Genomic DNA, 72089 nt, shown 5'->3' on the forward strand with positions numbered 1-72089 from the left:
ATCTCCGAAATACCCAAAATAACAAGACTATAAATACTAACATCACTCTCAACAAGAACTTTAGCATGACTCTTAAATTGAAAAAGATAAGAGTTTCAAAATCTTCACTCATCCAGTTGGAATCTTCAATTTATAGTGGAGATCTTAGATATGGACAATGAACATACCATATAACCATATATGCCTCATTAATAATCTTGGGAAAAACCAAAAGTTTTTGTCAATTTACAAGCCAAGCTTAAGAAACAAGAGCTTCGGTGATTTATGAATCAAGTTTGGGAAACGAAAAGCTTTGGCCATTCATGGACCAGAATAGGGAAATGAGACGTCAAAATGGCAATCCCATAATGAAAACCATCATTTGAAAATAAAATGCCCAAACATACATTAAAACTTCATGCACTCATTTCCACCCAACTCTTTGTAATAGGCAATTTCATTCATTTATGTTCATTTTCCAACAATCCTCCATATGAATGAAAATTTACAACAAACAAAACAAAGACTCCACAAGGTGATAGATCTAGGTCTACGATCAATGTCTACTTAGGATAGGTAGGCATAATGAACCATTACCATCGTGAAAAGATGACAATCCCATAATGAACCTTCCTTGGGAAAGAAAAAGCACCCAACTCTATTTCATTCACTTATGTTCATTTTCCAACAATTCTCCACATGAATAAAAATTGACAACGAACAAAACAAAGACCCCACATGGTGATAGAGTTCTACAATTAATGTCTGCTTAAGATAGGTAGGTTTTGCTTTTGAACTTTCTCTTGTGAAAATATATTTATTTTACTGGCTAATTCAGTAGACGAGATATCTTTGAATTATTCTGTTGTTTGCGTAAATGATGATATACTCCACACAGGCATTCCCTTGACACAATTTCAGTTCTCATTATTATATCCATTTGGTCATTTATGTCATCCTGGTTCTATAAGAGTTTCTAAAGAATTGAACCCTCACAATTCTCCTTTGAAGTGGTCCATTTTCTCTCTTACATAGGTGATTTCTTACTTAAGATTACCCCGCATTACTCCACTAGGATCCAACATTTGTCCAATGAGTAAGAATCATTAAAAGCAAAAAGCTTAACATATTCCTTACGAGAATCACTATTTTCATCTTAGGATTGGGTAGAAAATAAACCCCCCCTTGACAGTGATCTTACTTAGTATTTACAGTTTAGTTGTCCTACTGAACCGAGATCTCAGGATCTCCAATCAAGTAGGTTAGGTTTTTATTGTAATCAACATATTCATTCATAGGCATAAGTCTCATTCCTCTGGATGTTTATTTAACTTGATCTCTGATGCGTCCAAAATCTGCTCAGCCCTTAGATCTCCTGAGAATGACCTGCAAAATAAAGCGTCAGATGTGGCCCGACCGCTGGGATCGGGAGTCCACCTCTGAAGGCTAAGTCAGTTGATGAACTTAATCACAAACGGCTCTGCTAGAGCACAGAGCTAAGGAATGAATAATAAGAATACGATTTAGATAGTAAGCATCTGAGTGTTTTCGTCCGCCCCTACCTTGTGGGTAGGTTGATGTCTTATATAGAGTGTACCTTCGAATCTTCTTTGTTGGATGTATTTGAGCCTTCTTCGGATAGTCGTTGGATCTTAACAGATAGATCCGTTGAGTGATAGACTTCTACTAGTTTGGACTAGTAGAGGACTCCTGGGATAACTCGACTGTTATCTGAAGGTTATCCATATGATAGTGATGAGTGACAGCTGCCGAATTCTGCTAGCCGTCATTAGGTTAATTAACCTACTCCAAAAGTATTGGATTAGGGCGTGCTTGTGGCTGATTTAGTTTTCTTCCTCAGCAAGCTACCTCCTGAACCCGACTTGCTCGGAAGCTAGTCGATTCCCTTCGTCTTGACCAAAGTCGAGGATCGAACCAAGAATGAACCAAGGTCGATCATATTTTCTCCATATCACGAGCCCCCCAGACCAAGCGTTCGGTCGATCCCGAGGGCTTGGTTTTTAACTGGGTTCTTCGTCAAGTAATAATCTTTGCATAACCTATTAAATGTCATTTCACATTTAATGCGGTTGTGTTGCTTTTTCCTCGAGCATTGTGAGGGTGCCACCACGCATCCTCTTGCAGTCGAAACTATCGTGGCTCGCGCAATCAAAACGACGGTTTCTGAACGCCTGTTTTGAATTCGTGAGTTCAAACTTTCGAACCATCTTCAAATCTCGATCGTTCACGTCCTCGAACACTCGTGCGGGTGCTTAAAAGCGGTTCGTTGTCTTCGTAGGTTTCATTCTTCTTGTCTGGAATTTTGAAACCTCATCGTCTTCTTCGCGCCTTTACAGTTCTCTCGTTCTCAAGCTCTCTGCCTCAATGATTCAGTAAGTTTACTGATCCCTTTGCAAAGTTTACTTTCTATCTCCAGGTTTCTTTTTCTCTGGAAATCACAATCAGACCTTTTAGTAATGGAAGATAGTAGGGTTTCTTCTGAGACTTCCCCTGTGCCTAGCGCCGGTAAAGGCGATAGTGGTGACGAGGCCTTTGTTTCTATCCCCTCCGAGCAATCGGATAGTGATAATAAAACCCTAACTACTCTCTGGCATGACTTCGCAGAAGTTAGCCAAAAAAGAGTAGAAGAAAAAACTGAGACTTCTTCTGCCCTTCCTGAGTCTAGACCATCCATGACTCCTAAGGTGACTGCCGAGTCTTCTGGGCAGTCACAACCACCTACCAAATCCACTGGTGGACCTGATTCTGTTGCTTCCTCCTATAATGAGGAAAATCTTCCTTTAGCTGTCCAGGGTTTTGACTTTCCTTCTTTGTACCATCTTAGGGCTCCCAAATCTGATGAGAGAGTTGATTCGACCCTTCCGGCCGAATTTTCCCTGTATATAGATGCACTGGAAAGCAGGGTTAGCTTTCCTTTCTTCAGTCCATTGTTTGCAGCCATTCTAAATCATTAGGACATTTGTCCTGGAATGTTTCTTCCCAATAGCTGGCATCTCATCGTCGGCTTCTTGGGTTTATGCTTTGAACTTGGCATCATGCCTTCTCTTCCTCTTTTTGTACATTTTCATGTTCTTTCTGTTTCCCATCCTCCCAGTTGGGTTGTGCTTTCTAAGCGCAATAAAGTGGAGCTTGACTGGACGGGTAGCATTCTTGCCAAAGGAACCTGCCCTTCCAATCATAAAGGATGGTGCAAGCGGTATTTTTTCTGCCAAGTGCCTCAATTAGATCTTAACTTCCCGATCGTCTGGAAGCAATACACTTCATACTCTGAGAGTAACCGGATCCTTCCCTTATCTAAAGAAGACAGAGCGGTGTCCGAGAAGATCAAGTCAATTCTATGATATTAAGAGATACATGGATATGAGATAGAATACAACTCCATCCTTCAGTACTGGGGGTTGGCTCAACGTGAGCTTTCTATCTACCACGTTTCACTTTCTTGAAAATACTGCGAATTCTTTCAACCCCGACTCTCGTCTTTCTTTGCAGTGCCTCCAAGAATGAATCCCGAGAGTCTTCAGGTGAAAGCTGCTAGGGCTGTTGTGACTGCTGAACAACGGTATCCTCGAGCCTTAATTGCAAAACAGGTATCTTCTGCACCTCCTCCAGATCCTTCTTACAAGGGTATCAAGAACCTAAAGCCAGTGGTTGAGGCTTCGGGGAGAGGGAAAAAACCAATGGAAGAGGTAGATATCCCCTCTCCCGCTCGAACTAAAAGGAAGCACGACTCTGCTGATGCTTCCGCTCCAAAGAAATCCAAGAAGAACAAAGATTCTGAGGAGATCTTCACGCCTCAATGGACGCTAACGCGGACCGATAGGGCAACACAAGACCCTAAGAAGGGGAGATGAGGCAAAATTTTATTTCAAAATGACATTACCCATCCATGGCCAAACCAAACATTAACATTGATTAAAGCCCCAAGTTAAACTAATGTTAAAGAAAACATATCACTTGGATTCTTTATTACTTCTACAACCTCAAACCAAATATTAATAATCAAACAATTAACACCAAAGAGAAAAAGAGAGAGGGGGAAGGAGAGATGACAAAATTTTATTTTAAAATGATATTCAATAATCAAGGCATATATCTCACTATGTCCCCATTTTCTTGTAAGAAGTGAAAATTTAAGGAACAAACGATAGCCACAAAATGAAACAACAAGAAAAACACTTTTTACTTATTTTTCAACTTCAGAAGTTGACGCTAAAAAACTGCAAATTAAACAAGGAACCCAAACCATTGTTAGATTAAACAATAAATGTAAAATAAGAAACAAAAGAAAAACCTACATTTTAGTAAAAAAAAAAGATAAACCTACACTTCTTATAAGTGTGTGATATGAGATTGTTTCCATCAAAAAAACAATCTAGTGACTAAATCACAATCAATAAATAAAAATAGGAAATCGAAGATGAAAAAAATGGAACAATTGCTAAGAGACCAGTTAATCAAATCAATTTTTTAAACCAAATATTTATCATCTTAGGACTTACGTTTGGCAAAAATGATATCCCAATGTCCAAAACAAAAAATGGAGAAACAAATCTCTTGCATATTAAAATTGGACTGCAAAAAAATGGAATCCAATATGAAGAAAACAAAGTGGAAGATGAAGAAGAATCGATGGACAGAAAAAAAATCAAGTTGAAGATGAAGCAAAATAAGAATCCAAATATTAAATCGTCTCAGGACCTACGTTAAATCCCCACATTTAAAACAAAAATGGAGAAACAAAATCTCTCACACATTAAAACTGGAGAGGCAAAAAAAAAAAAAAAAGGAATAAGAAAATAGTGGAAGATGAAGAAAAATAAAAATCGATGGAGAAGAGAAAATGAGGTTAAAGATGAAGAAAAATAAGAAACCATTTCATTATCTCATAACCTACGTTGGCAAAAAATGAAATCCCTATGTCCAAAACAAAAAATGGGGAAAAAATATCTAGCACATTAAAACTAGAGGCAAAACAATGGAATCTAATATGAAGAAAACGAAGTTGAAGATGAAAAAAAAAATTAAGAATTGATGGGAAAGAAAAAATGGAGTTGAACATGAAGAAAAATAAGAAACCAAATTATCTCAAGACCTAGGTTTGGCAAAAAAATGAAATCCCTAAAACTGGAGAGGCAAAAATTAGAATCCAATTTGAGGAAAACATAGTTGAAGATGAAAAAATAAGAATCGAAATCTAGAAAAGAGAAAATGGAGTTGAAGATGAAGAAAAAAAGTCGATTTTCAGAAAAAGGAATAGAAGAGAAGAAAACGGTAAAAAAAACACATGCTGAAGCAAGAAAGCCATGTCTTTTATTACATTTCTAAAGCCCAACCTAGAATAACAATAACCAAAATTATTTCTAGTTCTCTCCGTCAAGCATAAAGGCACCCATTTCTGAGATTGGATCCTGCTTGCCAACTTCAGAATATCAACTCAACAGAAGATGAAAAATACAGTAGAAATAGGAGAGAAGATGAAGACGACAGTAGAAAAAAGGAGTGGAAGAAAAAGAAGACTCACCCGTTCAGAACTCCCACCAAGTGAAAGTTGTTGTGCCTTCGCCAACTTTCCCTCGTTTCCCCTCGAAACCCCCCATCAAAATCATGGGAGTTTGAGAAGGCAATGGGGTGGGAAAAACAAGCCCCGACAAGAATTCCACGGTGGCAAGAATTGTCTGTCATTTTCCCACCTTAGGTATCCAAACTGACCATAGCTTAGAATTTTGTGGAAAAAAAAAATACAAGTTTCCCACCCCTTTTTGTCCACCCCACTATATTCCTGCAAACGAATGCAACTTTAGGATTTTGCCTAAGTAGAGATTGATGAGTTCAAGAGGAAGATCAAGAGTAAAAGAGGAGCAAATCGATGTGGGTTGTGAAATGGGTCCCGTAAATGTACAGTTAGGAAAATAGAAAAATTTGGTGGTGGTATCAATGATTATGGATGTCGTGATGATGGCGGATGATATACAGCATTGGAAGCCCATATAGGTTTCATTGTGTGGTATCTCTAGAGGGCACGCAACGTCAATCAATATACAACAGGTCGATGGACTCCAAAGGAGGTTATTCAGCTGGCTTCACATGCTGCCCAGGAATATATAGAAGTTCAGAATTCTACTGCAAGAAGCAACACAGGTTTGAGTTCAGTATCTCAGTCCCATCCATGTCCAAACTATCATAACACCATATGTTGGCAGCCACCTCTAAGAGGAGTGATCAAGATCAATTCTGATGCTGCACTACGGGCAAATAGGACAACAAGTGGTATAGGCATTGTAGCACGAGATTGGAATGGAAATCCACTAGTGGCAAAATCAATTCCAGCAATGTTTGGTGAAGCTGCGGTTGGTGAGGCAATGGGGATTAGACAAGGGCTCTGGTTAGCTATTGAAGAAGGATGGCTTCATGTAATCTTGGAGTCTGATTGTCTTTCAGTGGTGAGGCTACTCTTACACCCAAATATCCCTATCCCAATTCAGCTTCAAAATGTGATATATGATATTAGATACCTGGCAGCAGCCCCCCCTTTCATGTGTTTTTTGTTTTACTCCAAGAGAAACCAATTCTGTGGCTCATTCCTTGGCCCAGGAAGCCCTAATGCTTGAGACTGCACTGGTTTGGCAAAATTCCACTGCCTGGCTGAAGGAGTCTGTTCCTCAGTCAGAGCCTGTGTCTCCATCAATATAGTTGTGTTTTCTACAAAAAAAAAAAAAAATGAAGATGATGGCGGATGATATAGTTGTGGTGGCAAATGTGTGGTGGATACAACCTTGGGGGTGACTGTGGTTGTAGAACTAGATGTGTTTAGCAACAGTGGCGGTTTTTGTTTTTTGGTAGGTGGTTTATGATAGGGGCCGGTGGGGAGTGATTTTCCACAGGATAAAGGAAGAAGAATACATTCACAATATCACCTTCCTACATGAAAGGTACATGGGGAAATTTATAAAATTATTTTATTAATTGTTAAGGGGACATTTTGATCTTTAACTTTTAGATTTTTTTTTTTTTCGGGCAGCTAACTTTTAGAATTTAATTCAACTATAAATTAATCATAGTGTTAGAGACCCCTAAACCTAGATGTGTAATTTTTTCTAAAGAGGACCCAACACAATTTAGGCTTGACTAATAAGAGAATTCACACATAAAGTTTTATATTTCTTTATAATTTCCTCTCTTTTTTTGGGTAAAATTTCTATTTAATTTCCTCCATCATTGGAAAATGTGTCCCTAAAAGAAAAAGAAAATTCATTGGAAAACACTGAGACTCTAACTAGAAATTTCCAATGAGACTCTAACCAGAAACAAAACACCTCGACTTAGGTTGTCTTACGCCAACACGGTGGAAAACTTAAACTTGTTAATAGATGTACTTTCTTTTTCTTCACACGATTTACACTTGTACCATCGTTCGGAAATCTCAAGCAGAGCAGTTTTCTCTCCCTGTCTCTGGTTTTCGATCGCTCCCTCTTCTGGTATTGGCTACTCCAGTCAACTGTTGCTGCCGAAGTATTTTATCACGACTTTGAATTATTGTAGGGTTTTTATTTTTGAATTCTGGGTTTTAGTGGTTCCCAAAGTTGTAGCCACAGGGTAAGGCTTTCGAGTGAAACGATGTCTGCTTCGACCGTCCCGATCAATGCAAATCCGGCGGTCAACGGTAACCCTTCGTTGGCTTTGGATTCTAAGCCAAATGCGAGGAGGAGGGCTGTCGTCGTTACAGAGAAGAGATCCAGTTTCAAAATGGGTGGGGAAGATGGAGTTTCTGAAGTAGGTGGGGGTGAGAAGGTGTCTGCAAGGAAAGATTTAAGTCATTTGATGAGGGGTGAGACTGGTCTTGAGAGACCCAAAGATTTGTTGCAGAAGAAGAAGAAAATTATTGATTCTACCATTTCGCCTCAGCGTACCGGGAAAGTGGGCTCGAAGCCGGAGAAGCAGTGGTGGCAGAGAGGTTTTAGTAGTTTGATTTGGAACCTTTTGTCTCTTCTTGTTGTTTTAGTTCTTGCCCAATTGGTCTGGAAAGGTTATAACTCTGAGGAAAGTGCTGTTGGTAGAGTTGGGTTGACAGATTTTGAAGGGCGGATTTCAGAGGTTGAGAGGTTTGTGAAGACGACGACTAAAATGATGCAGGTTCAGGTTGAGGTTGTGGATAGAAAGTTGACGAAAGTTGAAGATAAAGGAGTGTTTCTTGAGAACGAAATGAAGAAACTGGCGGATCGGACTGATGGAATTGACAGTTCCTTGGGCGAGTTGATAGCTGCTGGTGTCATTACCAAGGAAGACTTTAAGCGGTTTTCAGATGAGTTGAAGAAGAACACCATCCCTGAAAGGAGTGATAAAGATTGGAGTTTGGATGACATTAAGGCCTTGGCTAGAGACATTGTCTCAAACGAGATTGAAAAGCATGCAGCTGATGGGCTTGGAAGGGTAGACTATGCATTGGCCTCTGGTGGCGGCAGGGTGGTTAAGCATTCAAACCCCTACTACCCTGGAAAGCGCTTGGGTTGGTTTGCTGCAACTACTGGGCAAATTGGGGTTCATAGTGATGTGCATAAGATGTTACAGCCAAGTTTTGGAGAGCCTGGGCAGTGTTTTCCTCTGTCAGGAAGCAGTGGATGGGTTGTGATCAGGCTGAGATCTACGATTGTGCCTGAGGCCATTACACTTGAACATATTGCTAAGGTGATGTTTCTCTTATGAGTCTTCTACTTAAATTACAGTAAATGGTCATTTGAAATCTATATATGCTGCTTTTCCCGGATATACATGGAAAATAACAAAGTTTGAATTTCTTGAGTTGCATACAATAATGGATGTTTGAATTTCTAGTTTTGTTACTCATTAATTCAGTAACATGGTAGCAAAACAACCTTTTTGCAATAATCTTGTTGTGGAAATCCTGTGAGTCAAATGTTGATCCCATGAGTTAGGGCATGTGTGCCTATACTGTGCCTCTTTGATGAGTATTCAACTGGTAAGAGAACTTGATTTTGCAATGTACTAACTTGATTGACTCAAATATTTTGCTCATATGGTGTTATTATTATTTTGCAATGTACTCAACTGAACCCAATAGGAGCCTGATTTTAAGCTGATAAAAGATCAGAACAACTCAGCGGAACCCAATAGGAGTCCGATCACAAACTGATAAGAACCAGACCGAACTAAACTGCATGTTTCATGAATGTTGGTTTCTGGTTGGCCTAGTGATAGACCAAAACTGGCCCAGACCTACTTTTTGGCACTTCCTTAGTCCTGGGCTCCAGGAAGCATTCAAAGAATAAGAAACCCTTACTTAACTAAATTATAGGTCCATTGAGTAGTGATAACCCTCTGTAAAAGAGCATAAAATGGATCCAAATTGATCAAACTCAGGAAGGGGGGAAAATTTTGAGACCATCCCCAATAAGAGTCTTATTACAAAATGATAAGAAACCCGGTCAAACTGAAACAGAAACTTCTGAATGGTTGGTTTCTGGGTAGGTCTTGTAGCGGACTGAAGACTGTTTGACATCAGGGGTCCAGATGGGCACAAGGAATAAGCAAATCTTAATTAACTAAATGTTAGGTCCACTGTATAGCTTTGTCTTCACTTTTAGGAAGCAAGTTTCAAACTTGACACACCGTGTGTACAGGGGCATAAGATGGATCCCAATGGGTGCCATATCCTAACATTGAAATCTCAGCATGCATTATAAGGTCCTGATGCGGGCAGTGGTGACTGAATCTAATTAACCTGCTGGGGGACCCATCAAAGGAAGTCCACTCACTCTATGCATAAATATAAGCAGATAGGCCCCAAATTTAGTGCCTTGGGCCCTGATCAATAATGATGCTGCCCTTTAAGAAGAGTGTGAATATGTCATAATGATGACATCTATGATGTTATTATTGAAACTCCAACAATCTGTGTCACAATTGAAGAGTCAACTGTTGATATTTCAAATACTGAGGGTTGCATTGTAGAATTCGAAGTCAACAAAGTTGCAGCTGTGGGCAATGTATTTGATGAAGTAGTCGAAGAAGCCATTAGAAAGACCATGATTGACATGGAAGAGTTTGATGAACTTGACTTTGAAGGGGTTGTAGACCATTTGATACAACTAATGATGTGAAAGTTGAACACGTGGAAATTGTTATTCCACCTAAGTACTTGGAAGAGAACTTCACATCTTCTAGATTATATTCATATGTTTAATGCACTATCTGATTATTTCTACAAATTGAAGAGACTTGATCAACTTGAAGATCAGACCTACTCTGCAGAATCCGAGAGCAAATTTTTTATCAAGAAGAGGGGGGGGGGGGGGAAGGGAGCTGATATAGATGTTAAGCTTTTATGGCAAGAAATACATTAGAGAAGTTAAGACGAATAGAGTTGGTACATTTTTTAACTGACCCCTTGGCCATAGGACCCACTAGATGCTTAGCTGGACTTCTAGAAGGCCAAAACACTGTTCACGTTATTGTTCATGTGAACAGTGTCATAGGCAATCGCTGTCTTATTCTGAAAGCACTTTTTGAAGATTTGTGGGGTCTATAGCTTTGGAAGACTGAAGACTTTATTTAGTTTCTTTTCTAGCTATTTCCTAAGTATGTGAAAGTTAGATTCTTTCTTAGACTTTTAGTCTTCATACATATGGCTGAATGATAAAGCTTGGTAATTTCTAATTTCAATATCCTCATCATCTATTCTCTTGTTCGAAGCCTACTACTTCAATTTTTGAGTTGCTACTACTGTTGAGACCATCAATTAAGAACGTCTTCTATTCAAACTGTTCTGTTATATTTGATGCCTGGCATCTCACTTGAATGATGTGCCTGATCGAATTTCTGCAGTCTGTTTTGGCCGTACACCCTAGACTTATATTTCTGTCTTAATTCTTTTTTTGTTTTCCTGATTTGTGGGCTAAATGGGGCTAAGTCATCATTGATCTTAGCCTTTTCTGTGAGAGTTAAAACACCTAGGGCTGAAGGAGCCTAAGAGCTAAATCCACCTACCTCCCTCTATTCTCTTGTTCAAACCTACTGCTATCACTTGGAGTTGCTTTTGCTGTTGAGAACATCAAAGTAGATATATTTCAATCCTAAGTGACTGTTAGAAGCCTGTTGCTGCTCCTCCAATCTAACCAGATGTGTAACTGAAAATTTAGTTGATTGAATCCTCCTTCCCCCCCCCCCCCCCCCCCAAATGCACCCTTTCTTAAATCTAGTATACATTTTTTATGTTACCCAAGAAGAAAGAAAAAAAATCCATCCTTCTCCTTATTCAGCCAGCAGACCTTAAGTTTCTATTTTCAGTCCGCCTCTATACCTCTCAATCCAACCGTTGGAATTAAATGCAATTTAGGACAGTTGTTCACTGCCACAAGATCTTCAATTAAACTAGTGCTGATCGTACTTTTGAGTATTGGTGGCTCTGACTCTAAACTGATTGTTTTCTGTTTCTCTATTGTGGATTATGTGGGGCTAAGACACCCTTGATCTTAGCTTTACATTAGGCACCTTGGTCACCTTGATTGATGCAGATACATTACCAAATTTAGCTTTTTCCTTGGGAATAACACTTGGATTAGATCATTTATGTATTCGGCTTGTGATGTTGTGGAGGAAAACGGGATTTATTTCATTGGTTAAGTTAGAGTCCTATTTTGAGTTTATTTCCTTTATTATTTAACGTGGCAGTTCAATTTGGGATGCTGATAGCGTTTTTGAATAGGAGTCCTCTGGAGTAATTGGGAAACCCTTTTGTGAGTCAAAGTAGGAATATTAGAAGATCTCTATATATGCAATGTAACCCATAATCCCCCATCAATTAAAGATGATTTGATTAAATAGTATAATTTTTTAATTAGACTTTGGCGCTGGTGAGCATTGCAAACAGGAATGCTTTCCCAATTCTTATTTCTTCTGTTCTCTTCCTGCAAGAACATCTTCAATCATTGAGGCTGTTGTTCTAGAAGATTTTTGACAGTAGTAAGTTAATGTATCCCCTGCCAAATTCTTTCTTCTTTTAATCCTCTAAACCCGAATACCCAACTACCTTTGTTTTTCCTCTTTTGTTGTTTTTCCATAACCCTTGTTCCTTGTCATTAAAACCCATTCATAGCCTAATTCAACCATCAGAATTCGTTGTAAATGAACCACAGCCCATATACAACCTTCTCAACTCTCAATCCATGACATGCAAATGCACGTGTTATGTGTTTTCAAACATAAATGTTTTATTTTGAAAAATTTATATATTTTGATTTTTATGTCATGTTTTGCTGGAGTTGTATTCTATAGTGTCAATCCTATATGTTGTTCTCATAAACTTCTGGATCAAATGATGTCCAAAATTATGGATAAAAATTACTATCCGTAATTTTGATATTCAATTTTACAAAAGTTTCCATTAATAGGAAAAATTGTAGTTAATAAAAGAGATGTCTAAAATAGTTCATTGATTGTAAGTTCCATTTTCTGCATAAAACCAATTTAAGATAAGTTGGTAGTTAGTTATATGCCCAATAATTGGTTACCTTAACACAAATAAATTGTGTAAATCTGTGTACTTCATTCTGAAAAACATATCCAGAGGCCAAATAGCTGTTGTAATCTGTATCACTTAACCTATTTGGCCCTAGATTACCAAGCATACAATCAGAATTAAGTAATGGATAAATAGAACCGATAGGTGGTTTTTGAACTTCCATCATCTTGGTAGAAACTCCAGTGCTGGAATTGTACCAATTCAGCTCATTAGAAGCCATCACTGATATTCTATGCATGGTATCCAGTGTCAATAGTGAGAAATACCCTTCCAAAATTTGGTTTGGTGGTTCCAAGCATGCCCTTGTATTTTATTTTTTTCCATGTCTCTTTTATATAATCCTTCATCAGCCAAAGCTCTGTCGTTGATAATTGTCTGATGTATGGCAACCCAAGACATCCCTCACAATTTGTCAATTATATTCCAAATTCAGAATTCATGACTTTTCTGTCCTTCACTTCTAATGCCTATGCAAATAACTTTCAGTTTCTATTTGTTAACATCAAAAGCAAATATTGATTTTGATTCTCCTCCAAAGGTTAACCCATGCAAGAACCATGGACGAGTACATTATGCCCTAGAGACAATAGAGTATGAGAGGTAACTTCCATGGTCGTAATACTCGTAACACATCGTCCATGACACATGTACAAAGGAGAGGGGGGGGGGGCTGCCAAACAGGAGGCAGGAAGGAACTTTGAAGAACTAAGACCTTAGGTAACAACAATGAGCCTGTTTCTTGGGGTATCAGTAACCGGGGGATGGGGAATAGAAAGGAGTTTAGCAAAAGATCAAAATAGATGGCACTTCAAATCAAGTCTAGAGAGCGGGATTTGGAATTCCATCTTCGAAGATTGTATTCCCACCAAAGGTGATGGACAATAGCACTGAATACTAGCTTCCCAACCCGGTTGCAGATAGAATCGATTATACGAACTTAGTGAACTCTAAACCAAAAACACACATTAACCATAACAACCAACCAAAACCTTTACCTTATAAAAAACAATAGAATTTCAATTAAGTAAAATACTTTAGTAGAGTGAATTTCTCATTTGCATCCCTTAAATTGGGGCGAAACAAGAGTGTGGTCCTTATTTACCCCATATATTATCTTTGGGTCCCCTCCATTAAAGTCCACTTGAAACCAGTAATGAAATTCAAATTAAGTTCATAATATGACCAAATTATCCCTTTAAAATGTATGAAATGCCCTTAATTTAAACCCTATTTTCAAAGTTTAGCCCTAATCCTAAAATTACAATTATAACCCCCCATACCCTATTCTCAAAGAAGCGTATAGATGTCTGAGGTATTCTGCCTTTGCCTTGTCGGGAACCACCCACCACTGCCCCGGGGGGGGGGGGAACCACCCAATACTCAAGGCCCGACTTTTGTTCTATTAATAACTAGATAAATCTATGAAATTCACTTTGGTAAAGATTGGGTTTTTGACTCTCTTTCCGACTTCTACTAACCTCTCAATAAAAGGCAGTAAGCCTAGCACATCTACTTGCTCCATTATAGAGGGTTACAATTAGTTGCCAACAGAGGAGTGCAGCCTTCCTGTTCTCTATTTCTGGAGGTTGAGGTGGAGCGGATGGATGAACGAAGGATGAACTGAAAGCGGATCTTCCATCCCATGAAAATCTTTAAGTCACTTCTTCATATGGTTCCTTGGATTCATGGAGGGCAGCAAAGAAATTCCAATTGAGAAATTAAAACCCTGATTTTTTTTTTCTGGATAAACCAGTGGTAAGGAACGAAGAAAAAGAGAGAGGGAGGTTGTAGATGGTGGGGGCTGGTACGGTTGCATGAGGAGGAAGAAGAGCAAAGAAAGGTGGTGGGTGATTTCTGGGATCCCTTCACCCACTTGGATGGTTCTTTAAGAATATGGTATGGGGGTATACTTGTAATTTCAATAGTATGAGTAAGGGTATACTGGTAATTTCATTTATTTTTAATTAGTTGTGGGTAATATGGTTATTTTCCCCTCTGACGTTAACACCCTTGGAGTGTTCGTTTGAGAGGGGACCCGAACATAATATATGGGGTAATAGGGACCACACCTTAGTTTAGCCCCAATTTGAGGGATGTAAATGTAGAATTCTCTTTAGTAGAAAATCTAGGGATAAAGATGAGGAAGAATTCATTCAAAGAAGAAATATTTCCTCGGTAGGGTGAATAGATTTCACTCATGCAGCAAATCAACCCTTGTGCCACATTGTAGGAGGCTTCAACTTTGAAGTCTGTGGGGGATATAAATTTGAGAGAGATCAAAGGTGGAGAGTTTGCGACAGAGATGAAGTTGGTGTGAATTTATGTTTCTTGAGATTCTGAATAATGAAACCTTAAGACAGATTTTATTCTGGAGTCGTACTTGAGGGCATTCCAATCTCTAGAAACCCATCTGCATTGCCGGACAAGTTCATCAAGAGCCACATGAGTTAAGATGTTATAGAGCATATCATTTTGCAATGTGGTAAAGAAGATGAGATGCAGTTCTCTGCTTGTCCTTCTTTGTCTTTCTTGTTTGCTAAAGAGGAGTCCATCTCACAAGCTTCGTCTGTTGAGCTAAACCCATCATGAACCCAGAATTCCTTTTAGTGTTAAGATCAAATTTCACACATTTTTTAATATATAACCATATATAACCATAAATTTATAATTTAGGTTTTTTCTTTAATATATTTTGATTGTTACGTCATGTTTTGTGGGAGTTGGATTCTAGTGTCCATCCTATATGTTGTCTTTGTAATCATCTAATAAAAAAATGTTTAAAATTACTATCCGTACTTTTGATATTGAATTTTAGCGAAGTTTTAATTTAATAGGAACATTGTAGTTAATTGTAAGGTATCTCGAATTTCTGCACCTGTGAAAAATTCCATTGATTGTAAGCTCCGTATTCTGCAAGAAACCAGTGTATGATAAGTTTGTTACTAATAAGGCTAATAGTTGGTTACCAAATATAAGATGCCTATAGATAGATAGATTTGTTACCAATGCTAAATGCGTTTCTAGGGAGTCACATATGTTGCTCATGAGAATTCTGCCAAGCCAAATCTATCCATTGAAACCTGCTGAAATCTTAATTGAATCTTCCTCTAATCATAAGAGAAACTTGATTCAAATTTCAGATCCACCCACCTAGCCGATTTTCTGAAATTACTCTTTTACTCTTCAGTCCTAATTCTACTATGAGTCTTCCCTAACTCCAAAATTCAGGTTTGGTTCTGTATAAAATCTTGGGAAAGCGTCCCCTAGTTAAATATTTTCAATCTATAGCTACATCATCGATCATGTTGTTGGTGTCACCTTGCTTTTGAACCTTTGTCAATGCCTTGGGTCACTTAGATGCCGTGAAAGCACATATTGTTTTTTACCTGAATGGATCCTGATTAATTTTATCAGAAGATTCAATGGGTTTGAATTCATGTGAGGTTTATGGGATCTGGAAATTACCTTGCCAATTGGTTGGATACTTTTTTTTAATGTCAGACTGTGAAGTAACAGTCCTAAATATGTTGTTCAAGCTCCAAGTAACTCCACTAGGGAAACCCAGGTTCAGGTCAAAGCACCAAATTTTGAGGGTAAACTGGGATGTAGTATTGTGAAGCAACCAGCCAACAGTAAGGGGCTAAGGGCTGAAACTGGGATCGGATGAAGGTGCAAGCAACAGTAGAAAACCCTCCAAATCTCAATCAATTCTGACTAAGGGTTGCTGAGTTATGCTTAATGAGTTGCTGCAGCAAGACTAAATTGCAGGAATGGCAGTAGGTACCAATCACCGGGTAATAGAATAGCGGCCTCTGGAATTAACTGAGGACCATGAATTGGTGCAGACAAACAGTAACAGTGGTGACTTAATTTGGTTGGAAGAAAAATAGAACAGATGCTTTCACAGTTGCAGTCACAAACAAAGTACTCAAGGAGAATCAAATTCAAGTGAAGGAGAAGAGAAAATACAAGAAGAAAAATAAATAAAGATAAGAGGGGGGATTTGAGGGGCAGTAAGGGATGGCTATCTCTGCCTCTAGTTCAGCTGTTGAACATGGATTACTCCATAAGCAATGGAACCCTGCACTACAACTTTAGTTTTTATATATGTCTGTTTTTCTATTGCAATGAAAGGGTTTATTTTTAGCATGGCTAATTCTTTGCTAGAAATTGGAAGTCCCAAAAATAGAAAAAAGTAGAAACTATTAAGTAAAAACCAACCACTAAAATAGAAACTTTCTGTAAACATCAACATAGTGTCTGATTTCAGATGAAATAAAAGATACTTTGAAAAACAGAAAATAGGAATTAAACTATGCCAGGTGTGTAATGTGATGCTTCACTGAACCAACAAAGACACAACACTTCATAAAACCAGGCTGCCTGTCACAACAGTAGGATCCCACAACCTTCCTAGGCTGGCTGTGGGGCTTGTTTCTCCAGGTACATATGGACTTACAGATATGTGTCAATTTTTTGGGTGACTCACTGTTGGTGAAAAGGGGCTAAGATGCCAGTTGCGAGACAAGGGCACTTTGGAAAGAAGAGCCTCAGGATCTCGAGGAACCACCTTTTCTCTTGGAGAATGAGATTTTCTAAAAGTTATTGCTCATGTGTGTTCCATGGATGAGGTGCAAGTATAGTCACTCCTTTGGGCCTGCCGCTTGTGATCACTACTAGATACAGCTCTCTCACTTCTGCAAATTCTAGGTAATTTTTAGAGTTGCAATTCTTGGTCCAATTTTGAGAATTGGATAATTGCATTTGGATGCAATTTAGCATTTTTTTGCAATTTAGGCTGATGCAGGCCCAGGGTCAATCAAGTCACCCAAAAACCAGCAAACCAGAAGCTGTAGTGCACACTCAAGTTTGGTAGGACTAGAATTAGGGGCTAGGTTGATTTGAGGGTTATCTTTTGTCACAACCAGCATTTAATTACTGGATTTAGTGAAGTTGGTGATGTGGAAGCTGTAAGTGAAGGTTTGGGCTATTGTGAAAGCAGCTTGAATGCTGAATTTGAGGTTTTCAGCAAATAAAGGTTAGGGTTTTGGGTTTTAAAAGGAGAAGATGATGGAAATTTGAGATTTAAAGTTGGAATTAGGGCTGGGGATCTGGTCCAAGTATTCTGGAGGCTGTGATGCGTATTCTATGGTGGGAAGGTTGTTTCTTGAATATTTAGTTTTACATGTTGTATGGTAACGTCCTTGTTTCTTGTTTCTTGCGTTTTTCTGCATTTTGGAACAGAAATAGTCCAAAATATGTATTGGCAATTCGGTTTGTTTCCTTTCTTTTTCCCCTCCCATTTTTGAAACAAACCGGGACTTTGCCACAGTTTTGAGCCCACTATGAAAAAACACCAAATTGGTGTTTCTCACAAAAAAAAAAGCTTTTCTTGAAAAGGTAGATGGCATTCTTGTCCTTTTGACATTAGAATATAATCTCCTATTGTGATACCCAAAAACTCAAAAGTTTCTTTCGTGTTTCATTTGTTTGTTTTGTTACAGAAACGTTTTTTCCCCCCCCCCCGTGAAACCACACATGATTTCAACACCTAGAGATAGTGAAAATTCATAAAAACAGGAAAAACTGTTTCTCACCTAAGAACATGGAAATGGAGCAGCATTACCATACAACCCCTTAGTGAAGCTAGGGTTTTTATGGTTATCTAGGTAACAGCATGGATTGTGCAATGGGGAGAATATATTTTAGAGGGGTTTTGGGGTTGATCTCCAATGAAATTTGATGGTGGAACTAGGTTGTAGAGGGTTTTTAGTGGCTTGGGTTTGTAAAAAGTTGAAATTGGAAAAAGGGGATTTAGGCTATGAGAAGCCAAAGGATTACAAGAAGAAATGGGGTTGGGGATAATTCATCTTACTGTTGTCAAAGATCTTCTTGAATATCATGTGATGGTTGAAGATGTTATTGGCAAGAAGAAAAGCCAAAGAAGAGAATAAAAGTGAAGAAATACGGTTTCAGATATTAAACTTGTATGGATTCCTCAGCAGCATCAAACTTTTGGAACAATCCAAAGAAATGTGAACAATTACAAAAAAGAAAGAAAAAGGAGATCAAAGATTACACAAAAATTTAATGTGGTTCATGCACCAATGCCGTGTGCTTTAGAAGAAGATTACAATGGACCTCTCAAAATACACAAGAATAGCATTACAAGCTCTCCCCCCCAAACCCCAAGTCAATCACTGCTCATCTTATTGTGCTTTACAGGAGAATGTTAGGGCATATAAGTAATAACTCAATGGGTTGATCCATCAGGTTGGATTGTACCACACCAATCCCCTACTTTCACTACATCAATAAAGCCAGCCCAGCTGTAAAAAACCTGAGGTCTATAGAACCAACGCATGGCCTAAAATAAAGTTTAGGTGGCCCAATAGACTTATTGGACATTATTAATGGAAAAGAAGGCAGTGAAGAAGAGCTGAATAGACTATGGTTGTCAAAGCGTCCGCCTAGGCGGTTTTCCAACTACTTAATTGACGTGCTGTTTTTTTACCACTTTTTCCCTAGGAACTACCGCTTTGTCGCCTTGTGCGCCTTATTGCCGCCTAAATGCTAAAGCAGCCATTTTTTTGCCATTTTGTTTATAGTTTTTTTTTCTTCTTAATTTTGTTTTTTAAATCAAAATTTATTCTACAAAGCCGTTTATAAAATTTAATACTTAGTCATTTTGAATTCGAGGCCTAAACTGCAAAGGAATTCCGAGGCCCAAAATGATGTCCGTTGGCAACAGAATGTGAAGCATGAGCCATAATAAACGTCGAGAATCAATGAATCAGTAAATGGACAATGACTTGAAAATTGGAATAATGAGATCTATTTTTTTGGATAAATGTGATTATTCAATGTTTATTTAGCTTATTATAGAAAAAGTTGTTGTATTGAAAAGTAGTTTAATAATAGTTGCATTGAAAAAATTTGACCCAACTGCTTTGGCTGCCTTATTGCCACCTAGGCATTGCATTGTCGCCTATTGCCAGGCGGAGGCCCCAACTGCTTTGGTCACCTTACCGCTTTGACAACCATGGAATAGACGTGTGGAAAGACCGGAATTCCCCCACCAAAATTGAGTACAGAATTGGTAGAATGCTTTTTCTGCTGGTTTGTTGTTGTCCTGAACTCTTGGCCAGTCCTCATTGTGGTCTGACTTTAAGATTTGTCTTGTAGAATTGGAGTCAAAGATTGCCATTTCCAATCCCAACTCTTGGCTAGAACTGAGAATTAAAATTTTATCCAAAAATAACTATTATGGTGGTGCAAGTAAAAATTTGAATCATATTCAAACATGATCTTTTTGTCCCTTCTGGAGTGCGGGCCTTGTCATCTTGTTATAATCTAAAAGGGAAGTGATTTTGACAACAGCAGTAGTCAACAGCAAACTTAGAACAAAATCAACAGAAGAACTCTGGAAATGATGTTGTACACAGAAGCACTAATGGTTAGAACTCTGCCAAGCATATTGTACTGCCCAGCTATTTGTGGGAATCATTGTTATGAAATTAACCAAGGACCTCAATTACCTAAACAACAAAAACAACTGTGGTTATACTAGGACAGCAAACACCTGTGCAGACCAAGGTTGCAGGCCACTGAATAACTAAATCACTCAAGATCCAGGTCACCAAATAACTGATAATTATGGTCAAAGAAAACTTACATTACTAGAGGAAGGGTGGGAGATATGTATGGGTCCTTAATGCCTTGTTCAAAGTGATTGGCCTTTTGTCCTCTTAGGTCTGCCCCTCAAATTTATGTTGTGTGCACAATTGTGCAATTTTCATCAAAACTACTCTCTCATGTAATGGCTTATAAACTCGGTTAATTCTAACACCAGTCCCCCAAAATTTGATAGTATATAAAGTCACTCATGCTCATATCGAAGCGGATATGTGGCCACCCAAGATGATGCACTCCTGTGGTCAATGCATGTGTGCACCCGGGGGGGGGGGGGGCAAAGAAAAAAGAAAAAAAGCCCCCAAAAATGGAAATTTTTTTGTTTCATACCAAGATAAAAATAAAATTTAAGGTGAGTTTGAGGTTATGGCCTGTCTTGTTCTGTATGTTACCATTGATGGATGTTGTTTGCCATGTTGATTTCATATTTAAAGTAAAAGAGGCCCAAAAGTGCAAGAATTTTCCAATCCATGTTTATAATGCTGATGCCACTTTGTTTTTGCTTGTGGCCTGCAGAGTGTTGCCTATGACAGATCAAGTGCCCCAAAGGATTGCCGGGTTTCTGGGTGGCTACAAAAGCGCGATAGTGATCCATCCATAGAACCTGAGATGTTTCTACTGACAGAGTTCACTTATGACCTTGAGAAGAGCAACGCACAGACTATTGAGGTCGATTCGACAAGTTATTCAGGACAACCCATCAACATGATCAGGTTCGACTTCACATCCAACCATGGAAGCCCATCCCACACATGCATCTATCGCTTGAGGGTACATGGTTATGAACCTGAATCTGTCGCAGTCTTGGCATCAACTACTCATTCCTGAGAAAGACTTACACCCACAACCATAATTCTCGTCTGCACTCCATTTTGTAATATTAGATTTCCTTTTTTTAATTTTTATGGGTAGTTATTGGTTCTGTTTAATATTGCTTTTTCCTCTTCTGTGCAACATGAAATTCCCTTTTTCTTTTCTACCTGTAGAACATTCCTTTGTTGACAATGTAAATCTGTCTGTACGTTCATCAGTTATCCCTGTCTCAAGAGAGATTTTTAATTTATGCCTCCCTAGTCAATGACATCTTCTAATTGAAGCAGCTGCAATTTTTTTGTCTTTATCAAATCCAGAAGTGCATATCAAATATTTTTGTCTTTATCAAACGGTTAATTTTATGCCATTCTCAATGCCATCAATGATGAATCTGTTCAGCAATTTTTTTACACAATCTTGTAAAGTTTGGATCCTCTTCTTGGAGGGGCTCTCTCAATGAGTGTCTAACGAGATATAGGATTCTGTCACGCATAACATTGTAATCTAGGGGTTTGGATAAATTATATGCCAAAATCTTACAATTCATTGGTCCATGGACCAAATTAGTAGTTTGTGGTATACAAAAATGATGAAATAATACATAAATTTACAATCCCTAATAGGTCCTTCAACTAGCATTACTCTAAAGAATGTTCAAGAGAGTGGAAAGGAGATCACCATGATCAAATTGGATATCGCCTTCATAAGGTATAGGTATTCTGCAAGAAAGTCAGCTCCTTGTTTCAGCTCCTGACTTGATGCACGAAGATACATTGACAAATAGGCTCCTTCAAGCTCCATATCTCTTCCAAGAGATGACTAATATGCCACGGAGCTTGATAAACTTTCAATATCATCAAAGTTGCTTCCCTCAAAGTCATCAAATCTGCAGAAAATGCATATCGAGAGATTGTTACACTACCCATGTAATGCTTAAATTGTTTTTCTTTTTTGCAAAAAACTAGCAATTTTCAAGTCATTAATCTTATTATCTGTTTGGTTTTTTGGGGGGGGGGGGGGGGGGGGGGGGGGGGGGGGGGGGGGGGGGGGGGGGGGGGGGGGGGGGGGGGGTTTTTTTTTTTTATTTTTGTGTTTTTGGATTTATAATACAATTCCTCCAAATTTTGTCAGCTACCTTGATAATGAATTGGAAAAGAGATTATGTGCTTCTAACACACTGGTGACAACCTCTTATGTCAAAACAACGAGTCCAAGGAAGTCATGGTTTGAACCTCCATCTCTACCACACATTTCCACACAACTTCGATTCTCCCCTCCCACTAGCCTGTGGGCCCCCATTGCTATGATTGGTTTTATGATGAAAAAATTAAAAGTTGGTAAAGATATCAATAAATTGCACGTGTGCAAAATCAAAACAACTTACAACCAAGAACAGATCCCATATTAGTATTATCATCCAATAGGAAAAAGCTAGATTTTTTTCACGAAGAGCACAAAGGCCCTTAGGGCAAAAATTGTAGATTCATCTTTACTTGACTTTCACCTTATATCATGCTTAGCTTAACCTTCTACCCTCCACTTTGTTCATCTTCTTCATTTCTTGTGTCATCACATGTTACTCTAGGCTATCATCATAACTGTATGTCTCTAATTAGGGTTTCTGCATTTATGGTGGTTTATATTCCCCAAAGTTCCTTCGATTATGCTACAATCTTCTAGAGAGATGAATTAGGAACTAAATAGTTATGTTGAAAATACTAGAGGGAATAGTAAAACTAATGATTGAGAGAGTAATGAACTTATTATTCTATTTTTGCTTTCTTTTTTCGGTAAACGGGAATTAATGGGTGAATGGGTTGTGAAAGTGCAACGTTAGATTGGAATCTTTATTGATGGAGGGTAAGCACTAGATTACAATATGCCAACGCAGATCTATTCTAGTGGTGAAACCAACACCTCTTAGTGAAGAGATCGTGGGTTCTACTCTTGCTAAGGCATATTAATATTCCCATCCCCTAGCTTAATAAGCCCTTTGTACCAAAAAAAAAAAAAAAAAAAATCCTTTTTGGTTGAGGGAAAGCGATGGATTATAATATCTCTTCATGCATTTCATTTACAGGAGTGAATGGAAATTAATAAGTGAATAGGATGGGATGGAAACGTGTAATGTTCGATTGGAACCTTTATTACTGATATAAGGTAAGCGTTGATTACAATATCTTATCATACGTTTCATTTACATGATGGGCATCGTTTGTTTGCTAGATAAAAATATGTGGGAAAAATAAAACATGTAGAACTTATATGAAGTGGGGTGGGAGAATAGAAAATGAAAGGAAAGAATTTTACGAAAAAGTTGCAAGTTGCAAATGTGGGTCCCACATTTATCATATTCTTCACTTTCCTATAAAGTCTCACTAATTTAGTGAGACTTTAAAAGAGCGTGGGATAGGAAAAATAGGATGTCATGTTTGCAAACAGGGTTCCTTAAATCAATGAAGTTTGTCTGCTAACTTTCTCATCTCATTGAATCAAAGAAATCGTGATTTAGAAATTTGTGAAAAAAATTACTTTTTCTACCCCTTTTTTCCACCCCACTTCAAATTCTTTTAAACAAACGAGAACTGAGTGAATGGGACAGGAAAGTGTAACGTGGATTCAATGGGATGGAAAAATGTAATGTTAGATTGAAATCTTTATTCATTGAGGGTAACCGTTAGACTACAATATTTCATACATTAGATTGTAATCTTTATTGATTGAGGCTAATCGTAGGATTACAGTATCTCATCATGCATTTCATTTACATGACTGAGTGGGATGAGAAAATGTAATGTTAATGATGAATGCCCCTCCAATGGCTTTAGTTTCCTTGGGAGATTTCTTCATGATGTCATTATAGGAAAGAATCTGCATGCCACGTCAATGATTGTGAAACCCTTAGGATCCTAATCGAAAATCCATCTTATAGGTCTGATAACCTAAAATGCTAGTAGAAGATAGTTGTGGGCCATCTAAGTAGAGACCATTGGATCGGAACTAGAACCAATGGATATTGATGGGACATGATGAATAATTTGGTATTTTGCTGAATTTTGGAAAGAGATCTGACATGAACACAGATGGACTGAGAGAATGGATTAAGAGCTCACAAATTACACATTTGGAAAGTCCTCAAGTCTAGTAAGACTCTTTGGCGGGGTGTGCAAAGCGGTATGAAGGCGCCATGAAGTAACCACCTTGAGAGACCCCTCCTGGTGGAATTCTAAGTGTAGGGTTAATTGGTTGGAGTTGTTCTGAGCAACCACCCCTAGTGTCCACAAGTAAAAAAAGGCAAACGAGTTTTTTATTTTGTGCCCTATTTAATTCATCATCTCCTTAAAATGTACTAATTTATTGTCTAGCCGTTAGATAACTCCGGTACGTGTCAGAGAAGTCATTTCGGAGAAGAAGGAAGTCGAGTATCCGGTCCTAATAGTGATTCATGATCGGTTCCGCAAGTTTGAAGATAAGATGTATTCCCCAACTTCTATGTTCATCTCTTTTGATATTTTGGATGAAGGAGATCAATGATGGAAGATCAATTCAATCAATGAAACCCTAACCTTGATTAGATTTAGATAGAAGAGTAATTCTCCAATCACTCTAAGTGCTGAATTTTCCTTCATGGGATGATCTTTGAGAAGACTTAATTTGTGATCTTTTTAATTCGTCATTAGATTTGAGATCTAGGGTTGTTTGTGGTGTCAAACCATGTTTGGGGAAGGTTTTGAGGACCTTGGGTGATCTGGAATTCGTCGGAAGCAAGATAGCTATGCCAACAAAGACCTCACTGGATTGCTGCTCACGCACCCAATAGGGTAGCCCTGACGACCACCCGTTCACGTTGGCGCCACCTCCCCTATTCTAACTTTAGTCAGAATGGGTGTGCTTGATAGGTAGGACCACCCGAGCAATCAACCACCCCCAACTCCCCCCCCCCCCCTTATTGCCTAGGTTTTGAATCTAAGTTTTGATCAATGATTCTCTGATGTATTTCTAACTTAAACCATGAATTATCTAGGGTATTTTTGGACATGTTAGGCCATCCTTGAGAATTTTTGGAAAGGTTATGCTCTACTTATCAAGTGAGGGAATGCAACTATGTATAAGGCATGATTTATTACTAAATGTCTATGATGTGCAATATACTATTTCAACATGTTTCTTTTATATTTAGATATATCTGCAATTATCTAGAATTATGGCTTATCTTTAATTTGTTGAATCATGTTGTGCTATGGATTGAGTGTGGGATAACTAAATGTTGCATGGACTTGACCATCGCCCTCGGAACCTTAGAATGGTTGTGTAGTTATGATGCATATGTAGGATGTCTATTTGCATTGGTTAGGGAAACCCCCATCATGTCATTACTCTATTGATGTGAGTAATGAGGCCAAGTGACTCATGATAGCAATATTGGGTTAGTGGGCGCCCAACACCAATAACTAATCCCTAAGGGGACACAAATATACCATAGGGGCCATTCATTGGTATTAGTTGCATATGGTAGGGTTGGGCACGTGGATGCTCAAGATCGATAACCAACCCGTGAAAGAACACGAGGGTTCCCCCCCCCCCCCCCCAATCACATGTGGATGATCAACCTCCAAATATCCTCTACAATTCTCATGATATACTAGAGAAGGCCAGTTTCCCCATTCACAACTTGAACAACATTGAGAGAATCACACTGAAGCTCCATTGTGCTAAAGCCACACCTCACGGTCTTTAACAAGCCTGCTCTCATCCCCTGCAGCTCACATATAAGAATGTTGTCTTCTAATGAAGCAACTGCAAGTGCAAAGAGATGACATTCCCTATGTGATCCCTTCCAATCGCCCCATACCCTCCCTTCTTGTTAGACACCGACCCATCACTATTCACAGCCAACTAGCCCTCAGGAGGTCGCAGCCAATGATGGGCTGAAGCTGAATAATTCAATAAGGAACAAGTAATGTTCCAACAATCAAAGAAGGCTCTACTACCTGCCCATTACAATATCTCATCATATAACATTAGATTGAAAAGTTTATTGGTTGAGGGTAAGCATTAGATTACAGTATCTCATCATGCGTTTATACGAGTAGATGGGATAGGATGAGAATTAATGAATGAATGGGATGGGAAGGTGTTACATTCGATTGGTTATTGATTAAAGGTAAGCGTTGGACTACAGTATCTCATCATACGTTTCATTTACTAAGTGAATGAAAATTAAAGAGTGAATGGAACGGATGGGAGAATTAATGGGATGGAAAAGTGTAACATTAGATTGAATGGGATGGGAAAGTGTGGAAGCTGAGTTGTTAGTTTCGTCCTCCTCAACGGAGTGATATTGAAGCAAGTGTTTCCTTCTGGTAGCCATGAGATTCAACCTCTCACAATCCTCCTCCCCTCTCACCTTCAATATTCCCCTCCTCTCCTCATCGTTCCTCTCCCACCTCCCCACCAACCCACCGTGCTCCTCTGATTTTGGATCCAGAAGAAGAGGATCTCTTAGACCAACATGCTGACCTGGTTCTGATGAGTAAAATACTGAACGGTAGACCGTTTCGTCTCCAGGCCGTCACTGATGGTCTCATTAAGGCTTGGCATCTCCTTCATGGTGTTCACATGACACATGTATCGGAAAATTGTTTTTCATTTCAATTCAAACACAGACTAGATGTTGAAAATGTGTTGATGGGAGAACCGTGGGTTGTAGCTGGAAATCTGATGGTGTTGGAACAATGGTCGGGTAGTGGAATCTGCAAATTTCAATTTACTAACATATGGATTCAGATCTATGACGTCCCTTTTAAGTTGTTAACATTAGAAATGGGTTGAAAGTTGGCTAAGCGAGTTGGGTCACCTCGAAAAGTTATGATTATCAATGGGAATGGTGGAGCTAATTGGAGGAGTTTCTTGCGGTGCCGAGTACAGATTGACATTAATCAACCTTTGCAAGCTGAAATTGAAGTCCAGTGTAGGGATGGTAGCATGATGTTGTTTCCTATTCAGTATGAAAGACTCCCATTATTCTGTGCTTTTTGTGGCTGTATTGGGCATGAAGATTTGAGATGCCAAACTCTTTTTGATGCGAAGCGACACCATTCAAGAAACCATGGATGATGTAATGTTAGTTCTTGTCCACAAGCACCAAAATCTTACTTGGCTACAAAACTGAGAGCCACCATTCCTTCCCCACGGCAAATAGAACAAGCTCCTACCATTTCAGAAGAAGAAGTGCTTCAAATTGAGTCACCGCTCAGGCACCGGAGTTGAGAGAGACGAGGGAACATCACGTCAATCAAGCGCAACAACCCACTGCACTGCAGTACCAACTATTGCCAGCTGCCAACCAAGCATTGGTTGTTAATGACAACCCTCTGCATTCAAGCACAACCCCAGCCCCCAATTTAGGTCTGTCCATTTCCATATCCCCAACACATGCTGTCATTGACGCTTCTCAGGTCTCATCACCCCAAATTTCAGCTGAACCCATTGATAACGCTTCAAATCCTCAAGGTATGAGCCCGCTTTCCATTTCCACTCAGATCCTTGAATCACTACAACAACACATATCTCAAAACCCTTCTTCTTTACATCAAATTATGTCCCTTTTGCCCATGTTGGCCAATGTTTCAGTTAACCAGGCCCATCATAGCCCAACCCATGTTGCATTTACCCAACCCATATCAAGTCATGAACTCGTTGGAACTAATAATATGTTATTTTCTAATATTCACTCAACCTCATTGGAGCCCACGATCATAGCCCATACACATTCCCAAACTCCTTCCTCAGCTCTTAATAACCAAGTCCTTGCTTCGACCTTCATCTATCATTTATCTGCCCTCTCCAACCCTAATGGTCTTCCCTCTTCCATGACTAAGCAAGTAAACTGTCCTGCTAATTCCTCTACATATGCTAGACAAGCTGATACACCCACTCAATCTCGACCTACCTTTCCTTCAAGATCTGTGAGTAGAGTCAAAAGAAAAAGCAGGTCTTCCCTGATGACAATGTGGCAATGGAATACGATGCAACTGATTCTGAAAATGAGGAGCATTTTTTACTGTGCAACCCCTTGGTGGTTGGGGGAGATCAGCCCCAAGGGATCCCATGAAGCTTCTATCATGGAATTGCCAGGGTATTGGAAGCCCCCTGACAATTCCTTCATTAATGCGGCTTTCAAGGAGTATCAGGCCTGATATTGTCTATATTATGGAAACACGAAGCTCAATTAAGAAGGTCTTTCCTCTGTGTAAGAAATTGAAGATGAACCATCAGTTCTCAGTTCCTTCTATTGGTAAAGCAAGGGGTTTAACAGTAATTTGGAATGAAGAGGTGGATCTTAAGGTGTTATATGTTGATAAACACATAATTGACACTCATGTCTGTCCTAAATCTGAACCCAGCTTTTTCTTGACTTTTGTGTATGGTGATCCAGTCAAGAAGAAAAGGCCTGAAGTATGGAAAAGGATTGAAAATCTTGGTAAGAATCGGAAGGACAATTGGGTTTGTGTTGGGGATTTCAACTCTTTCCTCCAATGGAAAGAAAAGCAAGGAGGTCTACAAAAAGATTCTGGAGATATCTACAAATTCCCGGCGGTTTTAAATGCTTGTGCATTGTCTGAATTAAATCTCAAGGACCCATGTTTACATGGTCTAACAGAAGAAAAGGTGAAGCTAATATTAAAATTAGACTTGATCGGGTATTAGCAAATGATGTCTGGGAGCGGACATTTGATAATGCTGAAGTCAGAGTTCATGCCGCAGTTGGGTTCGATCATTCCCCAGTAAGCCTTGATACGATTGGTCTTTTTCCTAAAGGCACTAGACCGTTTAAATTTGAAGCGATGTGGCTAACACATGATCAATGCTCCTTAGTGGCCTCTCAAGCTTGCAAATCCTAGTTCTTGGTTCAGCCGAACATGTATTACAACAGAAAATTAAGAGTTGCCAACATAAATTTAAAGATTGGAATCGAAGGGTGTTTGGTAGGGTAACCAAGGAAATTGAGGAGCTGATTCGTGAACTAGAAATACTGCAAGATGCCCCATCTTTTGAGTTGAATCAAGCTAGGGAGAAGGAAATTCAGGAGAAGGTCAAAACAACATATCTTAGTGATGAAATTTTTTGGCTCCAAAGGTCAAAACAACATTGGGCAAGAGAAGGGGATAGGAATTCTAAGTTTTTCCACAATTGTACCGTACAAAGGAGGAAGAGGAATAAGATTTTAGCTCTGAAACGATCTGATGGCTCATGGACTCACTCTCCAAGTGAGATCAAACATCTTCTCCAAGAGCAGTACAATAATATCTTTTCCTCGGAAGTCATAGATGAAGAGGCATTGAACTTAGCTCTTTCGGCCATTACTCCTTCACTCACACAAGAAGCTAATGATCATCTTTGTGCTATTCCATCTGAAGAGGAGATTAAAGCAGCAGTAGACACAATGGCCCCCTTGAAGGCTCCAGGACCGGATGGGCTTCCTCCAATCTTCTTCCAAAAATTCTGGAATCTGGTAAGCCATGATGTGTGCAAATTTGTTATTGAATTTTTCAATACTGGTACCATGCATTCAGAGTCCAATGTTACTTACATTTGCTTGATACCCAAGGTGGACCATCCTAAAACAGTTGACCAATTTAGGCCGATTAGCCTATGTAATGTGACCACAAAAATGGTGTGTAAAATTCTGGCCACTGGGTTAAAAGGATATTTGGACACTTAGATCTCCCCTTCCCAATCTGCATTTATACCTGAGAGACTTATATCTGATAATGTTTTGATGGCCCATGAAGCTTTTCATTATGTTAGGAGGGAAAAGAAGGGTAAAAAAAGATTGATGGCCATTAAACTTGATATGAGGAAGGCTTACGATAGGATGGAATGGAGATTCATCAAGAAAGTGATGTTGGCAATGGGGTTTTCAGATAAGTGGGTGCACATGGTCATGTCTTGTATTACCACTGTTTCTTATAGCATTTTGGTCAATGGTCAGCCCCAATCTGCCTTCACACCCTCTAGGGGCATCAGGCAAGGGGACCCTCTTTCCCCCGCTATCTTCGTATTGTGTTCTCAGGCCCTTAGTGCTATGCTTCTTGAAGCTGAGAGGAGCAATTTTATTCATGGTATCAAGGTCAGAAATAGGAGCTCCCCCCTCACTCATCTACTATTTGTGGATGATAGCCTCCTGTTCGTTGAAGTAGGTATTGAAGAGATTCATAACTTGAAGGCTTGTTTGGATTTCTATTGTTTAGCTAGTGGCCAAAGTATTAATCTCCAGAAGTCCTCTCTCTCTCTTTTAGTCCCAACACTCCACCTAAAATTAAGAGATGGTTTTCCCGGATTCTTAAAATTTCTTATGGAGGGGCCCAAAAAGTATCTTGGTTTACCAGTTGAGTTTGGAATATCCAAGAAAGAGATCTTTAAAGAAATAGAAGAGAAGACTCACACAAGAATGCAGGGGTGGAAAAGTAAATTGCTGTCACATGCAGGTAAGGAAGTGATGATCAAATCTGTAGCCCTATCTAGTTTTAATTATGCGGCCTCCCATTTTAAACTTCTTGTGTCTCAATGTAAGAAACTCAAGAGTGCTATTACTCACTTCTACTGGAGTAATAGTGAGGAGAAGAACAAGTTGTGCTGGGTTTCTTGGGACAAGATGAGTAGATCGAAAGAAAAAGGGGGGCTGGGATTTAGGGATCCATTGATACAAAATAAGGCTTTTTTGGGGAAATTGGCATGGAGATTGTGGAGAAATCCTTTATCTTATTGGGCTAGATTCTATAAACAGCTCTACTTCCCACATTGTAATTTTCTTGAGGCTCCTATTGGATCTAAATCCTCTTGGGCTTGGAAAGGTATTATAGAAGGAAGGAAGGTGCTTAAAAGTGGATTAATTTGGAAGATTGGCGAAGGGGACAAGGTTCGGATATGGGAGGATCAGTGGATACCGAAGAATGAAGGTACAAGATAATTCATCAGTCTTATAGGTGTGATCAAGTGACTTGGGTTGCTGAACTCATTGACCAACAGTCTAGATCTTGGAATGAGAATCTTCTTAGAATGTTGTTTCATGAGGAAGATGTGAAGGCTATAATGAAAATTAGACTAGCATTATTCCCAAAAGATGATGTTCAGATTTGGGGACCTGCTAAAAATGGAGTATATTATGTTAAAACAGCTTATCACTTTTTGTGTAATCAAGTAGATGGGTGGGGAAATCAATTAGACGGGGCTGCACTTCAACAGTCCCATATAGCTACGGCTGTGTGGAAGGCTATCTGGAAAGTTAACCCCCCCCCCCCCAAATTACAACATTTTCTTTGGAGAGCCTTATTGGGTGGGTTGGCCACTTCTGCTGACCTTAGACATCGTCAAATTCAGGTGGATCCACAATGTCTTAGATGTGGAAAGGAAGGGGAGGATATTGAACATATATTGCTGAATTGCCCTTTCGCTAGAGTTGTATGGTTTTCTTCCAAGCTAGGTTTTGCTGCTCCTTCATCTAATCTTTCTTTCTCTGGTTTTATTGAAGCATGGAGGACAAGCAGAGGACAAGCAACTTTGGGAACAGGTCTCTGGTCTAGCTACTTTCATCTGTTGGGGATTATGGAAAGCTAGGAACAACTTGCTATTTAACGGTTCAATATCTTCTCATTTACATATTATGCAGCTGGCCTCAAGTAATCTTTCTGATTTTTTAAAGGCTAAGATGGTGTCTCAAAGAAAGCCAAATGACCTTGCTGTCCGAGCAAGTAGAGAAGCCAAGTGATGTTCTCCACCTAAAGGGATCTTCAAATTAAATTCAGATGCAGCAGTTAAAGGTGAGAAAGGAGGATTGGGCTTTTTAATTAGAGGAAAATGTGGTTCGTTGGTAGCAACCTCTTCTTTGCCCTATTCTTTTTACTCGCCTCTTGAAGGAGAAGCTTTAAGTATGAGGGAAGGCTTACTGCTAGCGATAAGTGAAGGTCTGGAGAGGTTGATTGTGGAAAGCGATTGTCAAGTGCTGATTAATATGTTGCTGTCCAAGTCTGCAATATCTTTCGAGGTTCAAAATGTAGTTGAAGATATTGTCCACCTCTCCTCTGGTTTTGTTTCTTGTTGTTTTACTTTTAGTCCTAGGGAATGTAACTTCATAGCTCATTCCTTAGCCAGGAGGGAAGTCACCTCAGCAGGGAGGATTGACTGGCCACATTCCACTCCTTGGCTCTCAGATATGTGTAATTCTGAGGCCTTGTGTTGTTGTTCCAACTCAATTTCTGAATGAAGTTTGGATTACCAAAAAAAAAAAAAGGATGGGAAAGTGTGATGTTAAATTGGAATATTTACTAATTGAGGGAAAACGCTAGCTTATAGGATTTCATCATGTAACATTAGATTGGAATCTTTATTGAATGAGGGTAAGCGCAACATTACATTTTCTTATTATGCATTTCATTACACGAGTCAATGGGATGGAAAAATGTAACATTCCATAGAATATAACGTTAGATTGAAATCTTTATTGATTGAGGATGAACACTAGATTACAATAAAATCCAATCACTTCTCCAAATGAAAAAGTCAACACCTTGTGCAAAACTAGTAATTATCGAATATAGCACAATTTGACCTAATTACTTGTTTATGAAATTTATTCCCCACCAACCTTCGCACGCCAAATGTGCCCACGCAAGATCTTATATTAAAACTGAGTATAAATTGAACAATAAAAAATATGGTCTTTAGCCACCAATTTCAACCTCATTCAAAATCTTAAAACAATTTAGAAGTAGAAATGAACCAAACAACTTTGAAATGCATAATAATTTGCCTACCCAAAAAAGTATTATTCTTTTTGGAAAGATAGAAAACAGATTTTGACCCTCTCCCACCTCCCACCACCTAAAATTTAAACCAAAAATATTTTTCAAACATCACCATAAATCCACTCTTTTCGCATCACAAGGAATAATAATTCAGATACTTTTCATTTCTTACTTTTGGATAGGGAGGCACCGTCCTTGAAGCTCACTTTCATGGATTTCTCTTTTTCTTTCATTCTCTTTTTCTCATTGAAGTAGAAAAGTAAATACATATTCTAAAGTCATGGAAGTGCATTATCTAGAAAAATAAATAATTTTTTTAATACAAAGTTAGCACGCAAAGTTGATCATATTTTTGGTTTTGGTTCACATCATTGTCCATAATAATTAGTTCTAGACGGATTCGATCCTTTTCGAAGACACGGCAATCAAATAGTTATTTATCGAGCAATTACGAATCATGGTCATTCCAATACGATACTCAACAAGTAAAGGAATCTTGGCCATTCTATCGGTGATCATTTGACTACCCATTTGCAAAAGAACTCAATGCATTATGAAAACAAAAATTTTTACGATTCTTTTATTTATTTATTTTTATTTGATAGTAATTTTATTTGAATATTTAACTATATTTTTTACCACAAATTATACCATCCTTATATGTTTCTCACCAAACTATCAAATAGTCGACTATGATCCCTCAAGTGTGATCAACAAGAATTCTGAATTGTCTATTGTGGCTGGTTTAAATCTTTTATATGATTTGCTGATTTCTGATTTTATTATAAAAATTTAGGGTTGAAAGGCGATTTTGTGGAGTTTGATTTTCTGAATGAGAAACCTCATAACCATATGGATATAAATACTACTTCATATCAATCTCACAAGGACCATATCGTACGTACCATGGTTGAATGAAAATTTTATATTCAATTCAACGTTTCAATTTTTTTTGAAGGAAGATGGTTAATATTCTCAACTCCATTTCTTTGACCCTTATGGTATCAAATAAAAATGTTTTCTCTTACCAATTTAAAGAAAACATCTACAAATGTAAGGTTATTTGTTTTCTAGGAAGGATGCACAATCACGAAGAAGACATGCAAGCAAACAACACATACTACGAATTTAATGTGGTTCGGCAAAATCGCTTGCCTATCAGAGAGGAAATTTTTTTTTACTCATTTCAAGAAATTTTGCACTTCACAAAGTATTATTCCTTTGCTTGTCCCTCATCCCCTCCAGGGATCGGTCCCTAGGATAAATTCTTCAATCCCCTATAGGGATTCATACAATCTAGGTTATCCCACAAGGACTATTTATAGAGAAAATTGAAACCATAATTTCCATATAGTTACAACTTCATTCATGTACAAGTAATTGACCTAAAACCTTCATTGGATTACAAGTTCAGTCAAATTATAATTATATAAACCCACAGGATACAAAACACACAAACCTAACAAGATGAATGTCTAAATATCCTTACATATTTTTCATACTCATTCTTTTAAACGAGTTGGAATAATTTTCAATAAATCCATTTGTGTAACAAAAAAATTATATAATTATAAAAAAAATAAAAAAATAAAAACGAAAGAAAGAAAGAAAGAAGAGATCAGGATAAGTAAAGACTTATTTGTTAATCCACCAAAAGTTTCTGTTGTGAGAAATATCTCAAGCAATTCTAAGTATTTATGAAAATAGAAGCACTTTTACACACATTTGATAAAACTTGTTTCTAGAAGCAGAAACAGTATCAACAGGTGTTTTACCGTAGTAATCAGAGATAAAGTACATGAAGAACATGAACCCCTTTCGCAAAGATAGGGATTATGATTCCACCAAAGATAGAGAAGTTAAAGAACTGAATAGTCCCTATGGTTAGAGTTGATGAAGTAACGTATGGAAGAGTTCCATTGTAGTAGGAGAGGGTTTTAGTAGGATTCTTATGTTTAGAATGCCAAATTCCATAAATACCCTTCTGTAAAAATGGTTATGGCCAACCCTGTGCGGTTCGTTAGCCCATTAATTCTACTAAAATATAGTTTTGGAGAGATTTTAGTAGACTGGTTCTACCAAGGCCTTATTTATTTTTTATTTTTTTAGAGGTCTTAATTTTCTACTGAAATATAGTTTTAGAGATAGAATTTTCTATTCAATAAAATCTATATTCAGGAAACATCCATAGGTTCAATTTTGAGTTTTAGTTCTCTAATATATTTCAAGTTTAACTTACACTTAGTGCCATCAAAATACCTTTTTTTTCAAATGTTTTTTTATTTTTTGTTCAAAATTTATTGTTGAGAATGAATTACACTATTTTTTTAATGGTCTCAAAACAATCCTAACCCTAGTTCAAATCGTTAGCACAAGCCGTTAGCCAACCTGAACTCAAACTGCACCAAACCGAAACTAAAACTAAAACCATATATTATTTTACAAATGAGCTGTATTTCTCAGTTCAAAACCCCATTAAGCCCAAATTAAAACCGCCTCAAACTACACTGTTGACACCATTACTAGACAGCAAGTCAACCACACTGTTATTCTCCAATGCAATATTGTGTAGATGAAAGACAACCTCCTTTTCTTTGAAAATATTATCTTAAAATTAGTTAAAGTTCTGCATTGATGTTTATTTTAATTAAGTTTATGTTAGATTCTGAAACTAAAACTCAAGCTTTTAAGGTTGGAAAGGTTCAACTAATGCATGGAGACATCACTAGCTAAATTGATAAGGATTCTTTCTGGGTCAAAAACTGAAAAGTTCAATAGATAAGGATTTAACATTTCTAACTTTGTAACCCACGCCTAGCTAGCAGTGCCTCTCAACTATTCTCATGCAAGCATGGCATGTAAACATGGATAGAGTTGAAGCTGCTGGATTTCTTTCGGTAGAAGAAGCTCTTGGGTTGAAATCATGGCTTGAGTGCACAATACTGAACTTGTATCATTGAGATAGAAATCAATTATCGGATTTAAAATCTCCCCCCACACAATATATATATATATATATATATATATATATATATATATATATATATATATATATATATATATATATATATATATATATATATATATATATTATATATTTATATATATATATATATATATATTTATTTATATATATGAATTAATGCAAAGATCAATACCTCATAATATAAGGTTGTTCATCGAAATATACTCGAGATTAGGAGTAAAGTTCCACCATATATATAAAATAATTATTCCCTCTATATATAAAACTATCCCTAAAGATTTTAAATGAAAATTATTTTTTTCGTATGAAAATACAATAACAATAGCAATAAGCGTTGTTCCAAATAAATGGGATCGACTACATAAATTCTTGCATTCCGAGCTATGCTTGAGTTCATTTTAGAAACAAGACCTAATTATACATATTTTTCTCATCAATTCTCTTAAAGTTATAATCTTAGATCTGCCGCTAGCTAGCTTTTCTATTTCTTTCAATATGAATTAAATCATTTCCCCATACGTGAGCATTTACAATGCCTCCATTGAACGTAGTCATCCCATCTTAACCAACTTTCACGTAGTTTATCATTTATTAGAGCTACGCCCAAACTAGCTCTAATATTCTTATTTCTATTATATGATATTTTTATAGTATTCTATTACTCTGTACACAACGGGTCATACAAGATGCAATAGAATAATATATCACCACCTTCTACAAACGAAACCGAAACCATGCATGATGATTGAAATTGAAAAGATATTAGATCAAGATCCATGTATTCTATTCCTTAAAATGTGTATTTCTATCTTTTTCAGTGACAACAGATGCAATCTGATGAAAAGAAAGTGTTCACAATACATATATTAAGAAGAGAATCATGCACGTACCCTCTCTTTACAGACCACTACAAATGATGATTCTAGTTTCTAGGTGGGTGGGTGGGTGGAATCAAATTTTTAAAATTGTTTCTTAAAATGGTCCAGAAGAGACTAAACGTGGCGGCATGAGTGTAAAGGCAAACCCAGCCAGGTAGGGTTGGTTCCCTGGCTTCTGATTTCCAGCAAGAAAGCTGTTCCAGCCTTTTCAAACATGGACAGACATGGAGTGGTGGCAATCCACTTCTCTAAAATCATTTATTATTATTTCTCCTTTAATATCCTTTCATTGTTTTTTTTTACCAACCTACCCTTTGACTGTCACTATTTCAGGGTAAAAAAAAATAACCAAAAGAAAGAAAAGATGTTTTACCATACTATATATATCCATCCAGTTCAAGATTAGACATTTCTAGTTAGGGTATAGGGTCATCATTTTTTTTTCCTTTTCCAGAACCGAATATTGTTTTTATATATAATTTAAATATTAAGTGAGGCTCACCCTCACCCTTGGCTGAAAGGAGATTTAAAACCTTTGTGCTCAGAGTTATGACACGTTGGTCTTACTAACTGAGCAATTCTTTGAAGTTGTTAAGATCCACCGTTGCATAATTATAATATCATTTTATATCTAATTGAGTTGAATTTTGTATCAAATTGATTTGACCCAAGAAAAAAGTTTTTGGATGTAGGTTTGGCCCCGATGACCTTTACCTATTCTAACTTGCCTAACCCAAACAAGATTTAAGCTCAAGAATTTTAGTCTTGACGGTATGTTAAGACCAATGGTTGGCTTGGGACTAGTGTTTGTGTTGTCTGATATCCATCAATGATTTTTTTTTACCATGATCTTCCCTTTGATTCTAAAAAGACACGAAATCAACTTATAAAGAAATTTTAAAAAAATAGCAATGTCACTCTATTTTAAGATTAATACCACCTACATTTGTATTAGTTTCATAAGTTCTAATAATTTGTTTTCTATATTAAATTGACTAGAGACAAACCATGGCTATAATTAGGAACAAGACCAATCAAGGATACAAGGAGGGAACGAGCCAACCGATCTTGACCCAATTTGATTAGAGACAATTAGGGTGGGAATAAGCTCAATATAAGAGCATTTAAGACTGCAGGTTAGATTTCGAAAAACCAGTCTCCCAGCTCATCCCTGTTGTGACCCCATACCAACATACTTGGTTGAACCGTCTAAAATAACCTGATTATGTTTAATCATCAGGCCATCAGACCTGGTTTGGTCTAATTAAGAACCAGTCCAGTTTAAAGATGGACCAGGAAGAACGCAAAAAAAACCTAGGTGTCTGTCTGTTTGACTTTTTGTCATTCAAATATTTCTAGGGGTAAAAGCGGTCATTTGGTTCCAAACGCGAACATGAACATGCATCATGGGATCATACAGGTTTTGACTCCAGTTTCTATTCTTTTAAATTCTCTGTCAGAAAACATTTCTTCCCAACAAATTCTCGGCATTATCGAAGTCCTTATAATTGCCGACTTTGCCGACCAGAGTAAAGTCAGTCTTCTTCTACAACACGTGGGTCCCACTAAAACAATTTTTTTTTTCAATCAATCATATTTCTTGTTTAATTTAGGGTATTAAAATGTACAATCCAGAGATTAAGCCCCACTAAAACATGCAATGTATAATTTTCTCAAAATAAAAACAATACATGCTAGCACTTTACCTCTCTTTTGTCCCTAATCGTTTCACATATATACGTAAAGAATAATTCACCACTTTCAACTAATTTTAAATACTTTTTAATATATAAACAAAAAAACCCTTGTAAGAACAACAAGATAAGGAGGAATTAAAATATAAAAAAATTTAAAGATATCTATCGAACATCGATGTCACATAGGTGAGAACATATATACATACTGAAAATAAAAGATCGAAGAGAATATTTAAATTTCAAGTTTTCTAATTGATACGGGAAAAAATATCGTTGAAAAACCGGGTCCGCCCTTGGTTCAACCCTCAACCTCGATCGAGGACAAACCGACCGATTCAGGCCCAAGCGAACCAAGTTCGAAAACGGCGTGTACAAGAAAAAATCTAACACTATCAGCTAGCATGTACGAGTCCGAGATTTTCGGGACGAATAACTGGTCAAAGTGACGATTATCAACACTCGCAAAACGGACGATCATGCCAACTTCGATAACGGCCACGACCATAACAACAAGATCGTGCAATCAAGGGAAGTTATCTATTACCCCACTAACGAGACTAACCGTCTAGATCTGACGGTCACCAAAAGAAGGCACGTATGAGTTCAACGAACGGGATTCGAAGGTAAATTCCATGTAAGACATAACCAACGTACAAAGAAGATATCTGAATCATATTCCCAATTATCGTATTCTTACTTTCGCTCTACATCTAGTCAGAGCCTTTGTGATCAATTCAACAAATGACTTAACCATCGGAAGTGGACTCTCGACCCCCACGGTCGGGCCACATTTGACGATTGTTTTGCAGGTCATTCTCACGTGATCTAAGGGCTGAGCAGATTTTGGACGCATCATTTGGCGCTATCTCTGTGGGAAACGCTTCAAAAAGTCATGGCTACCAGGTCAGCAGCTGCGGCTGCGGCGGCTCAACGAGATGCTAACATTCAACTTCTTGGCGGGAACAATCCAGAAGATATCCCTGAAGGAAGTCGAACTCATGAAGTACGAGAAGATGGAGGACGAGGGGATAATGATCAATTAAACCCTCCGAATCCTCTCCAACACCAGTTGGATCAAATGCAGCTCCAATTCTTGGAGATGAACCAGACGCTTTGCACGTTGGCCAGGCAGGTGGTAGCTCCACAGGATCCTGATCATCAAGAGGCCAGAAGGTGTGCAAAAAAACCGGAAACACTTATACCGGCGCTACGAGGGCATTCTCCGCATGGAGATAGGCAACCGGCAGGCAGCCAAAATTATGGCCCGAACCTGCGGGGAATTCCCTAGAGCGACGGACGGGAGAGCTACCCGGAAGAAATGATCGATACGTCCGACCACAATCAAGCCGAACCGGATCCAAACGAGGTTGGGCAGGGGTGTACGCACTCACTCGCCAACCTCAAAGCATTTGGGTCGAGAAAGTTATCGGACTAGTGGTGGACGTTCGGTCCACATTGGTCAAGAGCTTGCAAATATTAATCAAAGGTTGGGATTGCTCTCCCGAGGGAGAATGGTCGATGACATCTATTTAGTCATCCAGAAGACCCCTTTTGTTGAGGCAATTGCTGGATTTGTGTTTCCTCACAATTTCCGGCTCCCAACTTCTTCTTTGTTTGATGGTTTGGGAGATCCTGTCGCCCATATCAGCTATTATCAACAAACAATGGTTGTGGCTGGTAATTCAGACAAAATCCTTTGCAGAGTGTTTGGTTCATCTTTGACTAGTGCGGCGCAGAAGTGGTTTTCAAATCTTCCTTCGGGAAAAATTGTTGATTTTGTGATTTTGAGGAATTGGCATGAAAATTCATTGGTCATTTCCAGAGTGGGATCCAGATCAAAAAGACGGAGGAAACTCTATTTACAATCAAGCAGGGGAAGAACGAATCAATTCGGGAATACTTGAAAAAATTCAACAAAGTTACTATGGAGATTGAGAACCTGGATGAACAAGTAGCCAAAACTGTTTTGTTCACTAGACTCACAAATCGGAGACTCTTGGAGTTATTACTTCAAGACATGCCAACCACTTATGTTGAACAGGTGCAAAGGTGTCAAAAACAACCATTGTTGACGGAGATAATGGATGCACGTTAGGGGGACACAAAGGCTTCCACCAAAGAACAGAAGGCTCCTGAAAAGAGACAAAAGCCAAAGCAACCCAATGGTTTGTTTTAGAATATATAATCTATAGGTTTGGGATGCCAAAGGTCATTGTTACCGATCACGGAACACAATTTGACAATCCCGAGTTCGAGCAATTCTGCAACACCTATCAGATCAAGCACCGAATGTCATTGGTGGCATACCCATAGAGCAACAGTTAAGTGGAAGTCACAAATAGAACATTGCTAGATGGAATAAAGAAGAGACTCAAGTCGGACAAAGCTTTGTGGGTCGAAGAGCTACAAAATGTTCTTTGGGCTTACCGAACCATGATTTGAACCCCAATCGGAGAAACTCCATTCAAACTTGTGTATGGATCTGAAGCACTAGCACCCGTGGAGGTAATGGCGGGGACACTAAGAGAAAGAGAGTTCGAGGAAAAAGCAAATGAACAAGGTCTACTAGACAGTCTAGACCTATTGGATGAAGTTCGAACAAAAGCAGTTGCCCGAACTCAGCAGTACCAGCGAAGAATAGCATCGTACTATAACTCTCGAGTTTGATGTCGCCAATACCAATCGGGAGATTTGGTTCTAAGGAACACGTTGGCTTCGGATCCTTGTGATCAAAAGAAACTAGATCCCTCTTGGGAAGGACCGTACATGATAGTCAAGCCGCTCGGTTCGGGAGCATACAAGCTAAAAAATATGACCACCGATAGGAACTTGACCGATCGTGGAATGCAAAGCACTTGAAGAAGTACTATCCTTGAAGATTTACCATTTTCATTTATGATGTAGTCTTTACCTCATTCAATACAATTTCAAGTTTCAAACAACAAATCTTTTGATTGGGAGTTACTACATATCAATACTTGAACGAGATGAAGAATCAAAAGGCTTCGGTTTAAAACCCGAGTGAGACCTTCAAGAGGCATCGGTTTAAAACCCAAGTGGGACCTCCAAACGCTTAGCGGAATTCTCAGGAATCCCTAAGTAAAGGCATCGGTTTAAAACCCGAGTGGGACCTTCGAAAGCTTAGTAGAATTTTCAGGATTCTCTAAGTAGAGGCATCGGTTTAAAACCCGAGTGGGACCTCCGAACGCTTAGCAGAATTCTCAGGAGTCCCTAAGTAGAGGCATCGGTTTAAAACCCAAGTGGGACCTCCAAACGCTTAGCGGAATTCTCAGGAATCGCTAAGTAAAGGCATCGGTTTAAACCCGGGGGCCTCGAAAGCTTCGTAGAATTTTCAGGATTCTCTAAGTAGAGGCATCAGTTTAAAACCCGAGTGGGACCTCCGAACGCTTAGTGGAATTCTCAGGAATCCCTAAGTAAAGGCATTGGTTTAAAACCCGAGTGGGACCTTCGAAAGCTTAGTAGAATTTTCAAGATTCTCTAAGGTAAAGCACCCGAGTGGAACCTTTGAAAGCTTAGTAGAATTTTTAGGATTCTCTAAGTAGAGGCATTAGTTTAAAACCCGAGTGGGACCTCCGAACGCTTAGTGGAATTCTCAGGAATCCCTAAGTAAAGGCATTGGTTTAAAACCCGAGTGGGACCTTCGAAAGCTTAGTAGAATTTTCAAGATTCTCTAAGTAAAGGCATCGGTTTAAAACCTGAGTGGAACCTTTGAAAGCTTAGTAGAATTTTTAGGATTCTCTAAGTAGAGGCATCAGTTTAAAACCCAAGTGGGACCTCCGAACGCTTAGCAAAATTCTCATGAATCCCGAAGTAAAGGCTTCAGTTCTGGACCGACTAAGACCTTCCAAAGCAAAGGCTTCGGTTTCGACCGACTAAGACCTTCCAAAGCAAAGGCTTCGTTTCCAACCGGTTTAGAGAGATAATTCTAAGGAATTACTCAAAAGAAGACTTTGGTGAGAAACCCAAACATCTCTTGTGATAGACAAAAAATTAAGGATAAAGTCAATTCTTTATTTCTTTAACGACCAGAAGGGGCCAACCTTTACAACATCAAAAAGTTCTCAGGAAAAATACATATGTGAGACAACAAGTGTTGAGGTCAAATCTTCATTCGGTCAAAAAACAATGAATTCTAAGTATCATCATCGGTGATTCCGAAGAGTTTCGTAAGCTTCCATTTGTCGAAGGAGAGTCGGGAAGAAAAACCAAAGCAGCTTCCTCAAAGCAACACAAAGTCAAGAAGAAAAATTGAAGCAGCTCTCATGTGTTGAAACAGAGTCGGGAACAAAAACCAAAGCAGCTTTTGTCAAAGGAGAATCAAGAGAAATTCCGCAATTCCATACGCTTTATCTAGCTTTTCTAGACACGATTGCGAAGAGTTTCCTAAGCTCCCACCTACAAAAGCTTGAGGAAAACTCCGCAATCCCCATACCCTTAATCTAGCTTTTCCAGTGAAGATTGCGAAGAATTCCGTAAGCCTCCCCCCAGTAAAAGCAAGAAGAACGAAAAATGGGAGGAATGCCGAACTCTAGGCTTCACCCTCTTTTCCCTTTTCGACCGATACTGTCACATCCACCCAGCCGGTACCCTATCTGGCATACCCGGGAATGTGATCCACAGTCCAAGGATCAAGAATCGAGGGACCATGCCTCCCACATACGCGATAACACAATCATGAACAATAATAATCAAAGTAAAAGTAACAATAATAGATATCATGAATAAGATAAGATCAACTAATCAGAGTGCGGGAATAGATAATACCAAATATATAAGTGTAATCATAAGCATGAGAGAATAAGTGAAAGTCACTCTCTCGAGGCAGCGGAAAAGTAGTAAAAATCAAGTTAAGTTACAATCCCATATTTAAAGAGTAACTCAAAGAAAGTTAATTACATATCCAAAATGTTCCACAATAATCCAAGGAAATGGGGCACTAGACAAGGGTTTCTTCTATCCTAATGATCGTCTCTTCATAGGTGTGGACGAAGAAAGCCCAGCACGGCCGCTCCCTCACAATAGTGGGGCTAACCCTAGTACGTAGAGTAATCCTCTTCGGCACCATAACTTTGATCTTCATTGTAGCTACCACCCGGAGGGTAGTATGAGGAATCAAAGTCCGTCTTGTAGAGTGTGCCATCAGAGTCTTCAATACCTGCAGGATAATCTAACAACATTTGCATAAAAGGAATGAGTTCAAAGAACTCAGCAAGGCAGTTATTCCATAATTTAACATCATACAAATACAGATCATAACATAATGCAATGTGATATGAGACATATGATGCAATTATGATTCTAACTCTATAAATGCTAGTTTCTATGGTAGACATGCTTTAAGCCATAGCACCATACTTCTTTAGATAAGTCTCAATCACTCAATACCGGAGGGAATTGGGTCTTGCATCCCTCTCGGACAAATCCATGGTTGGGGTTTCGGTCACCACTCTCTCACATCACTATTTGGTCTAAGTATTGGCGCATGTCAAGGTAAAGCCTAGCCCAATTCAAGTCATCTACTCAGTCATATCAAGTCAGATCCGGATACTTCCATTCCTCCCATCCCGGGATCCTTTCCGGTATCCTTCACACTAGAGTCATGGATATTACCCACCGGACTCATCAACCCTATTGGTGATCCACAAATAGTAGACAGGAAGCTCTCACGTCCTCTCACGGATATGACTCACCGATCTTCAAGCGCCCGTGAGCCCAAGTCTAGCTATTTGCAACCCTACCAATAAATGGCCCCTTTTGGGTATCCGTAGCATGATTTATGTCCTCTCTCCGGGTTGGTTACCGGTCTTAAGCACCCATCAAACCATACACTACCACGGGTCATTCGATCTCAATGCCCTTCCGATTCGGGTCTGACACGACAAGGACAATCCTAGCCACACAACTAGACAATCCTATGTATGTCATCCAATAACTCGGGAAAGTTCGATAGGCACCTTCAGAGAACATCCCATACTATTCCCTCCGATGCCCAAGGACAGAAGCATCAATAAGACACTCCCCAATCCCAAGTTATACTTAGGCAATCATATATTCAAGTCCATCATTTCTCATACATTCAATACATCTTCATGATAAAAGTTAAGTCATAATATGGAAATGATCCACCATGAACACAAGTTGCAAGAATAGTAAATCATTATGACAAGAGTATATGAGTTGCAATACTACTATTCTAAAACATGTATAGCAGTCCTATAATAATCAAAAACAAATAAGAGATTATGCTCACTAAGTATAAGTACCGAAACATAATTTCATAGCCTATGTGTTTATGGAGATAACCATCCTAACCTTAGGTTGAGTTGATGATGAATCAAGAGTTACCAAGGAATGATCCAAAAGTAGTGTTAAGACCCTAAACAAACATAAGTAAGAAGTTAGAGAAGAAATCGGGAAGATCGGATGTCGAACGGGTCAAAACTGGTTTAAGTTGTTGTTAGCAACAAGTTTGGTTGATGGTCCTTGGTCGATGGCATCGACCAAGAGGATCGACCAAAATGTCTTTGGGACAGAATAGTGGGTTTTGGGGATTTTGGTCCGAAATTGGTCTTTCGGGGTTCGGATCGATCCGAAACTTGGAGGGATGCTTAATAACAGTATGAGGACACTACAAATCAAGGATTAACATAATCTAATGGTCTAAATAGAAAGCCCCAATTTGAGCTACTAAGTTCAAGAGACAAGCATCATAGCATGGATTGACATTGATTGCATTGACATTGAAAAGGCATGCATTAGCTAAGAGAACTTATAGGAATTTGATTAGGATCATATACTAGTGATAAACATGTACATAGCATACTATATACCTCAGTTTGGTACAAGAAGGCATGATGTTAAGAAGAAAATCAAAGAATGTATATGCAAGGCTTGAAATGGGGGCATAGCATCAATAGACAAGTGAGAGGATCATAGGTTAAGCAAGAGTGGACACTTGGAGTGATGGTTGCAAGGTTGCAGCACCATCTCCAAGGTCTCAACAACAAGAGAGGGATAGAAAAGAATAAAATAGAGAGTGGAAGTGATGAATCATACCTTGTAGTTGTAGATGGAGACAAGGAACAATGATTAACAATGAGTTTTGGTGGAATCTTCTTCACAAATGCCTAGGAGTTGCTTTGGGAAGCTCTCCCCACGTTCTCAGGAGTGATAATGATTGCAATAGGGCTCAAAACACGAGGCTAGTATAAATAGAATAGGGAATATTCCAAGAATCATTAACTTGTCTGTTTGGGAAACTTTGGTCGATGGCATCGACCAAAATGTCTTTCAACAGAAAATCAGGTTTTGATCAGCAACTTCGGACAGGGATATGGAGGGCTATACAAGGTCAAATTGAATGGGGTTTTCTTCTACAATTCAATCAAGAAGTCTAGTTTCGGGGAATACCTTCGGATTGAGCATGGGAGTCCATTAGGTACTTCAACTAAATCATTCTTCTCCGATGCGCAGACTTTCTCTAAACACCGACAATGTACTCAAGTAAGGGGTATCATCGTCAATATCCATGGGCTCGGTCTCCGACTCATAATTATCAATCAAAAGGGTCCATAAGTCTCTTCTACCACCACTTTGGGTCTTCGGACCTAAAAACAATAGTGGATCCGGGTTAGGGTCAGGGTTAGGATAGGGCTGGATTTTACATATACCGAAGCTTGATCTGCAACCTAGTTGACGTTCGAGGTAGCCTCTTCGTAGACCAAGTCCCTGAAAGGGGTCAAAGGAGGAGAATCATTAAGATATTGCAATATATCCGGGTCCTCAATCGGCACATCTTCCAAGTCTTTGGCCCAGTCGGGAAGGGGGAGATGCAATTCTCCAAATACTTTGGGATGGCAGTGTTGCTGGTGAGGAGCCGTGTAAAAGCTCGGATCCCTCTTCAGGATCGACTTCCAGACATCATTCTGCCCTTCCCGGTAAGCATATAGATGATAAATATCCATCAGATCATCAAAAAGCTTACTATGCAAGCTGAAGATGCAAGCCCTCCGGACCTCGACGGGGGTATGTTCGGGTAAATAAGGAGCTGCCTGCCTTTGGGATTCGGTGGCCCTCACCTTGGATTCCCTCAATGCTCCCGAGAGCCTTTCAACTTCTCGCTCTAATCTGCGAATGCTCTCGTTAGCAACATCCAGAGAAGAGGAAAGATGCCCGATCTCCGTGTTCTTCACTCGGGCTACTTCCCAGAGCCCGTCCCAAAGGCGTTCGATCTCAGTGTCTTTGGCTTTGACTTTCTCACGAAGCTTAAAAAGATCGGACTGCAGTCGCCCGATCTGGAAAGCTGACTCCACTTGTTTGTGGAAATTATCAGCAGTACTCCTACAACATTATCAGAGTTATTTAGAGAATGTTCACGAAGGCCTCGTGGGGAATGGCATTGAAGGCTTTGTTCTTGGCGGGCATTTGGGCAAAGGTGCACCATTCCAACGCCTTGTCAAAGTTGCCCGTCACAAAGTCAAACCTCTTCAATGACCATGTAGGCCTATATATTTCATCATTGAAACGAGGTCATTTTTTCTTAGAAGCAACGCCCTCGGCTTCCTCAAAAACAATCCGATCCTCCACCATTGGGGTAGGGGCCTCCATGCCCAAGGGAGCCTTGGAGGAAGATGCCAACAAGGCAACAACTATGACCTTCGGGATCGGAACGGCAGGAGAAGGAGTCACTCTTTCCTCCTCTGTCCGAAGGGCCGTTTTCTTTGAGGAAGATGCTAACGAGACGACTGTGAAATCCAGCCCAAACCTAGCTAGGACACCCATCTGTTTTGGGTGAAAAAAAGGTTTGTTTAATGATTGACCTTGAAGTTGGACCTTGATAACAGTGTTGCTATCCTTGAAAGCCTTAGGAAGTCTTGTCAAACCTTTCCCTTAGTGTTGATCCAATGTTCCGAAGTAAAGGAAGGAGTCAAATATGGGCCATCTCAGTGGAAGACATGGTGTTTGACCCAAAACCCATGGAAGATGATGATGGTCTTCCATATATGGAAACTTGTTTGGAACTTTAAAAAAAAAAAAAAAAGGGAATACTTGATTGATGATGAGTTTAGTTGATGGACTTGGAGTATTATTTGACTTGGTTCAAAGGCATTTCTACATACTAGGTAAGTCATTTGATATGTGTGGAGAAACTCTTTAAGTTTGGATTTGATTTGGTCCTTCAATTCCCTATTTTGGCCTTGCTATCTGGCTTGGTCGACTAGTTGATCCACTGGGTTAGTAGACCAACCAATCGACCAGATCTGAAATTCGAGACAACCTTATGTTTTGGGTTTTTAGCTTTCTATTTAAATGAACCTCGAGTCCTCTTCGTCTCCTCCATTTCCCAAACCCTCTGAGACGTGTGAAGATCCTCTCTTAAGCCTCTCCTTTGCATTTTGGTGAAGATCTTCGCGAAGATTCAAGCCTTCCATCTTCCTTTCCTCCGCTTAACGTTTGTAGTCTCTCTTGTAATCTATTTTACTGTTTTCATCTCTTATGTTTGGGATTATGAGGTGGATGCTGCATTCTTGCAACCATCCCTACTACAATCTCCTTGTATTCTCTTTGTTTAATGATTTCATATTGATCTTCGCCATAATCATTGTGGAATCATCATGAAACAATGTCTATCCTTTGATTCATTCTTTGATTCGAATCTTAGCATGATTAGGATTGCTTTTCATGATGGTTTAGAGTATCATTTATGATTACTCTTTACTAGAATTAGAATCCTTTCATCTCTATTTTTCCCTTTGAGTTCATTGTACGTTTTCATCGAAAATCCTAATTGTTACTTTTGTAGAAAGATTTGTTTCCAATTTAGTATCTATGTATGTTGATCATTGTTAGTGTTTAGTCTTGCTCTTTAGTGTTAGAATACTGTCGTAGAAGTCTCCTTCGAGTTTGGCGATGTTTTGGATCATGTAAATCAAGTTTTAGATTAGAAACATCATTTCTGTCTCTTATTTTACTCACTCTGTTGGTCGACTGGGTCAGTAGACCAACCAATCGACCAAGGTATCAGCAACTCCAATTTTGCTTTGTTTCGACTCCTATCTCTTGGATTTACTTCTTATGACCTATACATGTTTTGTCAAGCTTGTTTAGGTGATTTTGGATTTGTTCTCTGATCTCTTACTTGAAGATTATAAGTTCGAATTACGAGGTATGCCTATTTACATGTCTTGTTGTAATATGATATGAATGATGACCTAGCTACTGATGTTTTATTTTCTTTACATCATGATACTTCGCAACTACAGGTAGCGTATTCATATATTGATGATATAGTATTGTGAATGTGATTTGGACTATGATGTGAATATGAATGTGAAGGTGATTTGTATGGAATCATGATGTGATGTGAATGCCTAGGTTGTGGTTGTGGAATGGGGAATTGTCACACCCCACCCCGCCGCCCCTGGGTGCGCCGCCAGACCAGGTTTAGTCATCACATATTTAAGACACGTACTGGCTTTCACGTTTTTCGCCCATGCTCCTAACAGAGAATAAATTGTATCAATGAGCCTGTATTTTCTTTCTTCCTTTTTCTCGTCTGCTTGATTCCTTTTGGTGGTCTTCTTCTTCTCCCTCCGCCCCCCCTTCGCCTCGACCATCCCTCTCGCCTCCTGCCCCCGCTCCCCCTCTTTTCCATCTCCCCCCGTCCCTCTTCTCCTGGTTCTGGTTCCTTCTGGGCCCCCTCTTCGATCTCCTTCTTCGTAGGCTAAACATACAGTGGATGAGTTCTAGCTCGAGACAATCATATATCTCATCCATCATCCAAAATGCCATGTACCGTTGATGATGCAACATGTGTGCTATGATTTCTACTATGCAAGTCTCTAATAGCCGACATGCTTTAGATACCCGCCCTCCTCCGGGTGTCTCATCCTCGTCCCGGCGGTTCCTCGGATCCGGGGGTCCACACGCTCACAACCATGGTTAGGGGTTGTCCACCTCTCTCACCACGACCTTGGTTGGTCTGCGCTGTCCGGGTTTCTAATCCAATGCGGTCATATGGTTACATGTCTACATGGTCCGGCTCCCCTATGGCCCGCCACTCGTTCATCCTCGCAACCTGGGTAGTCCTCCGCGCTCCTCGTTGGACTCTCCCTTCCCTTGGTCATCCACTATCATTGGGCGTGCTCTCTGATTCCTCCCGCACCCGGTCCGTCCTTGGACATCCATGAGCCCAACCCTACATATGCAACCCTCCATTTCATGCCACGTGGCCACCAAGTCACATCCCGCATCCGGTCACTCGTTTCATTCCCCTCCGGGGTAGTGCTGTGGGGTACCTGCCTGCAATCTGCTCATCCTAACATGTCATCAATTAATCATGATAGTGCTAGGCATCCGCTGTTCCCATTCCCCCTCCGATAACATCCCAAGATATCCCAGGACACCCCAACTATCATAATCATATACCAACTACCCCGTCTCATAACAATCACAAACCATGTAAATATGAATCGTACCGCGTGTTAACGTTATATTGACTCGCGTTTTTGGTCGTTGAATAACATTAATAAATCAACATGTGTATACATAATAGATAAGATGCTTCCTTACTTGCTATACCCGTCCGTATGGAATCCACTTTAGTGACTTTTCTTTTGTAATCACCTACACGGGTTATTAGAATATATGTCACATAAACCATTTGAATCGACCAAATCTATTTGGTCCCTTCCGTCCTTGTGCCGGTCGCTTGGTTGGCCGCCCCCGGTTTCAATCCCTCGGCTTTGTTACTCGTTTCAATCCGGTTTCGGTAATCTCATCCTAAGTCTCTTAAACACTCCCTAGCCGGGTGGAACTTCACTATCATCGGATTACCCCTACCCTCTCCTTGTTGGTTTACCATCTCCGGGTAGGGTTCCGTTCGGTTATTCCATCTCAAGTAGATTAGGGTAAAGAATATCCAGGGGTAATCCGCGGGGGGTCCACTACGGGTAGGGTAGAGCGGGTTAGTTCATCCTCACACCGGCCGGAGAGAGCCTCTTCCGCCCCTCTCCGGACTCTTCGGATCTTCCCGCGCCGTCTAACTCCCTAGTCGTGTAATCGTTTGAGCGGGGTTGCCTTTATGGTCCGGGGCATAGGGCAATCCCGCGTCGGGGGTCGCTTGGGCCGGTCGCTTAGGTTGCGCCGCCCTGTCCGCCCCCTGTATTTGCCATACAGGGTGCTTTCTGGGGTTGATCCCGGCCACCTAGCCCTAAATGGTGGGGGAGATCTTACCTTCATTCCCGACATCTCCGCGCACCGCTTCCGTTTCCCCCCGCCGGCGGCTTCGGATAAGGATCCGTCCATGGGTCCCGGGTTGGTCTGGGCTTCAATCTGGATCTCCACAGTTCCCCCACTGCCTTCGGGTTCTCGGCTGGATCGGTCTCGGGTTAGAATCGGGGGTTTCGGGAATGCCCTATTGGCATTTCTGTCTTTGGACATCAGTGGAAGTGGTATGGGACGCTTTCCTATGATGCCCCTTGACTCTTTCCCTAACTATTGGTTGACATACCTAGGATTGGGCTAGCAGTGTTTGGCTAGGAATACCCCTGTTATATCAGACCTAATTCGGAAGGGTATTGAGATCGAACAACCCGTGGTAGAGCAATGGGGATTCATGGGCGCTCAAGACCTGTAATCAATCCTTAGGAGGACATGAATCATATTGTGGATACTCGCAAAAGGCCATTTATTGGTGGGGTTGCATATAGTTAGACTTGGGCTCATGGGCGCTCAAGACCGGTAACCAACGTGAGGGGACATGAGAGCTTCCCGTTTACTATATGTGGATGACCACTAGGGTTGATGAGTCCGTAGTTAGGGACTATGCTGACTCTAGTGTGAAGGATACCGGAAAGGATCGCCAGGGGCAAGGAATGGATGTATCTGGATCTAAGTTGATATAACTAAGTAGAAGACTTGCATTGGCTAGGCTTTACCTTGACATGCGCCAATACTTAGACCAATGGTGATGTGAGAGAGTGGTGACCTAAACCCTAACCATGGAATGTCCCAAGGGATGCCAGACCCACTACCAAATGGCGTTGTGTGATGAGACCTTCCCAAAGAAGTATGGTGCTATGACTTAAAGCATGTTTGCCAATAGAGACCAGCATACATACATAGAGTTAGAAGCATATTGCATTTATTGTTTCATATCGTTACATATATGTTTGTTTGTGAATGCATGTGAAGATGCTTATTGTGTTTGGATTACTTGCTAAGTTCTCTTGAGCTTACCCTTTGGGGGACTTGTTTTAGATGACATTGTAGGTCTGAAAGAGAACATGTGCCACGGCACGGAGGACCTTTCTGTACATGGTACAACTCTTGAAGTCCTTGGACAAGGTAATGAGTAACGAGGCAGCCAACACTCGGATTTGGACTGCGTTGATGGCTCCTATTGATGGCAGCCGGCATCGTCTTATTCGCCGATGGGATTGTGCGCTAGATACTGATCTGAAGCTTCAGGAGCATAACCTAAAGGTGAAGAAGATGAAGACTAAAGAAAAAGAAGAGCCGACTGAAGATGTGGATTAGATTTCTCTTATTTCTTCTAGACTTTTATTTTACTTCCATTAGCTTAGGGCTTTGCTTTAGATTTCGATCTACCCTCCGCATATGTTATGGAGTATATTTCCACTATACTCTACAGTTGTCTTTTGATTTGGTATCATGTTTTTCTGCACTGATATTCTTAGTGATCTTTTTGAGATCTTTTCTTGAATTTCATTATTAACTTATTAGAATACAATGATTTGTTCTTGCTTTTGATTATGTTATTGTGCTAAATGGATATGATCATTCCTAAACTTGATCTTTTGGGTTGTGGATCACTTCCCTGGGTAACCCAAATAGGGTATAGGCTGGGTGGATTTGGCGAGATGTGACAATGACGGCTGGTGCCTTTGGAGTCCAAACTTTTGAAGAAGGAGTAGCGTCTACCTTTTCAAACTTGTCAGCACTTTTCTCTGCTAAAGTAGTTTTCTTAGCAGCCCTTGCTCGAACGGCATTCGGGTTGAACTTTGGAGGCACTACAAGGAATGAACAAGCACACTTGTCAGAATGTAGGGCTTAAAACCCTAGAAGAATCCAGGGTGAACAAGAAAGAAACTTAGACCAAAGTGGTTGGTCTTCTCCTAAATATGATCAAAATACTTTTTGACATCCAAAAACAAAGATTCCAACGCCAAAAAAGATGACTATGAAGTAATGACCCAAAGTGTTTTACTTCGGAGTTTATCAAGGAGAAAAGAACAGAAAACCAAAAAGAAAGGAAGAACTTACTCGTTCAAAGCCTTGCTGCAAATCTTCAAATGACGAATCGTTAGACAAGAAGGGCGAGGGTTATGAGTGTTAGAAAGATTTTTGCAAGGTTCTGGTGTTGCAATGTTTGTAAGATGTTGAACCACATTGAAGGGGTTTAAATAGCCCATTGAGGTGATATAAAGGGACGTAACTCAAGCAAATCAAAGGCCCAAAAAGAGTGACGGTTCGAGTACCGATCGCTGGATCCCAGATCAACGGCTACAAACAGATGACCTTTCGAATTCTAAATAAATGAGTCAGTGACATCGAGAGTTTCCACATGGCAAGTTAAAACGTTAGTTATGAAGGAGCGTAGCTCGAAGAACGAACCGTCACCCATTTGCAATAAATGTGATGGAACGGAAAAAAATTTCTTGGGAAGGTAAACCCATAAATAATTATGAGAAAAAAGGTTTGGTTTTCTCCAGAAGGCTCATGCCAAATGCAACATCGCAAATGACAAAGGACGGAGTTGATCGTGATGGTAAGGAAACTTAAGTTTCCAGAAGCAAGGCCTCGGGAAACCGAGTGAGTCCCCGAGTAAAGCATCGGTTCTAAACCGAATAAGACTTCCGAAGGCTGGAGCATCGGTTCTACATCGAATGAGACTCTTGAACAATGAGGCGAAGGCTTGTCCCGAACGTGATGACTCATCCAGTTTAACAAAGATCCCAAAGGAGGTGTAGGCTAGATCTTGAGAAGTCAGATTATCATTTTCTGGATATTCCCGAAAGGAAAATCCCACAAATCAATCATGGTAGTAAATGCGAAATTCTTACGACAAGCAATTATGGTCAATTCATATATTTATGAAATGGCCATAAGGGGCCAACCCTTACAAAAAAAAAAAAAAAAAAAAAAAAAAAAAAAAAAAAGGAGATTTCTCATGCTGGTGTAGATTGATGAACTGGAGTGGTAGAAGGATCTGCTGTTGAGGCCTATTCCCGAGGGTTCTGATTCTCACCGACTTCCTCAATCTCGAGAAGGGGTGGAGAGTCACTAAGGTAGGAATCAAGATCTGGATCAGACGGATAGGGATCGTCATCTTCTTGGGCCCACTGGGGAAGAGGCATCTTCGGCCTATCAAAAACTTCAGAATGACAAACTTTCTTGAAAGAAGAAGTGTCAAACGAAGGATCAACCTTTAGAATGGTCTCCCACACATCATTTTGTCCATCCTGATAGACCTGAGTGTTGTAGGGGAGCATCAAGTTGCTGAAGGGAACAATGTTCAAATATTTACGAACACAAGCCTTCCAAAGATCCTGGGAGAGATGTTCGGGCTTGGAGGGAATGATCATCGTCTGAAGATCTTCTTTTTCTTTGGTCAGAACTTCGACCCTCTTGTCAAGATCAATAGCGATCCCTTCAAACTTCGTTGACTCACGAGTTAAGGCTCCAATGCGGCTATTGGCCAGATCAAGATCTTTCTTAAGACGCCCGACTAAGGCTTTTCCTCTTCGAGCGCTACCATTTCTTTCTTCAATCGGGCAAAATCTAAGTCCGCCAACCTCATTTGCTTTTCATAATACTGAAGTCATGAGAAAGTGTGGCCCACTCGGTTCAAGGCCTCTATTTGTTGATAGAAGTTCTCCACAATGGCCCTAATGAGATGGAGAATTGTTAAAAATTCTGAAAGACACTATAATCAGAAAGTTGACAAACAAAAAAGACAGTTACCTGGTAAAAGTACGAACAAACACATCATCACTAAGAGACTCAAAGGCTTGATGGTCGGCTGGCATCAAACAACGCGAACTCCACTCGGTGGCTTTCTTAGGATCTATCGTAACCCGATTGGACACACTCAAAGTCCATTGGGGGATGAAGACCTCCTCCGATCCTCTGGGCTTTCTTTTGCTTCTTCGGGATAGTGGCATCGATCGGGTCATGCCTCCTTTTAGTTCGGACAAGAGGAGGAACGACCTCATCTTCCTCGGCAAGCTTCTTTCCTTTCCCTGAGCCTACGTCCACGGGTCTTGGTATCCTTAAGATCCGAGTGGGCAGCTTTGGGGTAGGGGAGGCAGTTCTCTCAGCAGCAACCCTCTGAGCCTCTGTTACTACTCAAGGAGATCTTCTCTCGGAGGCCTCAATTCCCTTGATCGCATTGGCCTAGATGGCCTCTGTGTTAACCCTTGGAGGCAATGCAAAAAGATAGAATTAGAGATCTTGAAGAAATGAGATAATGATCGGGAAAAACATGAAGATTAGGAAACTCACACTTAACCAGCCCCCAGTACTGAAGGACAACTGTGTATTCCATCTCCAAACCGTGAATCTCTTGGAACCACAAAATTGACTTGATCTTTTTGGCAACGGCTTGTTCGGCGTTGTTCAACAGAAGGATGCGATTAACATCGGTATAGGAATCAAGCCCAATTCCAATCGATCGGGAAGTTCAAATCTTTGTGGGGTGCTCGGCAGAAAAAGTATCGTTCGCACCACCCTTTGTGATTGGAAGGACAAGTACCTCTAGCTAGGATACTGCCCGACCATCCAAGCTCGGTCTTGGATTGAGACAAAGCATAGAAATGTACAAAAAGTGCAAGAGAAGGTTTGATGCTAAGTTCGAAGCATAAACCAATGACGCCGACAATGTGATGCCAGTGATTCAAAATGGCAGAAAACAAAGGATTAAAAAGGGAAACCGGACTACACTTTCTAGAGTGTCCAGATACAACGAGAATTCATTAGAAAGGTTTGAGTCGGCCCTCTCATCAGAATTGGGAAGTCGAAGAAAATAATCAGAGGGAAACTCAAAGTATTGGAACGCCGAAGTCAACTCAGCATCGGTATACTTGGAAACATGAAAGCTGGGGTTTTCTTCAGATCTTTTAGATTGCTGAGGGGCCTTGGCAGGAACCTTCGAAGGTTTAGAGGGTTTGGAATAAAGAGGAAGGGTCGGAACCTCAATCTCTTTCTTTTGGCTAACCTCATCAAACTCACGCCAGGCTTCGGTTAGTTTATGTTCTTCATTATACGATTGTTCGGCGGAAGCAAAGACAGTAATCTCGCCACCAGAACTGCCTTGATTGGCATAACGTTCAAGGGAGCCCTCGTCAGAAGTTTTATCGCTTCCCATTATAAAGAGAGTCTAGTTGTGACTTTTAAATTTGAAAAGAAACAAATGTGAAAGTGAAAAGAGTAGCTAAAGCAAGCAAAGATGGCAAGAAATTTACTAAACTTAGTTGTTCGCGGAGCAAGTAGCTTGAAAGCAGAAAGGCAGTTAGGGCACAGAGAAGACGACGAAGAGTTTTCAAGTTGCAAACAAGAGTGAAATTTGAAAAAGCAACAAGTGGTTTTTAAATAAGCCTGCCAGTGGGCACGTGTATGATCAAGATCAGTTCAGATTAACGATCGTGATTGGGCGGCAATTCCAAAAGGTGTAAATGAAATTAATCGAAGCTGACGTTTTGAGGAACCATCGTTTTGAGCAATGATGGTTTCGGCTATGAAAGACACGTGGCGACTCCCGCATGAAAGCTGAAAACGTTTGCGTAACTCGAGAAGAGTGGTGACGCAATAGCTTTAAATGCGACTTGACATTTATGAGAGCAAGCAATCGTTCGGATTCCTTGTTCAGTTTCCACATTCGGTTCAAATCATACCAAGCCCTCGGCGTTTCCTAACACTTGGTCTGGGGGGCTTGTGATACGGGAAAAAATATTGTTGAATTGAGTCCGCCCTTTGTTCAACCCTCAACCTTGGTTGAGGACGAACCGATCGATTCAGGCCCGAACGAACCGGGTTTGGAAATGGCGTGTACTGGAAGAGATCTAACACTATCAGCTAGCATGCACGAATCCGAGATTCTCGGGACGAACAACTGGTCAAAGTGACGGTTATCAACACTCGCAGAATGGATGATCATGCCAGGTTGGATAACGGCCACGACCATAATAACAAGATCGTGCAATCAAGGGAAGTTATCCATTACCCCACTAACGGGACTAACCGCTCGCATCTAGTCAGAGCCTTTGTGATCAGTTCAACAATTGACTTAGCCATCGGAGGTGGACTCCCGACCCCCATGGTCGGGCCACATCTGGACAATTGTTTTGCGGTCATTCTCACGTGATCTATAAGGGCTGAGCAGATTTTGGACGCATCACTAATATATAGTTTTATAAACTTTACCTTCTTTCTTCTTTCTTCTTTCTTTTATTTTTATTTTTTTGGGTGGGGGTGGGGGTGGGGGTGGGGTCATATGATAAATAAATAAATTAATTTTGAAATAGATTTTGAGTACGCAAGCGGCATTTTTTAATTTCTGTGGCAACTTTAAGTTATCCTATAAGATTCTTACCAAAAAAAAAAGTTATCGTATAAGAACTACTCTGTTACCACGGGGTTAGTATGATAACGTTTTCATTTCTTGCTTTTTGTGTTTTTTCAAAAATTGTTCAAATCAGGTAACTGAACTCACTCTATTTCTTGTGATTATTTTTATTTATTATTTTTTAAATTAACGGGACTTCGAGACATTTTATTTTGAGAAACATCAAATTGGGGTTTTTCCAAAAAAAAAAAAAATCAAATTGTTTCTTACCTAAAATAATAAAATATAATATTATTATAAATCACATGCATAAGCTGTTATCTAATATATATATATATATATATATATATATATATATATATATATATTAATTTATTTTAATTTTCTCCTTAGTGATATATTTTATTTTTGTGGTCTTTTTATTTTGCATGTATATTAAAAACGTACACAAAATATTGACATACCTTCTTTTTTTAATATCATATATTTAAGAATGAAATGGAGAAAATCAAAATGTATGACTTGTCCAAGATTTGTTCTTTGTAAAAAAACCTATTGACCCAATCTTGTTTTATAACTTTAATACAATTCAAGATTATAAAAAAATAAAAAAAAATAAAAAAAAAGCTTTATAGAGTATTAGAAGATACTGGAAAATCAAAAAGAAAATAATAATAAACCCATGCATTTTGAGTTTATACCATTGAATAAATGATGGGATTGATGTAGAAGACAAGTACACCATTATTGAATTATAGTATTATTCTATATCTTATATTATAAAAGGATGAACCAGAAAAAGAAAAGAAATGAAATTTAAAATTTTATTTTACTAAAATGTGGAGATTTTTTTTTCTCGTGTCCCTTAATATAATGAGTCAAGCAACCCACATTGATACACTTTCTTTTATTAAAATAAATTCTCGAGTTAATGAAATTATTTTTGTTCTCTTATTATTGTGGTTCTATAATAATTTTACATCGTAGAAAACTCCTACACACTATTTTAATTCAAGAACATGAATGCTTACAAGATGAACTACCATTGATAATAAGTTTAAAAAAAAAAAATTTGATTATCAATTCTATAAGTCAGCCCCTTTCACTTGTAAGGGCACTATAAAATATCATTTTTTTTTTAATTTGCACTTGTCATCGGAGGGTAGCTGAGCAATCATCCAAGGCTAGATTTAGTATGATGTATAGTTGATTCCTGATTAGTTTTATGAATTTGTCAATACAGTTGATTTCTAATTAGTTAGGAAAAACTTCGGTTGCATCGGCTAAAATCTTTCATACAAAGAAATCCATTTGAGAATAGATTCATTATATCTATATTTCTCTAAAAAAGATAGTGGTATCGAGAATGGACAAGGTCAAGGCCAATGCACTTGTTGAAGAGTGGTTGTTCTAACTTCTAAAACATATTTTTCATGAATGCGTAAATCCTTCATTGAAGTGTGATAGAAATACTCTCTTTCTCCGAGAAAATATTTTTTTTCTCACTAATTAATAATGATAAGTTTTGGTTTGCAGTTGCATCATAGATATCTATGCAATCTTGGATAATAATACATAACATTTTTAAGATCTAACATCAATATATCTCGACAGTGTAAGGCATTGTGATCCAAAAGCCATATATATAAAAGACACCACCCAACGTGGAACAAAAATTAATTCCATTAGTGGGTATGGATCCTATGTTGCAAAAAAATTACTAGCAGAAATTTAGGGATCCAACATTTTGTGGCCATCATTTGATTTAGTTTTACATTAATTTTAACGAAATTTGTGGCTATTATAGTAATTGCAATGAGCAGAGATGAATGCTTAACTCGGGCGAGTGAATAAAACTCAGCGAGTTTAAATGATGCCCTCAAATGCCAATCTCATCCGAGAAAAGTAGGATTGGTTGGATTAAGAAAAAAAAAAAAAAAGGAAAGAACGAAAAGAAAAAGCAAATACGTCCTTTTATGTTTCCTTCTTTTGTGCTGTCCTATTCCTCAGCAGAATGAAAATCCAATACCCAAGACCGTCACAGAGAAACAAGCAGGGGGTTTCCCACTTTGTCTCAGCTTTCCAACCTCTTTGGTTTGATCTCTGTTTATCAAGTAAGTTAATTTCTCTCTTATTTTTCATGCACAATTAAATCTCTCTGAATTATATCTATGTAGTTTCAGGTTTTCAGCTGAACCCATCATTTGTTACGTAGATTTTCCATGCTTTCATTTTGATTTTGGGTTTGAAGTTTATCGTCTGATCTGGGTTTTAGGCTGGAATATTGACTTCATTGATTTTGGGAAGTGGGTTTCTGAATATTACTCTGATGAACCTCGTATTGGTTTGTTTGTTGGAATTAGGAATAAGAGAAAGCAAGAAAGGAGGACGATTTCTGGCTTCGATCTGATTGTGAAGGTTGCATTATCTTTTGAAGATTTGGTTTGATAGACTATCTGGGTGTTCATCATCTCTTGGAGAGATAGGGAAAGATGGGTCTTGATGTAAAAAATATGGGAATTATAATCGGGAAAGGGCTGATCTTTTCTGTTAAAACTTGCTTTAGATCAGTCCGTGACCATCCCTTCTATTGGGGTTTGGTCTTTTTTCTCATTTCCCTGTACAGGTTTTTTCCTTCTTTGTCTGGACTGTTGATCGCTTCTTCCCCTGTTCTTGTTTGTACTGCTGCTCTCCTTGGAATTCTTCTGAGTTCTGGGAATCCAATAATCCCTGAAATCGACAAAGACGAACAAAAGACTCGTGAAGTTGCTTCACTGAAAGCGGCTGTTGTTGAAAATGATGTTGTTCTTCAGAGAGATGAGAGCCTTTCTGCAGAGGCCCATGTAGAAAAGAGAGGGGAAGTTGAAGAGAGGGTAGCTGAGGAGCCCATGAGTTTGAACCTCGGTATTGAAGCTAATACTACTAAGGTTGATAAGGAAATGACTTCCTCAACAATTGAAGACAATAATTTGATGGAAAGGACCAGGGAGATTGAGGAAGTTCCAAAAGAAATTCCAATTCCAATTCCAGGTGAGGAGCAACTGATCAAGGAGGAGAGAGAGTTTAATGCTGCAGAACTAATCGAGAAGCGAGAATTCGATGAGGAGGACTTACTTATCGGAGGTGCACCTGGTGCTAGAAAAGACATTGATGGCATATCTTCTATTGTCCCGGAAGAGCATGAGACCCCGAGAAGGAAGATTGATATGCCAGCTGGTGCATTTTCGATTGCCCAAGATTTGTCTTGGGAACGTGTCAAGAGCCATGAGTCTGGTGATTCAGATTCTGACCGTGCTGAAAGTTCATCTCCAGATGCTTCTATGGCTGAAATCATGCCAATGCTATATGAGCTCCATCCACTCTTAGAATCAGAACCTTCTGAAGCTCCTTATGTGTCTCTTCTAAACCCTGCTGCTGTTTTGGAGATTGTTAATAGAACCCACGATGGCAGTGCTGGATCAGAAGAGGAGGGTGAGATCCAGGAAGAAGAAGAAGATGAAGATGAAGATGATGATGATGAGGAGGAGGAGGAGGAGGAAGAAGAAGCAGTGCAGGGTACCCAAGGGAATGGAACTAAAGATGTTGTCACATGGACAGAAGACGACCAGAAGAATCTAATGGACCTTGGAACTTTGGAACTGGAAAGAAACCAACGGCTGGAGAGTTTAATAGCAAAGCGGAGGGCAAGGAAGCTCATGGGGATGGAAGCTGAGAAGAACCTGATAGACTTGGATGGTAATGATCCTCCATTTCAGATTCCTCCTATTTCGACAAGGCGGAACCCTTTCGACCTTCCTTATGATTCTCATGAGGACTTGGGTTTACCACCCATTCCTGGTTCTGCTCCCTCAGTCATGATACCTAGACGAAATCCCTTTGACATTCCGTATGAACCATATGAAGAGAAACCCAATCTCACAGAAAACAGCTCCCAGCAAGAGTTCATGCCATTCCAACCGAAGGACTTCCAGTTCAGAAGGCATGAGAGCTTCAGTTTGGGAGATCCTGTTGAGCCCAAGCAAAGGAGGTTCACCCCCTTTTTTGTTACTGAACGGATGGCTTCTGAAGGGGTAGAATATCCCATATTTCAGAGACAGTTTATTGAGAAGAGTGATTCTAAGGTAAGTTCTGTCCCTGAAACAGAAGCAGTCTCTTCAGCTGCAGATCAAGAAGATTACAACAGACTTGCCGATCAAGAATTAACTCAAGAAGGTAACCCAATCTCTTACACGGACGAAGCTTCTCTCCATGTTGAATGTGGAAGTCAATCCTCTGATGTAGACTTGGTGGAGATCGATCCTGAACAGAAGAAGGCTGTTAAAGTTGATGAGATTGATGTCAAAAGAGTCAATGAGGAACAGAGAGTGATGCACGTTGACAGCACTACTAACAGTGTTGAATCTGATAGCCAGGCCTCTGGAGAATTAGATTCAGCAGAGGTTTATCCTGAACGGAAGAGAGACTTTGATGTTGGGGTTGATATGAATGCAATTGATGAGGAAGCTGTCCATGAGGTTGAATTGCACCCTAACCACTCAGGAAATGTTGCTTTGCTTGAGGAAGCAGATGAAAGTGAGGTTCATGCAGTACAAGAGAAATACACTGATTCAACTTCATCATTGTCAGAAGTGCATGAAAAATTATTCCATATGGAATCATCAGAAGGATCAAGGGATCGAGAACTGAAAAGGGATGATAATTCCGATGGGTCCAGTGTTTCTGTTCGATCATCTCTCACTGAATCTGATTTTAATCTTAGGAACCGGATCATGGAAGTTGGGAATGAGGAAGTTGGGAATGAGAATCAAGAAAAGGAGCCTCTTTATGATTCATGCCCATCTGAGATTGAAAAGACACTCTCTAACATGTCAACCATCCAGGAAGCGTTACTTTATGTGGATAAGGGGGTTGTTGCCTCTACCCCCTCTGTTACTTCTGACTTCCAAGTAGAGGTCCCTGAAGTTGATCCAACTCCGGTCGTGGTTCATAGAGAAGATGGTGAATCTGTATCTCATGATGGAAGCAAAATTGAGATCTCTCCTTGCAGTGAAAGTCTGTGGATGGCCTCATCTAACCTTTGTGCAGTTGATGAAATTGAATCGAGTTCAATGCCAGTTACAGAGATTAGTGACCAAGATGTTATAAAGGCTGGCTTTTCAGGAGTTAGCCTGAATGCTGATGATTCTTATGTCCCAAAAGCAATAGTTGGGGACCCTTCATGTGGCCCAGGTTCATCTTCCTTTGAGACCAAACTCGGATATAGAGTCTCTTTGCCTAGTTCTGATGAAGATCTCCAACAACTTGATGCCAATTTGAAGGTGTACTCCCTGGATTTCTATCATTCAGAGGCAGATTTAAGATCTGCTTCTGAACTGGAGACACCCATACCTTTGACAGAAGAATCGTCTGTTCATTCATATCATGAAGAAACACAGGTCAGTGCTTCTGATTCAATTATAAAACATAAAAGACAATCATTTTCAGCTGTTCTATATATGTTAGGTATTTGTTAGTGTGAAGTCAAATTTTATCTTTGTTTTTATTTCTAGTTTCGATATAAAATTGTTGCAGAATCTCTTAGCAGTTTGTAATCAAATATTTCTCAGGAGGTGTTTTGACTAGCTTGTGGAAGCAACTTTGTGGATTCAGAGAGAGCCAAGATCAAGAAGTTGCTTTGATAAGCTTGGTCAACCAATGCTTAAAATTTATATTGGAAGAAAAATAAATTAAAACAATTCTTTCCTTATCACAAATTTAATTGCATGCACTGTACATTTTTCCTGTATTTGGCTGCAATCCCACGTTTTTTGGACCAAACTGTTCGAGCAATGCTATTTTGAATGATCATGATCTATGGGCCTAGTTGACATCCCGATAGTGACCGTTTGTTCTTAGGCAATCCCATTCAATTTGTCAATTTTCATTCCTGTACTCAGACAAACATGTTTTGCTCATCAGTGTGGATTTGATTTATAATAACACACTTTTATCATGGTGATGGCTTGCCAACTATAATTATTTGATAGATGTTCTTTTGCCTAGATTTGGACTGTGGCCCACTGTCTATTTAGCTTTCCTGAATGTTTCAAGCACTGGACCTTATTTTGATGTTCTTTATGATATCAGTTTTCTCAGTTTTGTTATCCAAATGCTTCATATTGATGAGCATGCGCAGCATGAAAAGTATGTGCAGAGCATTTCTTCTTTGCTTTTCTATTTTCGTTAGTTGCAGAAAATGTACCATATGTAAATGAAGAGGGAGGCTGACAAATACTTCTCTGATGCATGCAGGACTCATCTGCTTCTAGTGAGGAATCAAATGTCCTGGCACCAGAGGAGGAGGATTCATCAAATTTATCTACGTTGACTGCTGCAGTACCTGTGCCACCTGAGGTCTTTGAGATCAAGTCTACGCCACCACCCACTGATATAAAGGAGGATGTCCTTGTAAGTATCCAAAATAGGGAGGAAAGTCCAATGTTCGAGAACCAACATGATTCAGTAGAAGCAATTGGACCATTTATCACTAAGGAAGAATTCAGTGAAGAGGTGGAGGGAATCAAAGAGATTGACGAGTCAATTCTTTCTGAATTGGACACAGTTGGTGACTTCAGTGTTAAAGAATTGGTAGTAAGCACAGATCAGAAAGAAGATGAGTTGAGTTTGGAGGAGCGGGAGAGCCTGGCTGAGCAAGTCCTTGGAGAAAGGCCTGTTGAAGATATTGAATTGGATTCTGACAAACCAAGCAGCCTTGAAACAGTTGCAGAATCACCAAATGAAAATGAGAGTGGGTCTGCCAATTTTGGGGTGGAAGTCATAGTTCCTGAGGTGACTGAAAGTACTTCAGATTCACAAATACTTGGCACAGGCTCTCCTGATGATGTGAATGTGGATATTAAGCATATTCCTGAAGGGGTGGTTGAGAAATCTGTGGTGGTTGAATCCATCCAGAGTGAGCCATCTCCAAAGGAAACTGAAGGTGAGTTTCCTGAGTTGGAGCTAACAAAACATGATCCAAGTCAACAAAACGTTGGTTCTGAGCTTCCTGTTATTGAAGCAAGATCACTAGAAGATATAGAGCCAGTCTTTAAAGAGCTCAATCAAGGAGTTCTGGAAACTATTGTTACAGAATCATTTGATGATAAACCAGCAATGGTGGAAACCGAAATTGGGCCATCTGAAGGAGTCTTAGATCTGGCTGCAACCACTTCAATGCTACCAGTTCTTGAAGCAAGTTTAGTGGAAGATATTGATATGCCATCTGATCAGATCCATGGAGTTCAGAGCACTATCATTACTGAGTCTTTCCATGACAAGCTGACAGGGGAGACCAGTGAAGTTCAACTGGCTGGTGCTCAGCCAGCTGGAGACTTGTGTACAACTGCAGCTGACTCAGAGCTACCAGTTCTTGAAGCAAGGTCTCTTGAAGATATTGATCTGGCTTTAAAACAAATTCAGGAAGGAGTGCAGAAACCTGTCACTACTGAATCTTTTCATGATGAACTGATGGGACTGATTGGGTTCAGTCAGAGTGCCTTTCTTGGCAGCATTGAAGATATTGAATTAGCTTTTAAGCAATTGAAGGATGGGCTTGGGGATCTGCCCCTAAGTTCATGTCCCCTTTGGTGTCCCGTGTGGTGAGATCATGCCATGTTCCAGTTGATGAGTAAAATCTCAGAAGGTCTCAAGTTGAAGGAGTTGGGGATATTGAATCTAGGAACTTATGACTGGTAAGTTCTGGGATCAAGTTGAAGCGACTTTGAGAAGATGGCTTGCAGCGGGGATCTGGTCCCTCCCTAAATCTGTTGATAGTCCACCTTTGGTAGAATCCCAAGATGTGGTAGAGACTCATCCACATGTTCCAGTTGATGATGCAAAATCTTTAGAAGGTCTTGAAGTTGAAGCAAAGGAAAAGGAAGAAGCTGGGGTTAGTGAATCTCAGCGATCTGATGAAGCAACTGAGATAAGTTCAGAGCTACCAGTTCTTGAAGCGAAGTTCAGCGAAGACATTGATTTGGCTTTTAAGCAATTGCAGGGTGGAGATCTTGAGGGAACTGTCCTCCCTAAATCTGTTGATGTTACACCTTTGGTAGAAGCCAAAGATGTGGTAGAGACTTATCCGCATCTTCCAGTTGATGATGCAAAATCTTTAGAAGCTCTTGAAGTTGAAGCGAAGGAAGAGGAAAAAGTTGGGGTTAGTGAATCTGGGCGATCTGATGTAGCAACTGGGATAAGCTCTGAGCTACCGGTTCTTGAAGCAAAGTCTGTTGAAGATATTGATTTTGCTTTTAAGCAATTGCAAGGAGGAGATCTTGAGGTAACTGCTCTTACTAAATCAGTCGACAGGCTGCCTGTGGTAGAATCCCAAGATGTGGAAGATACTCACTCACACCTTCTAGCTGATGATTCAAAATCCTCGGAAGGTCTTGAAGCTGAAGTGAAGGAAATGGAAAAAGTTGGGGTCAGTGAATCTGGGCGATCTGATGAAGCAACTGAGAGTTCAGAGCTACCAGTTCTTGAAGTGAAGTCTATTGAAGATATTGATTTGGCTTTTAGCCAATTGCAAGGATTAGATCTTGAGGGAACTGCTCTTCCAAAATTGGTCGATGGGCCAACTGTGGTAGAATCCCAAGACGTGGAAGAGACTCACGCAAACCTTCCAGCTGATGATTCAAAATCCTCAGAAGTTCTTGAAGCTGAAGTGACAGAAATGGAAAAAGTTGGGGTTGGTGAAGCTGGGCTATCTGATGAAGCAACTGAGATAAGTTCAGAGCTACCGGTTCTTGAAGCAAAGTCTATCCAAGATATCAATTTGGCTTTTAAGCAATTGCAAGGAGGAGATGTTGAGGGAAGTTTCCTTCCAAAATCAGTTGATAGGCCAGCTGTGGTAGAATCCCAAGATGTGGTGGACACTCATTCACACCTTCCAGTTGATGCAAAATCTTCAGAAGGTGTTGAAGTGAAAGAACTGGAAAAAATTTAGGAGAGAGGATTCTATTCTGAAGATTCTGGGACATCCTAGGAAAATAGTGGAAGTGCTGAAAGTAGCGTGCACATCAGCTGTGAGACGTAAGAAAGCTAGATCTCATAAATCAAATTTGCATCCCAGCTCAAGCTTAGACTCAAGTTCTAGTAATTCTGAATATGAAGAATTGGGAAAAGAAAGTGGCTTGGCCATTTGGTATATCCCTGTTACGGCTACTTTAACCGCAAAGAAGCATTTGTGTTTCTAGACTGTGGGCTTTGTTTTGGTGGTGATGATCGTGTTATTTTTAGATCTTTCAATAGCATTTTGCATTTGGTTTACTGGTTCAAGAGTGTGGTTTCAGGTTCTTGAACTATGGAGGTGTGGGATTTTTTATTTTTTGGTTTTTCCTGCCCATAATTTGAGATACTAAATAGTTTGAGATTTCTTTGCAGAGAGTTTTGTATGCATCCATGCACTTTGTATATTATCCTATCAATGAAGTGATTTGTTTATTCATGATTTGAAGATTTCATTAATTATATTTCGCTTACCATAATCTTTCTTTCTTTAAATTTCACCGGGTAAATTTCTACATTTTAAGGATGCTCTGCTCTTGGAAACTAACAGTAGATTTTGTTCATGGAAACCCTTCATCAGAACAGATAAGTAGACATCGGATATCGGTACCCGGAGAATAGTTCATGTTTTGCTGAACCTAGCAGCATATGGTGTTTTTCTGTCAAAGGGATCCATTTCTGTGAAACTACTGATAAATAGAGCTTATATCAACAATGTACAGGTATCTGCTGGCTGATCACCTTCCATGAAGGGCTTTGGCAAAATTTTCTTTTTATTGTCAGGTGAGGGTTCAAATTATTAAACTGATGGAGCAGATCATAGCAGATACTATTTGTTATATCCATATATGTTCTTTCCAATTTCCATTAAACACTGCACAGAAGAATGCCAATGTCATCATTACCTCAAGCATCCAATCAAATTACCATTCCATTTGTTTCCACTTTCTGTTAGCCCCTTTGCATCAACAAATTGTATGACTCTAAGGTACCCAAAAAAGAAGAAGCTATAAAGGCCTATAATTGATGAAACCCATCACATTTAAAGTCAAGCTATACTCTCTAAGATCTTATGCCACTACCAATGTTGGTCCTCCCTACAGGCATCATACTTGCACAGAATGCAAGGTTGGCAATGCAGGGTCACCTTACTGTATAAAAGATGACTATATGCATATATTCCAAGGTGAACCTCAGGAAGGGTACATGAAATTAACCTAATTAATGAACCTCAGGGGAGGCCAGTTAAATTATCCTAATAAACAATGCAGGGTCTCACCTTACTTATGTGGGGGTCTAACTCAGGTGGATCACTGAGGATGGTTTCTGGATGCAACAATATTAGAATCAAACCAATTAATCAGTTTCTGACATTGTTAGCTTGACCATGTAAGCCAAGAAAACCATTAAGTTAAACAATCTTTAAATGGCCTTATGTTTGACTCCTCTCTTTATTTTCACCCTTCTCTTAAAATATATATCTTCGAATTTTTATTTGTAATTACTAGATTTCTTGTATAACAGGTCAGGCTCCAAAACATTCTATTTCCTTATTCATCTCCTAGTACTGTGTCATCACTGCTTCACCTTTCTGTTGCTGTTACTTGAAGGTGTGATTGCCTGAAAAAAATTTAATCCCTTGCTTAATTTTGGTTCAATTTTACACTTTGATAAGACTTTGCCTTTCCTCCTTCCCCCAACCATAAATTACTACTTCAGCAAATTAATGGTGAAGCTTATTAGTTTTGCTTCTTCTCTGCAGAGTATTCTAATTACAAGCAAAAACACATTCATTTGAATCACCAGTTGGACATGTTACTGCCATGTCTGACTTCTGCACTTGGACCAGTCAAACCCATAAAAAGCCTGGACTGAACCTATCAAGATGAACGGATAGTTGTAGGACACCGACTAGAGTGATCAGTGATCCACTTCTAATGCTTGAGTTAGACCAGATTGAGATGCAACATCGCCCTTGGTTGGGGATTTAGAGTCAAGGCACTAAGAAGTGTAGGCCAAACATAAGGGAAATCGAAGATTAGAGTGTGTGCCATTGCTTAGCATTAAATGGGAGGGTGCTTTTATACCCAACCAATGAAGGACAGGTGCAATAAATGAGTCCTAGTTAGCTTGCCAATACTTGAGTGTCGACCACGTGGGCCTAGATTTGGCTAATGCAGGTTTGACATGGTGGCATGAGCAAGAGGCGCCAATCGACAGGGAGATATCAGGCAAGGAGCGTCTATTACATGTTTTTTGGGCCTGACAGTTGGGATTCCAGACGACGCATTTAATGAGATGTGAGGGTCCATCTCCATCATGTTGTCCGATCACGAGCTAAGTGGAGAGGGGACCAGCCCTCAGCTCCCAATTGCGGAGTCCGGCAAAAAGGCTAATCATTTGCTATTTGTGTTATTTGGTGACCGGTCATGACTCTTGACAATCAATTCCACTCAATCTACCATTGACCCATCCTTTGGAGATCCAAGCGGTCGATCACTTGGGTCATCAGTTAAACTATTGGCATAGTGACTGACTAGGTTGGCCAATTTTTGCATGATACAAGCCCCCCCCCCCCAGTCTGTTGATCAGATTTATATGGTTGGTGGAACGCTACACGCACCACCTAATGAATGCCATCACCCAACGGGCACAAACATGAACAGTTGTCATCAATGTAAGTGTCTATATGATCTTGAGCCACAAGCAACTAGTGTGACCAGTCTGGTCATAATGATGCATCGGCAAATAAAGCTACATTTGGCAAGTGCAATCCATCGGAGGTTGATCCCTCCAATCAGCATGATGGGACCATCTTTGCACGTTGAGCAAGCGAATTGGCCTTCAATTTCACCTGTTCATATAGGATGATCTCAACCATATATTTGAAATTCGAACCACATTCTTTGCAGCATAAATAGCAAATCCACTCTACACACGACTTACTTTATGAACCTATGTCTCTAGAGATCAGCTTTCCATGAGTTTGTCTTTCAGTGTCTGACATGTTCTTTGTTCTTCATTCGAGTGTTTGTCATCAATAAGTATTGATCTCCCTCATTCTTACATCTTTTTGCCAAAATGTCATGTAGCCATTTCATACCAACATCCCGCTCGCGGGGGGGCGGGAACTATTGTATTGACAATGGGAACAACTTATATGTGGCTAGGTTTGTAGTACGAAGGCTATGAATCATGCCCTTTGAAGACAGGTAAGCCCCAAAAAATATGGTGACCAAAGTCCTTGTAGGCTAGAGTTCTAGAGAAAATGAACCATAAGTATATTATCCACCATCCGTGTAAAATACTCCAAAATCCTAACCCAATAACCTGTTGTTTCAAGTCCGCGAACGTGGAGTTCTAGTAGAAGGCAAGTTTGGACCATTCGAATTGAGCCCGAAAGTTTGGAAATCAAACCTATGGACTTGGACGAGGAAGATAATGATCCAACCACCTTAATTGAATTTAAGAGGAGAGATAAAGTCACGCTGGAAAGTTTTAAAATGAGATTTTTGCATGCACGAAAACCAATGCAATAAGACCCTAAATGCCAAGGTAAAGTATATCATTAAGTCAGGCATGTTTAGAGGATTCTACCCTCCAAAGCTCATCGAAAACTGCATTCATATGAAGAAGTTATAGGGGGCGGTTGATCAAATTGACAAACCACCCCCTACCCAAAAAAGGGCAATTTCGGGTTTTTAGGTCCAAAAACCCTATTTTATTGTTCTCTAGCTTCATAAGTGAGTTGTTTATACTCTTGAAAGCTGAGAGCTTGGGAGAGGAAAAGAACTTGGAGTTTGGAAGAATCTTTGCACGTTTGGTGGTGTCAAAGTGTGAATCCCAAGGATAATCGCTTGTTGAGCTATGAAGACTCTAAAAATCATATTGTAAACTATTTTTTCATGATATTTAAGATGGCTGAATGCAATAATGGTGGTGATTGTGGTAGTTGGTATAAACTTGTTTGTTGTTTAGGTTCCCCATGGTGTTTCCCAACCCCTTTGAGTGATGAATCATGCTATCCTTTCCATTTGAGACCAAGTCATCATCTCAAAGACGTTTGTAGGTGACACTCTAAAAACCAAATTTGGACTTTTTTATTTAAGATTTGTTGGGATGCTTGAAAGGTGTTTTTGGGACAATACTACTATTCCATTGAAGTCACAAAAATCCCCAAATGAATTGATTTCCAAATGAGCTTGAGATTTAGGTTTTTTGTCGTAGCCAGGGAGGGGCGGTCAACCGACCTTGGTGAGATTGACTTGCCGCCCCCTATATGGGTGTGCAAGTTGGGTCCATTGATGCTTAGTCTTGACCCCAACTGAAACTTCACTTAGTCTCTATGTTTTCTAGGGTGCTTGTAGCTTGTTAGTATTCTTGAATTGTGGATTTCTTGGACCCTTGGAGATCATTCTTGTCATTGACAGGTGAAAAATACGTTATCATGTATTTTTGTATTTAATTTAAATTATAATTCTTGTTATTACAAATGTTGTATATATATTCTTATGAAATGTATATGGGACTTTGCGTGGATAGAAGGTAATATGGTATCTTATGCTTATGTTATTATTCAATTTATTCAAATGATGATTGTGAATGTGATGTATTAGGAATTTGGGTATTAAAGCATTACTTATATGTATATACCAATTCGGGGTTGTGGATTCACCCATTACCTCCGGTGCCTATGCATTCACTTAGATTGGCTATATACATGATCGGTAGGTATCTAGATTGCATTGGTTAGTAAACCCTGATGAATGCTACTAGCCATTCAACATGGGTATTGAAGCCGAGTGACCCGTGATTGCTAGTGGTTGAGTCTTGTTTTCCATCTCTCTTGTTTTCCCAGTTTGGTAATCTGGTCAAGTTTATCTCTTTACTTGTCACTTCATCATCTTCATCTGTCAAAACTGAAGGTTCTCCTTTTGGTTATTTTTTCTCCCTCTCGTGGTCTTTAACAAGGGTGTCCCTTATGCCAATACATCTTTCTTTGTGCGATAGAGACACTCTTTCGTCTTTTGGGAGCCTATCAAAACCTAAACTCTTTTAAAGGAATAGAGATGGCCCATCAAGCCCCTGAGATTACTCACTCGTTCTTTGCAAACAATATCTTTATATTTAGCAGGGCCATGGAGAAAGACTTAGAGAGAACTAAAGCCACTTTGGACCTATTCTTGGATGAACAAGAAATTCAAAAGCAGGATATGGATCGGTCATATCGTTAATCCACCCACCACTTGGGGAACACTTGAGCTCAAAAATTGGTATATACCCATTATGTGCAATAAGAGTAAGTAACTAGGAACTCATCTCTTCCAGACTAAATCAAGGACAAAGGACTTCGAATTCCTATTAAAAAAAGGTGTCAGCAGAGCTAGAACACTAGAAAGCTAACTATCTGAGTTTTGCAGAGAGAAGAGTTTTGATCAAATGCGTGTTAGCTTTTGTCCCTTCTTTCTATATGAGTGTATTTAACTTACATATATCTGTCAAAAACTAGATTTTGTTGCAACTTGCAGTTGCAAGTAGGTTTGGAAACAATTACACTGGTAAGCAAACCAATAATACACTCATATGCTGGAAGAAACAATGTCTCCAAACATCAACAGATTTCTTGGGAAACAAAATCATCGGCACATAGGTTCAGAGCTAGACCAGCTACTCCAAGAGTACTCATCCACAAACCAGTTATGGGTACAAATAACATAAAGAAATATAACTGATGTTTTTTGGAAAAAAATAACCCCAAAGATTTGGGACCAAAAACTATTAGCTTGTTACCATGAAATAAGTTTCTTCAGCTTGAGTTGGGTTAAAGGCACAGAATGTGCTTGCACCGTCCCCATCTTTGAATAAAGTATTTTCTACAGTAACACCAAGAATAGCACATAGCAGAGCAGAAGAATCAGATGCAGGGTTTCCAAGGCAGGATTTAATTGTAAAAGTCAATACAACAGAGTCAGGATCAATTCCTTAGGAATGAGTCTCACATTTTAGATGCCACCTGAGCCTTAATCTTT

General features: G+C 39.5%; 3 protein-coding genes across 3 annotated transcripts; all 3 read left to right on the forward strand.

The window, feature by feature from the left end:
* Nucleotides 1-7308: 7308 nt before the first annotated feature.
* LOC149007540 (SUN domain-containing protein 2-like) lies at nt 7309-21418 on the forward strand. Its single transcript, XM_089166315.1, has 2 exons — nt 7309-8682; nt 20744-21418. Exons 1-2 carry the CDS (start codon nt 7615-7617, stop codon nt 21053-21055), a joined length of 1380 nt encoding a protein of 459 aa, XP_089022441.1. The 5' UTR covers nt 7309-7614; the 3' UTR covers nt 21056-21418.
* Nucleotides 21419-28150: 6732 nt separating this feature from the next.
* Nucleotides 28151-28750, forward strand: LOC149007541 (uncharacterized). Its single transcript, XM_089167095.1, has one exon. It carries the CDS (start codon nt 28151-28153, stop codon nt 28748-28750), a length of 600 nt encoding a protein of 199 aa, XP_089023221.1.
* Nucleotides 28751-58945: 30195 nt separating this feature from the next.
* On the forward strand, nt 58946-64656 carry LOC149007542 (uncharacterized). The gene is made up of 3 exons (XM_089167097.1): nt 58946-59129; nt 59379-62450; nt 63307-64656. Exons 2-3 carry the CDS (start codon nt 59508-59510, stop codon nt 64654-64656), a joined length of 4293 nt encoding a protein of 1430 aa, XP_089023223.1. The 5' UTR covers nt 58946-59129; nt 59379-59507.
* The last annotated feature ends 7433 nt before the right edge of the window (nt 64657-72089 follow it).

Source organism: Hakea prostrata, chromosome 8, assembly GCF_041222555.1.
Source record: "Hakea prostrata isolate BN-2017 chromosome 8, UWA_Hpros_2, whole genome shotgun sequence".
In the NCBI taxonomy this organism is placed as follows: domain Eukaryota; kingdom Viridiplantae; phylum Streptophyta; class Magnoliopsida; order Proteales; family Proteaceae; genus Hakea; species Hakea prostrata.

What these genes read in the sequence shown, in the direction of transcription:
- LOC149007540 (XM_089166315.1), top strand. Translation starts at nt 7,615, where the DNA reads ATGTCTGCTTCGACCGTCCCGATCAATGCAAATCCGGCGGTCAACGGT. An exon ending in CACTTGAACATATTGCTAAG is followed by an intron (nt 8,683 to 20,743) that starts GTGATGTTTCTC and finishes TGTGGCCTGCAG; the next exon opens with AGTGTTGCCTATGACAGATC.
- LOC149007541 (XM_089167095.1), top strand. Translation starts at nt 28,151, where the DNA reads ATGAAGCTTCTATCATGGAATTGCCAGGGTATTGGAAGCCCCCTGACA.
- LOC149007542 (XM_089167097.1), top strand. Translation starts at nt 59,508, where the DNA reads ATGGGTCTTGATGTAAAAAATATGGGAATTATAATCGGGAAAGGGCTG. An exon ending in CATATCATGAAGAAACACAG is followed by an intron (nt 62,451 to 63,306) that starts GTCAGTGCTTCT and finishes TGATGCATGCAG; the next exon opens with GACTCATCTGCTTCTAGTGA.